Source organism: Lolium rigidum, chromosome 1 (genome assembly GCF_022539505.1).
Source record: "Lolium rigidum isolate FL_2022 chromosome 1, APGP_CSIRO_Lrig_0.1, whole genome shotgun sequence".
NCBI lineage: Eukaryota > Viridiplantae > Streptophyta > Magnoliopsida > Poales > Poaceae > Lolium > Lolium rigidum.
In genome coordinates, this window is record NC_061508.1 from 23502394 (window position 1) to 23572125 (window position 69732).

The 69732-nt window shown below is 45.9% G+C and overlaps 5 protein-coding genes and 1 long non-coding RNA gene across 14 annotated transcripts; 3 read left to right on the top strand and 3 right to left on the bottom strand.

Annotated features, from left to right (window-relative positions):
- The first annotated feature begins 876 nt into the window (after nt 1-876).
- On the top strand, nt 877-7702 carry LOC124705455 (3'-N-debenzoyl-2'-deoxytaxol N-benzoyltransferase-like). The gene is made up of 5 exons (XM_047237177.1): nt 877-1012; nt 3226-3361; nt 3438-3564; nt 3716-3807; nt 6000-7702. Exons 1-5 carry the CDS (start codon nt 877-879, stop codon nt 7654-7656), a joined length of 2148 nt encoding a protein of 715 aa, XP_047093133.1. The 3' UTR covers nt 7657-7702.
- Nucleotides 7703-8419: 717 nt separating this feature from the next.
- Nucleotides 8420-11981, bottom strand: LOC124685073 (protein IQ-DOMAIN 9-like). 3 transcript variants are annotated; one of them, XM_047219368.1, is made up of 6 exons: nt 11787-11981; nt 11039-11197; nt 9779-9940; nt 9451-9678; nt 9212-9325; nt 8420-9078 (listed from the first exon to the last, which is right to left on the bottom strand). In XM_047219368.1, exons 2-6 carry the CDS (start codon nt 11111-11113, stop codon nt 8680-8682), a joined length of 978 nt encoding a protein of 325 aa, XP_047075324.1. In that variant the 5' UTR covers nt 11114-11197; nt 11787-11981; the 3' UTR covers nt 8420-8679. The 3 variants fall into 3 exon arrangements, with proteins under 3 accessions (XP_047075324.1, XP_047075327.1, XP_047075326.1); XM_047219371.1 differs by having other exon boundaries at nt 9779-9919; nt 11787-11979; XM_047219370.1 differs by lacking the exon at nt 11787-11981 and adding an exon at nt 11614-11629.
- Nucleotides 11982-23121: 11140 nt separating this feature from the next.
- On the bottom strand, nt 23122-27317 carry LOC124685074 (E3 ubiquitin-protein ligase DA2-like). Of its 2 annotated transcripts, none has more exons than XM_047219372.1 (8): nt 27120-27317; nt 26988-27039; nt 26855-26900; nt 26650-26731; nt 26415-26568; nt 26235-26328; nt 24622-24688; nt 23122-24015 (listed from the first exon to the last, which is right to left on the bottom strand). In XM_047219372.1, exons 1-8 carry the CDS (start codon nt 27315-27317, stop codon nt 23467-23469), a joined length of 1242 nt encoding a protein of 413 aa, XP_047075328.1. In that variant the 3' UTR covers nt 23122-23466. The 2 variants fall into 2 exon arrangements, with proteins under 2 accessions (XP_047075328.1, XP_047075329.1); XM_047219373.1 differs by lacking the exon at nt 23122-24015 and adding an exon at nt 24022-24565 and having other exon boundaries at nt 24605-24688.
- Nucleotides 27318-47464: 20147 nt separating this feature from the next.
- Nucleotides 47465-53797, top strand: LOC124685076 (mitogen-activated protein kinase 1). The gene is made up of 6 exons (XM_047219379.1): nt 47465-47713; nt 47785-47914; nt 50689-50826; nt 51898-52230; nt 52451-52631; nt 53177-53797. The coding sequence occupies exons 1-6, from the start codon at nt 47490-47492 to the stop codon at nt 53344-53346; spliced, it is 1176 nt and encodes a 391-aa protein (XP_047075335.1). The 5' UTR covers nt 47465-47489; the 3' UTR covers nt 53347-53797.
- Nucleotides 53798-53948: 151 nt separating this feature from the next.
- LOC124685075 (putative lipase C4A8.10) lies at nt 53949-58261 on the bottom strand. Of its 6 annotated transcripts, none has more exons than XM_047219377.1 (12): nt 58060-58259; nt 57196-57337; nt 56522-56568; nt 56192-56262; nt 55844-56110; nt 55382-55545; nt 55254-55309; nt 55106-55158; nt 54853-55021; nt 54666-54763; nt 54453-54577; nt 53949-54191 (listed from the first exon to the last, which is right to left on the bottom strand). In XM_047219377.1, the coding sequence occupies exons 1-11, from the start codon at nt 58181-58183 to the stop codon at nt 54485-54487; spliced, it is 1284 nt and encodes a 427-aa protein (XP_047075333.1). In that variant the 5' UTR covers nt 58184-58259; the 3' UTR covers nt 53949-54191; nt 54453-54484. The 6 variants fall into 6 exon arrangements, 5 of the variants coding, with proteins under 5 accessions (XP_047075333.1, XP_047075331.1, XP_047075330.1 ...); XM_047219375.1 differs by having other exon boundaries at nt 53949-54183; nt 56501-56568; XM_047219374.1 differs by having other exon boundaries at nt 56501-56568.
- A 5116-nt stretch (nt 58262-63377) lies between these two features.
- LOC124684772 lies at nt 63378-64086 on the top strand. Its single transcript, XR_006997149.1, has 3 exons — nt 63378-63491; nt 63681-63763; nt 63987-64086. It is a non-coding gene; the product is annotated as an uncharacterized LOC124684772 (long non-coding RNA).
- Nucleotides 64087-69732: the final 5646 nt, after the last annotated feature.

The window sequence follows — 69732 nt, forward strand, 5'->3', positions numbered from 1 at the left end:
TATTTATGCTCGATAGTGGGTTCATGCCTGCATTGACACCGGGACAGTGACGAAAGTTCTAAGGTTGTGTTGTGCTCGTTGCCACTAGGGATAAAACATTGATGCTATGTCCGAGGATGTAGTTATTGAGTACATTACGCACCATACTTAATGCAATTGTCTCGTTGCTTTGCAACTTAATACTTGGAGGGGTTCGGATGATAACCTCGAAGGTGGACTTTTTAGGCATAGATGCGGTTGGATGGCGGTCTATGTACTTTGTCGTAATGCCCAATTAAATCTCACTATACTTATCATGAAATGTATGTGCATTGTTATGCCCTCTCTATTTTTCAATTGCCCGACCTGTAATTTGTTCACCCAACATGCTTTTATCTTATGGGAGAGACACCTCTAGTGAACTGTGGACCCCGGTCCATTCTTTAATACTCGAAATACAAATCTGTTCGCAATACTTGTTTTATCGTTTTCTCTGCAAAAAATCATCTTCCACACAATACGGTTAATCCTTTGTTACGAGCAAGCCGGTGAGATTGACAACCTCACTGTTTCGTTGGGGCAAAGTACTTTGGATTGTGTTGTGCAGGTTCCACGTTGGCTCCGGAATCCCTAGTGTTGCGCCGCACTACATCCCGCCGCCATCAACCTTCAACGTGCTTCTTGGCTCCTCCTGGTTCAATAAACCTTGGTTTCTTTCTGAGGGAAAACTTGCTGCTGTGCGCATCATACCTTCCTCTTGGGGTTCCCAACGAACGTGTGAAATACACGCCATCAAGGCCCAACACTGTCTACAAGAATAGAAGCACCCGTAGACATCAAGGGTCTGAAGAGGTCATCACTCCTGAGGAACAGTGGCTGTCTAAGCATGGAAATGTGATGGAATTTCAGCAGCTTGGGTTACCCGACCCCTCTACCCGGTCTCGTCGACAGCCTGTTGACAGTGATGCTGAGGAAAGTGATCCTACGCCCGCCGAGTCCGAAGACAACGGGGAGACGGAAGAGTCCTCCAGTGGTGAGGAATCCGGTGATGCCTAAGCCTCCATGGGGCATTGTAGCATCGCTTATTTTCTCCTTTTTGGTGTTTCGATGCCAATGGGGGAGAAGAAGATCTATTAGGACTTGTCACGGGATTTGCACAGGTTAGGGCACAAGCATATGCGTTTACCATTCTTTAAGAGCTTGTGTCCTCTTTACTATCATTAGTGCTTGTTTGAACTATGTGTTTAATATTTTATTCTATCTGTGGTGAAGACATATTATTGTGAAACATATTATTATGGATTTCGGAATTCTATATGGTTGAGATTGTCATTATGGATAGTATAATCTTTATATATCTCAACTTAACAATTGGTATATCTCACATTGATGCTTGGTATGACCATATGGCTTTCAGAATTATACATGGTTGAGTATGATCACTATATCTCAACTTGTATATCTCTTTGTCTCAATTTTGTCATATGTGTTTTTTTAGCAAATTGTTTCCTATATCTTATGACAAGAGTGCTTTGCACCTATTGTATGCATTTGTATTCAAACACAAATCACCTATATGCACACATTTAGGGGGAGCCTCTCTATTTGTTGAAACTTATGCTATATGATCTCTATTGTTAAATCCTGGTATTGTCATCAAACACCAAAAAGGGGGAGATTGAAAGAACATTTCATGATCTCTAGGGTTTTGCGTGTTTGATAACAATACCGATGATGATCTAACATTGTTCTAAGTGTGTGATAGACAAAGTAAAGGGTCACCGCTGATAAAATCGATCCCCCCAAAAAGGAAGAAAAGAGTTGGGTTGAAATCTCAAAGGGCCGACAATGCCAGTGGATGCACCCCAACACTGTCGGCGGTTGCACCCCGGCACTGCCGGCTGTTCTCTGTCGACCAGGTGACCTAGTTGTCTGGGTGGCCGGCACAGCCGCCGTCTCAGGGCCGACACTGCCGCTGAAGTGTTCCCAACGGGTAGAATTGGTGGAGGGGTATTTAAGGAACCCTTCTCCTACATTGGAAAGTTGCTCAAACCCTCAAGACTTGTTCCACCATTGTTGAGCCACCAAGAACAGGCAAATCATCAGATCTCCTCCCTCAACCACCCAAATCTCTTGAGCTTTGGAGAATCCAAGGAGAAGACCCCGATCTACATCTTTACCAAAGTGATTTGCATTTCCCCTCATTTTTCTTGAGGGCCCTTTGCTAGTGTTCCTCTTTGAAAACCCTAGTTGTTTGTGGTTGATTTGTTCTTGTTGTTGTTGTGTTGTTACAGATATTGGAGACTCCAATTTGGTTGTGGATGTGTGCCCCAAGAACCTTGTAAAGGCCCATTTTCCGCCTTGAGGAATTTCCTTAGTGGAAGTGGGCTAGGCCTTTGTGGTGTTGCTCACAGAAGACCTGAGTGAGGCCTTCGTGGCATTGGTCCGGCCTTTGTAGCGACCACACTCCTCCAAACGTAGACGTACTTCCCCTTAAAAGGAAGGAACTACGTGAATCATCTCCGTGTCTTCGCGTGTTCCACTCTCGGTTACCTCTATCCTTGATTGCACTATGCGATTTTCTTTAAAATAATACTAATTTTTTTATTTAATTCTAGGAATAGCGCGTGATTTCAAAAAAGTGCAAAAGTAAACTAGTTGGTTGATAGCTGACCAATTGGTCAGCTACAGACCAATTGGCCAGCTACTATCCGACCAATGCACGGATTTAGTTTAGGTTTATTTCAGCACTGTAAACCCTTCTGAAAGGCGATATATCCCAGACCCGGCGCTACTGGGGACAGGCATCGGTAGACGGCCATCGCAGCGCATCCGGAATGATATGGATGAATCTGAAACTGGAGGGCCAACGAGACAATGTTTCCTATGCAATCAATTTGGTCATGGGACACTAATTGTCCAACCTTCGGCACTGGCCCAGCAGGAAGGGGGCAGCGAGGCACAAGGGGACGTCGCGGGAGGGGAAGAAACTAGGCGGCGAGGCCCTACTTCGGAACTTATTTGCAATTTTATGTAATGAACAACGAATTTGTAATAAGTATGGAACTACTTTGCAATTTCAAATGTGAAACTATATTATTGTAATTTATGTAGTGAACAATGAATTTGTAATAAGTATGGAACTACTTTGCAATTTTATTGTGGTCATGTATGTTACTTAAATATATATTCGTATTATATCCTGTCAAATTTGTAAATATGTTTTGTTGTTTACAAAAATGACAGGAAGATCGTTGCTCGGCAGGGACCTTGAGAAGGCGCACCGTGCGGCGAAGCTAGAGGCAAGCCCTAATAGCCTCCCCACACTGGTGACACGCGGGGCTAATCAGAATTGGCAGATACACCCCGGTTGGGTTCAGAGGTATGTGGGATTATATTTGATATATTCAATTTGAAGTAGTTGCACATACTAATTGGATTCTTATATGAATTTGTAGGTTGAAGTGGGCTAGACTTCTACCTTTCGCTCGGTTGGTTGATGCCACAATGTCGGAGGTCATCGGTGAGCGAGGAGGCACGCCGATCAAGCGCCTTCAGTACGACCACTCCCTACTGACCAGCCTAGTGGATCGGTGGAGGCCCGAGACACACACGTTCCACTTTCGTTGGGGAGATATGGCCCCTACTCTGCAGGACGTGTCTTACTTACTGGGCCTACCGTTGGCGGGTGAGGCCATAGGCCCGCTGGACACTGTTGTTACAGTTGTGGTTGTAGGAGAGGTTCCCAATTGGTCGACCAGACATAGATGCTGAACGCCCTTTCGAGGCAAACGGGTTCGATGATGCGGACCACATCGACATGCCTACGTAATAAATTTGGCGGGAGATGGTGGCGGGAAGGAGTGGCGGGAAGAAGTGGCGGCAAGGGTGGCGGCAAGGGCGGGAGGGAAACATGGCGGTGTGAACGGGAGAGGAAGAAGATATGGTGGGAAAGCGGTGGCGGGAAAATGATGGGGGAGAAGTGCCAGGAGATATCACTCGTAATAAACCTAAACTAAATCCATGCACTGGTCGGATAGTAGCTGGCCGATCGGACGGTAGCTGGCCAATTGGTCTGTAGCTAGCCAATTGGTCAGCTATCGACCAACTAGTTCTGCCACCTCTGACCGATCGGTCATTAACTGACCGACCAGATCACATCAATTTTATATCGTTTCTAGCTATATCTCCCTTAGTTCTTTACCTTGTCATCTAGGTAAATTCACATAGTTGCATATTTAGAAAATTTACCTTTGTGTTCAAGCCTAAATTGAAAAAGAACTAAAAATTGGGTAGCACCTAATCACCGCTCCCCCTCTAGGTGCGGCATACGATCCTTTCAAACTTGTGAAATATGTCACCTTCGAATGCCCAACAATCGAAGAAGGTTTTTGGACGTGCAAGACCGGCGAGGAATTATTTTGGGTTGTAACCATGTTATAGTTTTATATTGTAGGTCAAACTATCTTAAGGCTGATCAAGTTTATGTAGAAATATATCAACACATGTACACCAATTTAGTTTTATTGAATTCACCATGTGATGTATTTGCATTATTCTTGTCATATTGACGGGGTTTTCTATGAATCTGATCATATTTAGTTAAACTCAAATTTGATTGAAGACAAACCTACTCTGCAACAGAGAGAGTATTCTCTCTTGTAATATAGTCTAAAACTTCAACAGCCTCCTGGGTTGTTGTTTGGGTCTGGAGGCCTCCAACGCCGCCGCATACACCTCCCCTACCACCACATGTTCCCAGGTCGCCGCCGGAGGAGGCCACTCCTGCCCATTCTTTTCCATCCCCTTTGATCCATAGTTCATCCCTATCTCAAGCCTTAGATGCGTCGGCGCCCCATCGTCTTGGAAGATTGGCTCCGGCGTTGTGTGCATGGTGCTGGAGATGCACATATGTGTTGCCCGTCCCATGCTTCGGCATGGTGCTCGTTGTGTGTGATGCTGGCCTCTTGGTCCTGGCAAGATGAGATGTGGCATGCTAGGTCGGCTAGCTGGTTTGCCGTGCTGATTCTAATCGGGCTGCACAAGGTAATAATCTGTTCGAGGAGAGCAAACTTCTTTTCAGGATTTCCACTTACGCACCCATTCAGGTTCATCTTCTGCATCAGTCCAAGACTTCTATGGCACCGTCTTATGGTTGACGTCAATGTTCTGGGTGTCTCATGCCCCAAAGGACATCGCCTCTGCCTCTTGATCCACCATGGCGTGCTTCTTTGTTGCGAATGCATTACTGACACACAGTAGAAGGCTGCGTGCTTCGGCAATTGGGCAATGTCAACTGCATAAGGTCGACACCTTGGATACATCGAAAAAACATTGGCACCTCCATGGCCTCGATTATCAAGGTGTTGACGTGGGGACTATCAAGACGGTCGTGTTTGAAGATCGACTAGGATCTAAAGGTATCTCGCATGCTCCTATTGAGTGAAGATTGTTTACCGACAACAGTTATCTCGCTAGGGATGAGGAGAAGATGACTATTCACTCTTGTTGTATGCATGTGGATTGATTTTGCAGGGATGTTCAATAAACCATACACTTTTTTTTTTGCATGGTCAATAAACCATACACTTGATGACCGTGAGTTGAACGATTGGCGAACTGCAGCAGTTATTCATCGTTGCGGTAGGTCTTTTTTTTTTTCTCTTTTTTTTTTGGCAGTGTACATCTTCAATCTCTAGACTAGCTTTAAATATTACGGTTTTGATATGTCTCAGTTAACTGAGATTTTCTTAAGTCCAAGTCACTTATAAAAAAGTGCTTTGAGTTGCACTTTTCTGTTGAGAAAGCGCAATTGCACTTTTCTGCCAGAAATTTGCAACTGGATCGAGTTTTACTTTTTTTTAAACTGCAGTTGCACTTTTCTGAGGTGACTGAGACTTAAGAAAATCAGGTGAGACATAGATACATCCTAAATATTATAATGTGGTATGGTCTTGATATTAATATATTTTCTTTATAAAAAATACTATGAATTTAACTTTTGCCGGTGAATTTTGTAGAAGTCGTCTAAATAAAACCGTGTCGGCGCACAGCCCCAGGCACCACTGGCGCCGGCACACTCCACGTCACTGCTTGCAGTTCGTCATCCTGGAACCGCAGATTTTTTTTTCTTCCACCAACCCCTCGATCCACAGTGAAGTCACCTACTCGATTCACCCAGCTTTTAAACACGATCGCCGCCCCTCCCTCCAACCGCCGGCCGCCGTGACATCGCTTGATCACTTCCCCTACTGCCGCTGCCAGACGCGCGCACGGCGAGAGGTGCCGCCGGCTGTCTGTATGGAGCCGCCACCGCCGCAGCAGGAGCAGCAACTGCTACGAGTCCTGGACAGCGTCAAGCTCTCCCCGGCGGAGCAGCCTCCCGCGTCGTCGTCCCTGCCGCTGTCCGGCCTCGACGCCGACCGCAACATGCTCGACGTCTCTTTCCGCACGGTCCGCTTCTTCCCTGCCCACCCGGTCTCCCTTGACCCGCTCGACGCCCTCCAGGACGCCTTCGCCGCCGCGCTCGCCCTCTTCCCGCAGCTCGCGGGCTCCCTCCGCGACGACGGCCGCCTCGTCTTCTCCGCAGCCGGCGACGATGCCGTCACCCTCGTGCTCGCGGCGTCCGAGCTGTCGCTTGCCGACGTCGACGCGGACACGCCGGACGCGCCGCTGCTCGACCGCCTCGCGCCGCGCGACGGAGACGGCGGGCCGGCAGCGCTCGCGCTCCAGGCCACACGGTTCGCGTGCGGCGGCGTCGCGCTCGGGATGCGGGTGGCGCACGCGCTCTGCGACGGCGCGGGGTCCACCAAGTTCCTCGCCGCCGCGGCACGCCTCGCGCGCGGGCAGCAGCCAGCGGTTGCGCCGGTGTGGGAGCGGCGGGAGCTCCTCGGCCCCCGCAACCCGCCGCGGGTAGTGACGCCGTTCGACGCCGTCCTCGCGACTGACGACGACGTCGGGCAGCGCGGGCCGTACGGCCACGAACAGGATCCTCTCGCGAGGGCGTGCTTCCATGTCAGCGACGCGCGCGTGGAGACGCTCAGGGCGCGCCTCGCCGCCGACGCCGGAGTCAGGCTCACGACTTTCGAGGTACTCGCCGCCTTCATCTGGCGCGCCAGGGTGAAGGCCAACCAAACACCCCCCGACGAGACCGTGAAGATGGTGTACTCCATGAACATCGGCGGGCTCCTGGACCCGCCGCTCCCGGAGGGGTACTGGGGCAACGTGTGCGTGCCGGTGTACGTGGCCCTCGCCGCCGGCGACCTCGTCGGCCAGCCGCTAGCGGAGACGGTCTCCCTGGTCAAGAAGAGCAAGCTGGGCGTGGACGAGGAGTACGTGCGGTCCTACATCGACTTCCAGGAGCTGCACCGCGGGGAGGGCGTCACGGCGGGGCGGCGCGGCGTGAGCGCCTTCACGGACTGGCGGCGGCTGGGCCACTCGGAGGTGGACTTCGGGTGGGGCGGCCCGGACGCCGTGCTGCCGCTCTCGTGGCGGCTGCTCGGCAGCGTGGAGCCGTGCTTCCTGCTGCCGTACGGTGCCACCGACGAGCGGCGGCGGCGCGGGTTCAAGGTGTTCGTCGCCGTGCGGGAGGAGGCGGTGCTCCGGTTTAAAGAGGAAATGGAAGAGATACTGTTGCAGCCTGAGCACAGTGACTGCATTTCAGTTGGAAAACTGTAAAATTGGGGCATTATTACAAATTCGTCAAGAATTTCTATTTAGCCAAATTGTCAATTTACATTTGCACCACATTCTCCTCTAATGGGTCTCGTAATTCTCTTTGAATCTAATTCCCTAAACCCTAAACCCCTCGCTGCCACCACTAATAGACTCCGCTGATAGTCACTTCCTACTTCCTAGTGCCCCTAACTAAATCATGTCTTCTTTCAAAAAGGAGGGAAAACTCTAGGCCTATCCCTTGACCAAATCATCTACTCCCGCTCAAATTTGAACTAAACCCCTAACACTTATTATGGATCAGAGGATATAGTAATTTTCGTTGTATTCTCATCTCTTTAACTCCAATTTTACTGGTATGGTTAATCATAGGGAATGCCTATGGGAATTACTCTCTTGGTAAAATGGCAAAAACAGAGAGATAATCATATATTCAAATCAAATAATTTGACATTTCAATACAACACTCGGATATCCATCCTCTAAAAGACAAATGATCAAATAATTCCAAACTCAATGTAAATAGGAAAATAAGAAAGTGAAAATGCGCAATACATTTTAACCCTTAATTTGCAATTTGTGCAAAGTTTTTTTTTAAAATTGTTGCCCCTTTCCTTGGACTCATCATCTAGTTGCAGTATTTTGTAACATGATACTTTCAAAATCTTCAGAAAAATTTATTTGATGCCACTTGTTAGAAAATTGCTTTAGAAGTGACATGATTTTTGCATTATGCCCAGGCTTTGGACAAAATATGAACTTAATATTTTGCTCCAACAAAACCATTTTAATCCAGCTGGCAGACATATTACACATCCACACACAATAAATAGTAGAGATCCTTATCCTAACCAAAACCACTCTCATTAGATATGTGTGCAATCGCCCAAACCAAACACATTCTACATTGGTCACTTGTTCATGTAAAAACAACAATGTAAGAGATAAACAAAGAAAGGGTGGAAAAAGAAAGAGAACTTCACAGGATGTATCTTACAATGACCAGTAACCATCTCGCAGCGGATTTCAAGCAGTGATCGCAGGAACCGGAGGTTGTTGCTGCTTCACTTGCTTCTTTCTCATATCCTTTGCATTTGCACTGGGAGGGCCAGCCACCTTTGATTTCTGCTCCATTTTCGCAATCGGCTTCTTCTTGTCAGGAGAGGGGGATGACTTTTTCTTCGGAACTTTCCGGTCATTTGTGTTGTTGCTTAGACTGATTGCGCCTTGCAGCTTCAGAGCCGACTTGTTTGTGCTGATGCTATCTTTCTTTGACTGCCCTTTCTTTGGGTTCTCAGGGTGGACCATAGATCGGGGCTCCCATGGCCGTGCAGCGATCCAGCGGTCCATCCAGCTCCAGCCCCAGCCACCGTTACCAACTCCGTAATTGAAGTTCCCAAGGCTTGTGGCAGACCTTGCCCTCCACTGCGAAAGGGTAGAATATAGGATTTACATTGTTGAGATAAATATAGAAACACTGTTACAATGCTCTATGGAACAGCTAATCATCAGTTCTGTATCGAAATAATAGGCATGGATATTAGCAGCTAGTATGAACCTGATGGTTAAACGCATATGCCATGGCTCGCTCACGCTTTACTGCTGCTTCTTCCCTTAGATGTATCATGGCAAGCATTTCACCCATATTTTTCGAGCCTCCATTCCACTCAACCTAGTACAGACACCCCGACGAACAAAACAAAATGTCAAGGAACTCTTTACTTTTCTTCTCTGGTAAAGGTAGCCAATGAGTACTTTGTGATGACAAAATAAAGCTAGTGTAATGAAGAAGTTTACCTGCAAATTTTGTAGTTTTGCATCAAGTTTTACTTGATTCTCTTCCTTCTTCTTCCTATTGCGTCCTTCAGTAACCATGAAAGCACGACGGTGTGTTAGCTCAGCTTGTAACTTGTTCCAAGACTGTATGTAGCTCAACGTAGCGGTAGTCTGCTTGTTCACTGGATTGCTGTGCCCAACAATGCGCAGTCTTTTAAGTCCTTTCAGACAACGGAGAGTTTTCCTTGCCTGCATTTAAGTGATGATTATCCAGTGAAAACGCTATTTCTTAGCTATTCTCTAAGTTAAATAGTCAAAATGAAGGTGTTGGAAGACATTATGGTGGTACCTTGTAGCGCCGAAACGCATTCTGAATCCGAGTAGCTGCCCAATCTTCTAGTGCTGCGTTGTCTTCAGGGTCGCTGCTGGAAGAAGGACCACTGTTGGGCTTTTGCTGTGGCAGGTTGGCTCCATTGCGTTGAGCAGCAACCTTCGTTGTAAAAGGAAGCATATGAGAATGACTGCAATTTAATCTTTTCTAAAGATTCATGACTTAATTGATCCAAGGATGTGTAGATGTTCAAGTGAAAACTAACAAACACATAACAACGTAATGTAGCTGGTATGACAAAAAACAACAACAAAAGCTTCATTGTCAGTCTTGATCAGAATGTAGCAATATTTACTGATACGGCAATTTTGTACTACGAGGAACGAGTCAAGAAATGGATGCATGTTAGGCCGTTTGTTGTCTTGAAATTCTTGTGGCAGAAAAAGAAAGTTATGAAAGACCAATTCAACAGTCCAGTCTATTATTCCTGAACTCATTTCAACAGTCAAGTTACCTTCACAGACCAGTCCGATGTCGATGTGAGAAGTGATTTTTGTCCATAACAATGAGGCAATAACAAGGGAAATACCATAAGTGGGATTTTTTTCCAAGGAACACAAGTTTCTGGATTCTGATAAATTAATCTAACACAAACTGTTGGTTGCACAGTGGTGAAGAGTGGCCAAACATTTTCGGTTTCCGAACCATAGCACACAAAAGATCAACATAGGTCTCAGCTACCAAAGAGTAATATTTTGATTCTAGCATATCCAACATCCATGCTGACGATTTCAGATATCCTGATAGCTGTGAGTAGGGTCAGGTAGATCACCAAAATACCACACACACGTAGGGGTAGGCAGAAGGTCCCTATCCCAACATCCAAGGCAGCACCCAACTTACAGAAGCCTCAGACATACTGTTCTATAAATCAGCGTCGATGGTACCTTTCCATTAATTGCCATCGGCAAACAATTCAAGCTTTCCTTGTGGCCAACTTTCCATTATGATGACCACAGCAACAAGACACCCAAGTTGCAGAGAGGCCAGTGCTGGCAGTCCAGGGCCTTGTTAACAATCAATAATGATGGAATGTGATGGAATGAATGAAATCGATGGCATCTTTTTTTCTCAGGTTGCTTAGAAGTCATGCAAGGGGGGTCAGGGTGTGCAGGACTTGGAAATTCGGGTTGAAGATTGATACAGTAATATTTTTCTCGTGTTCTCGAGACAGGGGAAGAAACAGGAGGGTTAATGGAGTGGAGGGGGTGTGCCTACCTTTGCGTGCTTTGACTTGCCCCGTTTCGACTTCTTCTTGCTGATGATGGTCTTGAACCAGTCCCCTGACCCCATGGCCCGGAGTTCACCTCAGGAGACAGATTTGTGTTCTTCAAATCCCCTCTGCCTTGCCTTAAACAATCCTGTTGCCTAGTTCACCTGGAAAACGAAAGGAGAATACATTAGTATCTAGGAAATGCTTCTTTTTTGGTTAAGAAGACAAAAATCGCAGCACTAGATTGCGCAAGATGGATTAATTAGATGAATAAGTTTGGTAGTATCCTGTTCTGAATCCCTGTGAGACTGTATCTCAAGTGAAAGCCAAACATGTGCAGACAGTAAAAAACCAAACCCATGTTTCTGAATGACAAGGAACACGAGGAATGAATTCTCTTTTTATTTTGTGCAAAATCACAAGAAAACTGCATCCGGAACTTCAGGAACTGGACAAGAATGGCAGGTCAACTCGAAACTGAAGCAATAATGAGGGCAAAAAAACAGAACCCAAGAAGAACCCCATGGAAATTTGCGAAAGGCTCCTGGAAGAATAAAGATTGGAGCTTTCTCCCTCCAACCTGACAAAGTTCTTCAGGAATCCCCACGAATCAAATCAAACCGGACCCATGGCTCGTCCATCACAGGGGCATAGGAGTGCAGAGCAGAACACGAAACAAGAGCGCCCAAAAGAAACCAGGCGCAGAGCAGGGAAAGAAGCACGAAACAGAGAGAGGGGGCAGAAACTAAGTACCAGGTGGGCGGTGGCAGCCTCGAATCCGATGAGGAGTTGCTTTCCCGGAGGGGCGGGCGCGGTGGTCGCCGAAGAAAGGGAGGCCGCCACTGGAAGCAACGGATCTCCTCCTCCTGGACCTCGCGCAGTCGCGTGGGGAGGTGGTGGGATGGGGAAGGTGGAAAGGTGCAGGGTTGTCCTCTCTTCCCTTCTCTTCTCTTTTCTTGGAGTTGGGTGTAAGTTCAGATCAAGCCAAGCCCTTCGCCAGTGTGCTGCTCCCCCGTCGCCTCCTTGATGATGGCTCGGCTGACTTGCTGGATTTTATTTTGTTAGTATTTTTTTTACAGTGTGAAATTACTAGTACCACTTTAATTGTAGTGGGATTAGCACCAGAGTTAAAATATTTTTGTTCTGATCTTGCTGCCATATAAAATGGGGACAAGGAGGTAACTCGTTTTGACTTTGACGGTGATCCGCTTCACCGGAGGTTATGGATCTTCTGCAGATTGCAGTGTACTTGTTTTCCATGTGCAGACTGGTGTACTAGGTTAAAAATAAAGTTATGAAAGGTAGGTACATTCTACCCACATGGTCACCTCACACAGACTGTTGAAAGACTAACTCAATGAGTTTTTAGATTAACAAAGTTACCATAAACATCTCGCCATCGACCTAAACGTTACCTTATACATAAAAAAATATTCCGTCTTTATGAAATATTAAAGTATCAAACCTAGGGGTTTGATCTCTGATGGGCTGGGTATCACTGCCCTCCTAATCATCCAACCACATATTGCTTCTTGTTCTATACCCGACTATGTGGCAGGCTAAAATACTCCCCCCGTTCCAGTGGACAAGTCGTGTAATTTTAGTTAAAATTCAACATTATCTAAGTTTAATAAATGTTATAGACAAAATTATGAACATTTACGATACCAGTTCAATATTAGTATATACCTTCACCGTGAAATATATGTTCATAATATATATGTTCCATGTTGTACATGTGTATATTTCATTCTTTAATTTACTTAAATTTTGTAAGATTTAATTTTTGACTGAATTTACAACGATTATTCATCGTAGTAGGTTATTACTCTTCGGAAAGACGCAAAGGCAAACGTTGGGTGAAAATATATCATCAAAACATGCTGTATATGTCGTCCAATATAACTTTGATGATTTTGACTGGTACTACGTTGTTAAAAGTTGTGCATGTTAGGGGTTCTACACGTGAACAAAGCGTGTAGCTACCATCTCTTCTAGCACCGAGTATTTGAAACCCGGTGAACTGAACCAAACTGGCGCGCGGCAGGATGCAGAAAGAAATGTGGACCAGATGTAGATAACCCAGCTGTTTTGCCCAAAAGAAAGGTAGACAATCAGGATCGGAGCTACTTGTTGTTTGGAGGTATCTCAGGCACACAAGACTGCCCTTTTTCCTAGGTTCCTATGCTAATCTGAATGTCTCTCTCTTTAGAAGAAGAATCCTATGCTGTCTGAACTCTGATCTGGTTTCGCCAGCGTTCTGAGGTGTGAAGAAGCAGATTTAGATGGGATGGTGAAGAGGAAGAAGATAGTTGAGCGCGTTGGATCCCCAACGGTTGGTGCGTTTGGATTGCTCTCTCTCTCTTCTCCTACCGTGGCTGGCGCCAATAGCGACGGCGGAGCCGATCAGGGAGGCTCTCACCGCACCTGATACTCGGAGACGATGCATGGTTGGTCGCACGTTTTCGGCTCTATGCCCGTTGCTTCCTCCGTTTTGAGACGTAGAAAAATGCTGAGTTTTTTTTTCCTTTGACAGGGTAGAAGAATTCTGGTTTGTTATAAGAACGTTATCTTTCCGGCTAGAAAAGGCAATCGGTGCTCTAAACAAAACACGGCCGTTGGCCTTTAAAACAAAACATTATGGGTATATTAATTATAGATGTGCACCGTTACAAATACGACTTCAGTATTGGGTATATACTAAGTGCCTTGAAGACCGGAGTCATACAGCTTTAAGATTGACGAAATATATATCTTTTCGAAGTCCGCCTATGCATCGAAATGAGGCACAAGTCATTTTTTATTAGATTACCCACCGAAAAAAGATTGACAAAACATACATGACGAACCGCTATCGATACCAATGTTGTCTCCCACTGAAAGAGTGCCCATGAAATATCCTGTCCCTAGCTTTTACTCCTAATAATTAGCGGCACAACCATACCATCAACCATCCAAACACTAGTTGGTTCCCGAAGTCATGTCACATTTTGTTCTCATTGTTTTACCTGTATAAATTAATTTTGTTTCACCTATTATTTTGTTAGAATATAACCACGAAAGAGTACAACTTCTTGGTATTTGCAATGTAGCGCACACAAACAAGTAAATTTGGAATAAAACTTCTCTCGTCCTCTACAATTTGGAATAAAATTTTAAATCTTGATACCGCACAAAGCCCGATACTCGTTGATAGATGAAAACCTAAATTCACGTCCTAAGGGTGGGGTTGCTTAATTTGTATATTCAATCCGTCGACCATGGCGGTGTTGTTCCTCAATTCTGGTTGTATTTTGTTATTCTCTACTTCAAGCACATACACACACATATGTCAAACCTAAAAAATTGCGAATAGAACCTTAGTATTAAGCGAAACATCCAACAAGTTCTACGAAAGCTCGTTCAACTGCATTAGACTTGGCCACAATGTTGCACGTATTAATATGAACTAAAAAGATCCACCTTAATTTATTGACGGAGCCGAAGGCAGTAGATTTGTCGGGTTAGACTCGTTGTTTATCACAACTATGTGCCACCACGATAGTCCTTTGTGAATTCGGCGTGGCTAAAGATTGAGAAAGCGATAGGAGAACACAAAATGGTGCAGCGCAGCACTTGAGCAGGACAACGTGCCAAACGTTCGGTGTTTGCACGGTTTCTGACGCTTTTGTGCCCAGCAGTGTTTAGTTGCTACTCTTATATCTTATTTAAATTGTTGATTGATTGTGCAGACTGTACTGTACTACTACTGCTTTTGATGAGTAATCAACAGACCTCCGTTGCACTAGCTGTTGCTTGCCGCCAAAATTAAAGGACCCGGGGCAGCCGATCCGGACAGGGAGGAAGGGTCTCGCCCGCACCGAAAACTTGTTTTTACACGCGCCGGTACCTACCGGAGTGACGCCAGCAATGACGTCAGCCATGTGCTGACCAATTTTTTCATAAAATTGTGAAACGAATTTAAACATAACTGAAACACTAATAATTTTATGAAACAAACCGTAGTGACGTCAGCAATAATATCATTAGTTTTACTTTTTGTCAGACTGTTTCACAATGTTTTCCATGTATCACTTTAGTTTCATAAAAGTTTCATTGTGTTTCAATTATTAGTTTTATATTAGACAAATGTTAAAAAGCTCACCAATCTCAAAGCAGAGAGTGGACGGTGGATTGGGCTCCTTTACCTACCGGCGCCTGTAAATTCGCCGTGTTGCTCGCCGCACCTATTGCGCATGGAGATGCTTGAATTGTCTGCCTTGTCAGTCAAGTGACAGTTGGATCACATTGTTTGCCAAAGGGTCAACCAATCGAATAATAATCATCAGCAGTTATATCACATTATTAGCATGGGGAAGACAATAAATACTACCGTCATGAGTTTTTTTTCTTTTCTGAGAATACTACCGTCATAAGTTCATGACCAGGTAGAGCCCGCGCAATATGGGGCTCTATGTCAAACTCTATCATGGGGTCTACCTTCTTAGAAAATGGACCCGCACTTCCATTCTATTAAACTTTTGTGAGAATTTATTTATTTCAAGGGTCAATGAACTTCCGTTGTTTTGTTCAAAATATTTTGTTACCTCAAAATCAGTACTCTCTCGATCCATAATAAATATCGATGGTTCAGTACGACCTACTACTTAAAGTTATACTAAACCACCGAGACTTATTATGAATCAGCGCGAGTATTGAGAACAATCAAAATTCATAGAATTAGACAGCATATGTTGTGCTATAGTCCTTTTCCATTCTTCTTTGGGCTATTTTCCATTTAAATTGCCTACATATGGTATTTAACACAGGAGGTATGAGAGATTGCACTAGTGGAGACAGGCCTTCAGCCCCAGCCCGTAAGGGTGTTTAGTCCCGGTTTTCCAACCACGACTATTCAGGCGGGACTAGAGGTGGAACCTTTAGTCTCGGTACGGTTACCAGCCGGGACCAATGGCCCTCCACGTGGGTGCCGCGGAGCGGGCTGGGCCAACACCTTTAGTCCCGGCTCGTAACACGGATCGCGACTAAATAGTCTCTGCCGCGGCAGGAATTTGGACACTTTCGGTGCTGCGGCAGAGAGTTCATTTTGTTGTGTTAGGGTTTAGGGTTAGGGTTTAAGGGTTAGGATTTACGGTATTTATATCATTTCAAAATAGTTTTTGTATATTATATTTCTACGCGTACAGGTTCATACATAAATATATAAGATAATTTGTCTTATGATCGAGCATATATATACAATTACATGGAGATCCTAATTACCGGGACTAGAGCCCGCCTATTCGATTACACGGAACCGACATCACTAATGGCCCCTAGCTACACTAAATCTACCTTTGTCGTCTATAGCTTCTACCCTAAAAACACCAGCCAGCTCCTCTGCAACAGCAATTGCGCGTTCCTCTGGTAGGGACTTCCCTCGCATGGCATCGAACTATTTAAGTAAAGGAGATCAATATGAATATCAATCATGATAACAAAAATGACGGTAATAAAATAAAGTTGTGAATGTATTGCTTACGTCGTATCTATAATCCTTGTGCTCAGAGGTAAACGTGCGAATGAACTCGCAAACGAAGTATCCACATAGATGTGTCCCCGGTGGCTTCTGGTCGCACTTTACGAGAATATAATTTAATCAAATAATAATCTAGCATGCATCATAATTGTATTTAAAATAGAAGTAAAGAGATCTGCGGTCCTATCTCGTACTACTTATCGGAACTTGTCGTCTTGTCGTAAAGAGATCCACTGCCGACCATCAGCGGGGTGCCTCAACTTGTCATATGGTCTTCCATGTGCCATCGCAACAACTTGGCATGCTCTTTGTTTCTGAACAGACGTTTCAACCGTGGTATTATAGGAGCATACCACATCACCTTCGTAGGAACCCTCTTTCTGTGTGGCCCGCCCTCAATATCACCAGGGTCATCTTTTCTGATCTTATACCGCAATGCAGTGCATACCGGTCATTTATCCATATTCTCGTACTCCTCACCGCGATGGAGGATGCAGTCATTAGGGCATGCATGTATTTTCTGCACGTCTAATCCTAGAGGGTAGACAAGTTTCTTTGCTTCGTACGTGCTGGCGGGCAATTCGTTCTTTCTTCGAAGCATCTTCTTCATTATTAGCAGCAATTTTTCAAATGTCAAGTCAGCCACACCGCTCTCTGCCTTCCACTTCAGCAATTCTACTGTGCTGTCCAGCTTCTTCTGGCCATCTTCACAAGTTGGGTACAACAATTTGTTCTGGTCATGTAACATCTGCTCGAACTGCAACCGCTCCTTTTCTATATCGCAGCCTCACCGTGCATCAGAAATGACGCGACCAAGATCATCAGCGGGCTCATCTAGTTCATGTTCTTCACCCTGACCTTCTTCTTCATTGTCTTCCATTGCGGTATCAGCATACTGATGGAACATAGATCGGTAGTTGTCATCATCGTTCTCTTCTTCATCGCCGTCTTCCATCATAACCTCTCTTTCTCCGTGCTTGATCCAAACATTATAGTCAGACATGAAACCGGAATGAAGCAGGTGGCTTTGAATGACTCTTGAGGAAGTGTGATCCTTCTCATTCCGACATTCAACACATGGACAATACATAAAGTCATCACCATGCTTGTTCGCCTCAGCCGCATCACGAAAAGAATGCACGTATTTTCTGTAAGCGGGTGCGCGTCGGTCACCATACATCCATGGATGGCTCATCTGCATCATACAATTGTATATCAAACACAATCACGATCCTCAAATTAGTACCGCAGGTTCTAAACGAGAAAATAGTTGCTAACCTTTTAGGACAAGTGAAAATTAAGAGGATGAAGCTTAAGTGTGACTCGGGCACCTCATATCATGTTTGTCTTATGTGAACTCGAGTGACATCGCTCTAACACACATTTCAACAAACACCTCTAGTGCATACTAGTAAAAAAAAGACTAGCACAAATCCACACTCCTCCCACCAGGAAAAAACAAGAGAGTGGAGAAGGGGGCTGCCATATATATAGGGCTAGACCATTTGTCCCGGTTTGATATACAAACCGGGACTAAAGGGGAGCACCTGGCCGCAGCGGGTCGCAGAACCCTTTAGTCCCGGTTTGTATCTCAAACCGGGACACATGGGTCCTAACGAACCGGGACCAATGGGTGATGTACTCTTGGGCGTTTTCGGGGCGACGTGGCCAGGCCTTTAGTCCCGGTGCGTGACACGGCCGGGACAAAAGGGGCCTGATGAAAGGCTTATTTTCTACTAGTGTTGATGCTATGCATCTTGTTATCCATTAGGTAAACTTAATTTCTCCCAAACTCAAACAAACAATTGTCAATTGGCTGCTCGGGTGTGGGTGTGGGTGTGTGTGTGGGTGGGGGGAGGGGGGCTATTCGTTTGCACGGGTCGCGCTCCCCTGGTTCTGGCCCTATAATGACTAGTGGTCCGCATCCGTACACCCCCCAATTTGTGAAGGGTAGTATGATCATTTGCATGTAATTATCCCGATTTAATGAGATTGTCCTGTCCGGATCTAGATCCAAGCTTCTATATCCGATCGTATCCGAGGTTTGTGCCAATGATCTTCACGCTAAGCTACCTTTTCGAGGGTGTGTCGTCGATGAAGGACATCGTCGTTTGTGCTAGTAAACACCGTAGAGGGACGATGCTGAGAGGACGGGGCCACCACTAGTTTTGCACAGATGCATATGCGTACAGGATTGCACACGACTATACTACAACTTAATAATTAGTTAATTGTGAATTATTATTTGACGGTGATCACCATACACTTAATTATGAAGGGATACATAGTAATCTCACCCCTTGTTGTGTTTTAAGTCTGATGATGGTGTAGTGAAGAAGAAGACATGACTAAAGGATGAGGTATAGGTAAAATAGATTAAGCATGCGTTAATGTTGTCACAATGGCTACACAAGAAGTGGATTGTACTTGAAAATATGTGATCCAAGGAACTAAATAAACGCAAACCAATTGGCAACTCTGGTTCTAGAGAGGAAAAAATCAATTAACAACACTAAGGTGCCGCGCGCAGGTTCTAACACCATGCAATGATGCAACCCAGAAGCTAACGACAAAATAAAAATCCAAGTTAATTTGCATAATGATGCCAAATTCGGCTGCGCTTGCATGATTTCCTGCTGGTGGCTGTTACTATCGTGGAGACAGGCCGTCGAGATCGCGGGTGTACAATTATGATGGGCGATGATTGCTACGTTTCATTTATCCAAATGTGTGTAGTGCAATGCAAGGTAATGTGAATATGTCTGGTCGATCAGTCGATGTGCGGAGTACGCGTACGTACTCACCTGAATGCAACCTATCGATGTCGCCCGTTTCTGATTAAGGGATTAGGAGTTCAAGGATCAGGTGGGAAACTGATAGTATCTGATCAAGAAAATTTTGAGTAAACTGGCTACTGATGTATAGTATTGTAGAAACGGCAGATATTATCACATTTGGTGCCGCAATGCCCCAATTTATTTAATAAAAAATCAAGTGGCTAATTCTGAGCCGACCTGGAATTAACTTAATCTTCAGGTGACAATGTCTGAAAATTCCCAATGCCCGTGACATCACTTGATCTGAGTGGCAAGTAATCAATGGTTCGGTATATTATTTCCGGTTATTATAACTCATGACAGCATGAATCGTAGAATAATCCAATAATCACCAGTGATATCTCAATCGCAGCCTATAAACAAGTAGTAAAGTCTTAGTTACAATCCTATGTGCAATCCATGTTGCAACTCGCAACTAAAACGAGTAACGAAGCTATTTTACGGTGTAGGTATTGACTAAGAATCAAATTAATTCTTAGCATACCAAAAATTAAGCTGCAAAACCACTGGCCCCCTGAGTGTCCCAGTGCTCACACAGTTCCTTCGCCTCGTGGATGCGCTGCAGCTCATTGTCCTCACCCCTGGCACCTCGGACCGAGTTGAGTGGAAGTGGAGCTCGACGACTGAGTACTTCGATAGCACGGCTTACACGGCTTTCTTCCTCGGGCTGGAATTCTTCCCCTGCGGCAAGACCATTTGGAAGACAAGGGCCCCAGCCAAGTGCAAGATCCACATCTGGCTTGCAATGCAACGGCGCATTTGGACGGCGGATCGCATGTTGCGGCATGGTATGCAATCCCACTCTAACTGCCCTCTTTGTGAGCAGGCCCCTGAGACGGCGGATCATCTCGCCCTCGGTTGCGTCCTCGCTAGGGAGGTCTGGCATGCCACGCTCCAGCGCTGCAACTTGTCGCACCTGACGCCCTTGGCCGGTGACATGCTCATCGAGTGGTGGCCCGACTCCAGGCGGCGCGTACCGCAGCAGCTGAGGAAAGGGTTCGACTCCCTTGTCCTCCTCATGGTATGGACACTCTGGAAGGAGAGGAACAACCACGTCTTCGAGCGCTCGGCGGAAACTGCTCGAGGTATCTGCAAGCGCATCACCGAAGAAGTGGAGCTTTGGAAGCTATCGGGTGCACTAGGGCTGGGCAACATTTGGAGATAGGGCTCTACACTCTTTTCCGGGCGTTGTACTCTCTTGGCATGCTCATGGTCGCCCTACCATTCTAGCACGCCTTGTACCCGCATTCCCTCTAGAATGCCGGAACCGCTGTAGTCCGCTTCTTTTCTTCTAATGCCAATGACACGCAAAGCTTTTGCGTGTTCGGAAAAAAAAATTAAGCTGCAAAACCGACTTGAATATGCTTTGCATATTTGCACCAGGTTTTTGAGTTCTGACGTTCCGAGAAGGATAACAGGAACCCCCACCCTGCTTTGCCATCTTGGAGGCCACATCACATCCACCCTCTTTGGTCTCTGCCGGTGGGGCTCGTATCAGGGCTGCAGGTCATACCATAAGAATGTTGGATGATGACCTGGATCATGGTCGGGTGGCTAATCACCTTCGAGATCTTCTCGCCGGACCTGCTCCTGATTTACGTGCACGCACGTACGTACGTACGTCGGTGAGAGCCGTCGGCTGGGCCCTGGAATCAGTTAGTAACAATTTCATAAGGGCACACATTGATTGGCATCTAACTATCCAACTGTATGATAATCCGTATTATAGTACAATAATTTGATTACTGTAACCGTTTTTGTGATTCGTCTTAATTAATCTACGTTACAGCTAACTCCATTTCTAATGATCCTACTGGGCGCGGCATGCATCCCCTTTTATATCTGCATTGGATATTTGGATCAACTGGTGGGGATTAGGACACACAGCTGTTGCTGGCTTGCTGCCGCCAATCATGGTGACAACACAACGGCTATATACATGAACTGAACTGAAAAGATATAGAGATATTTGGAACAACTGGTGGGGATTAGGAGTACTGCTTGCATAAGAAATTAGACGAGAGTGACAGGCCAGCATGACTACGTAGCATCTTGGGATTTTTTATTTACGAAATATGGTTTGATTAATCGTATGTGTTGTACCTGCATTACGGATACGAATCATGTGGGCTTGACTGGCAATATGAAATGAAATTGAGATGATATTGTACTTCAGAATGGAAGGTTGGATACAGATCATTCGTCGGCTGCATAAAACGCGTTGATCCTGAACTGCAGCCTTCTTTGTTTTTTGGTACCTGAACAGGCAGAATAGAGTGAAAGGTTGGATACAGATCATTTGTCGGCTGCATAATATCGCGAGAGAGTGGAAACCTGGCTATGCATATGTATGGGGAAAGTATACTCTCTCCATCTCATAATACTTAAATGTGTATAGATACTATTTTGTGTATAGATACATCCAATTTTAAATAAATCTCAGATAACTTTTATGGCGAGGATTTCTCGAACCACCCCCTCTGAAATCTGTGAACGAACAGGGCCTACAACATGTAATATTTAGCGTGGATTTCATTCCTAGTTTTACCGGGTGTTGAAATATGAAATCAAAAATTAGTGCCCCCAGAGGAAGGTATGGATACAATCATATACAGAATATAGTTTGTCCGGTCCAACCGCAGGGCAGCGTGCAAAATTTTTTTTTTGAAACGGAGACAAAAGAATTTCATCATCTATTAATTAAGAAGAGTGTGTCCAGTTTTTAGAAAAAAATCGAACGAAAATCTACAACAACATGGTCAAGCTCACACACCCACATGGCCACACCCGAAACAAAATGACCACACCCTCTCTAGCAGTATAGCCAACACATGAGACCACAAAGCGACACGAACATACACTCCAAACACGACCCACCAACACCACGCCGACAAAACATGTCATGACATTGGGGGTACCTATCAAACCACTGCGGATCTAGGGCAGGCAACAGCTAAGGTGGCGAGAAAATCGCAAACCTTTTTGGCGTGCAAATTTTCATGCCGCGTGATGATTTCATCGTAGTTTGGCTTGGTTTCCACTCTACTTTAGCAGATTGGGCTGATATAAGAACAGGAATTTTGAGGAATTTGTGATGCACGGCTAGACCTCCAAATTGCCAAGCCCGGCATTGCCCAAAGCATACGAATGATCATCAGATTGTTGCAAGCAGAAGCTAGAGACAGGCCGTGCTGTCTGTGTACAACTGCTCGGGCACAGCAGACCCAGCAGCGACCTGTGCCGCTTCAGTTCAACCTGACAACCTGGATAATTCCTACAGGCTCACTCACATCGTTTTCCCCGTCGCCGCATCCCTTGTGTGCACCGGTCCACCTAGCTTGTGCACAGCGGTCCAAAGGACCGAGAACCCTGATTAATGAAGCACCTCGAGTTTCAGCTGAGCATGAAAGGAATGATACTGAAACTGACGAAGGAATAGCATTGGAGAAATGTGTTGTCCCAACCCGTGCATGTCCGGCTTTAACGTTCATGACACACAGTATTGCTAAGTTTCATTGACAAACATTGTGTTTCAGTTTGGGCAGACACAATAAAACATAAAGATACCTAATGACATCGTGCACGGGACAATCGCCGTATCTCATAAACATTGGCCCAGAATATGAGCGTCCTTCTCGCATGCATGCCATACCAGGAGTAGTTAGAGTACTTGCTTATAGACAGAACAACAGAACATGCTTCACCGCGAAAAGTTTAGACTTCAAACAAGATAGACAAGAATTGACCTTAGGTGTAAGATGCTCTACACCGCATTCAAGGGAATAACCCAGAACATGAAAAGAGAGCGATTCTCTGCATTTACACCATTTCTACATCATCAAAGGCGCGATTTATGTAGGCAGAAGTATGCCTGACAGAGCCTAGTTTCTACACTTAAGAAGAAAAGAAAAGCCCTACCTGCAAATATGCAGATTTATCTCACCAGTCACACTATTCACAATTTCCACAGCCAATCTTTGTTCATCCACCCCCATCTAATCCTATGTTTTATGTGACAGAAGGAAATCTAGGAATGATACCAGACAACCTAAACAAATAAATAGAAAGGGTAGAGCAACTACCGCCAAGTTGTCCCTGGAGAGCTCCCAACTGCCCGAGCATCGGCCAGCGAAAGAGCCATGGCCAGCATCATCTGCTCTTCAAAGCTATCAGGGACAGTCCCAATGCTAGATACATCGGAAGCAGCCAGATTGGCAGCCCCAGCCTCCACTGTAACATCAGAGCCAGCAAAACTGGTACCGGCCTCAGCCGCCTCTGACCACCCGTCATTGTTAGAGTACTCCGTACCCTCTCTTGTTTGCCGAGTTCTGCTGGTTGATGGTTCCTCAACTCTAGTTCCTGACGAACTACTCCCAGCTACGCTCAGGTCATCTGTAAAAGACCGTTGTGACCTGCTGAGAATATCATGTCTCGATGTTTGGCAAATGGCGGTGCTGGAAGAATCTCCAAGCATATGTTGTTGCTCGGCTAAAGCTGCGACCGCACAAGCAAATCCACCGGAAGGCGCTGCCTCAGCTGAAGCGGACACAGATGCATTATGACATCTTGGAGGAAGTGTTGGTGGTACAGCACCTGTGCTGCCTGGATTTCCTAAGGCTTCCTGATCCTGCACATGGTAATTTTAACAACATGGTTAGTATTGTCCTTTCCCAAATTAACACAAGCAGTGTGTACAACTCAGTCTAATGGTGTTTTCATCATTACAAAATGTATAACTATACAGATGGAAGCCACCTAGCCACAGACATGACAATGGTCGGTATGCATAAGTTTTAAAGTAACATATGCAGGTTCACACATCAAATGACGAGCAACAAATTGATTTATGATAATATAAGGATTTTTTACATTAATTTGCATGTAACTCAAAATGATATTGAATCAACTAATGAAACATGAATAAACACATGATGATTTTAAATGAAAAGCAGCTATTATGTGAATCAAGATGATGAACAGCAAAATATGTACCTAGTATGGCAAAGCTGTATTATTAAGATTTCATACAATCATTATCCTTACAAACTACACTAAATGAACATATCATTTCATGTGAGGTGGAAGCAAAAAATGTGACCTATCCCTGTATAACCCTCTCTGAAACTTAGCTGGCGAGCTCTTTAAGAAAAAGGAACAAATCAAGTTATACAGATTTAACAATTTTCGAAAATAGGTTCAGCAAGAGATCTGATTCAGCAATATCTTAACATACTTGTACAGAAAGCCAAATTGCTTCCATAAGCATAACTTCTTCAAGGTCCATGTCGAAATTACCTTCCCTGCATTTCAAGGAATTCATCAGTAATGTTAATATCAAAATACTACAATAATTACAACATAGACGAATACAATTAGTAAGAGGAAAGGGATGACAGCAAGTGTGTTCTTATGGTTTCTCACTAGCACATTTTTTTTCTCATGGTTTCTAAGACAGAAACACTGCTTGCATTGTCTAGATTGTATCTCCTCTAAATGACAAAGAGATAATGAAACTAATAAGATGCTGCTCAGATACGGGATGAACTTCATAGAGACTTAAGCAACAGGTGAGAAACGGCACAATTCTGTTTTCAAACTGTATCTATGATCCTTAAAGCAGGTGCAAATTCGAACTCAATAGACCTTTCCTGGAAAAGACTACCAACTACCAAGAAACACAAAATTCATATAGAAAACCGGGGGATTTTATAATTTGCCACACTTTTCTTTGCACTTCTATTATTTGCCATTTTATGTGTCACTGACAGGTGGTGGTCATGTGGCAAATAATAGACACTATAAAGAAAAGTGTGGCAAATCATAAAATATCCCCATATTATTGTATTGTCTACAAATGAAATCCACTTCACATAATGCATATGTAGAGATTCTCATATTATTTTAACACAACTAAACTGAAGATATTCTAGAAAAATCAAATGGATAAATAATTGATCACTTATAATAAACATATATATGTAGTGCTTAGCTAAGGTGCAACACAGAGTTAGCTGTATTAACTGATCATTCAACAACCATTTAGCTTCAAATAAAGAGCAACATAATCAAGGTTTCAAGGGCATCTGGAAGATGTTCAATCAACTGATACAGAAAAAGAATAGACAAAATCTTAAACTGTCAGTAATATGCCTACATGATACTGCCAGAATCCCAAGACCTTACTTGACAACAAACATGACAAGATACAAGTATATAACTGATACAGGCTGTTAATTATTAATTGCCGGACCATTGCTACTGTAGCAGCTACACAAAATGCACAAACATCTACAAGGAGTTACATATAGTTAGTTGTGACATTCTCTGACAAGGGCTAAGCAATGATATTTAACTAGAGACAAGTACAAGTAAAGGGCAGCCTGGTCAAGGTTTCAAGGGCATCTCCAACATGCCAATTAATGGGTACAGAAGAGTATAGACAAATATCTTTGGCTGGTAGTAATATTTTCTACATGGTAGTGCCATGACCTTTCTTGACAGCAAACATGACAACAAATGAGTATATATAGATACGTGAAGTTACTTATTGATCACCCTTACATATAGTAAGCTGCCACGTTTAGCAGTGAGGTTGCAACGATATTTTTGAGTAGAGATAAGTACACATTGTAATGTATCAAATTTTCCAGTTAGGTGCAACAGATGATTAATTACTTTGCCCACAAAACTTTCAGTGAGGGTTCAAACATTGAAGCAACAATAATAATTCCAGTACTACAACATCCTTTTATCTAGAAAGCACAAACAATCCCCAATGCACAGAAGCAACCACAAAAACACAAGTTGAACAGAATAGAAGGTGCAAAATGCATAATCAGTACATACCGCATCTGCTTTAAGCGCTCAGCATTTTTCAATAGCAGCTCTGATTGCTGTGCTTGAGACAAGAGCACATCATTGCCTTGCACACCACTCGCAGCTATCAACAAAACAGATATGTTCAGTCAGCAACCGCCCACCAAACATAAGAGGAACAGATAGGCCTAGAGCAGGCAGCCTACACACCTGGGGTGGATGTGCCACCGGTATCACAGCATTCAACTATTGTTATTGCGTCGGCCGAAGCAGCCGCCGTCTGCTTGTTCTTGAGCCGCTCCGCGTCCTCCTGGAGTTCCTGATGCCGCATCCTGATCTGCGCCTCGATCACCCTCTGCTCCTCCTGCACAGAATTGCCCCAGTTGGTAAAGACTAAAACATAGCAGAAAGCACCAACTAAGAGAGTTTTACTAGGGTGACTCACAATCTGCTCGACGCCCTTCTCCTCCTTGGTCTTGACGCCGCGGTACTCCACCGCGTAATTCAGCATCTTGCAGTATGGGCACCTTAAAAGTCATTAAGGAACAACTAGGCTGTGGTGCTCGGAAGCGTAACACCAGAACAAACATCATCTAGTGCTATCCTAGTAGGCTAGTAGTAAGAACCTATGAGGAATGGGGTAAGGATACTGCGTGGGGCGGCAGGAGGTGGGCGATTTCATCTGGAGGAAGCACTCTGCACGCAAAACAGGAGAGGGAGTCAGTCAAACACCAACCGAAGGCGTGGGGAGCACACCCATCTGGAATGGAATTGTGAACCCACCGGTGCAAATCCCCTTGGCGCAGCACTTGGACCGGTTGAGGCTGGGGTAGAACTGCAAGGGCATGGGAAAAAAAAAATGGTCAAATCTTCCCGAGGCAGAAACGCTAGGTTGCGGCGGGTCGCGGGACTTACAAGGAAGCAGATGGGGCACTCGTCGAGGTCGGCGCGCGGGTCGTCGGCGCCCGGGTGGCATGGCGCGAGCTTGGCCTCGACGATGAGGCGGCGCAGCTTGCGGAGGTCGATGTCCGGGTGCGGGTAGAGGCCCTGCGGCGCCGTGTAGCGCTCGTCGACCGCCGGGCGCCGGCGCCGCCCCCCGACCCGGTTGCCCATCCCCACCAGCAGCAGCCAACAACAACAACGCAGCGACCCTTCCCTCCCAAGTCTCCAACCCAACCCCACGCGAGAGACGACTCGTGTACTGACTAACTAAACCCTCGTCAGCGGCCGCGCCCACCCACCGAGCACCTACCCGCCCGCTTAACCCCCGAGAGGGGCGGAGGGGCCGAGGGAGGCGCCGGCGGCGCCGGCGAGGAAGAGGCGGAGGAAGACGACGACGGAGAAGAGACGAGAAGGCAGTGGGGAAGGAAGATTTGTGACGAGACGATACGATCTCCCTCTCAATCGCCCCCCCTCTCAATCGCTTTCAGGCTGTGGTCTGGCCAGAAACCGCACGCAGATGCAGAGCCAAAAGCAGCAGATTCTTCCACGCTCCCACCCTCGGCCTGGTGGATTAGGTTCCCTCTCCTTCTGTATATATGTATATATATATATATAATCTCTTTCTCTATCTAGAGTTCCCTGACTGACTTTATCATCTCTCTTGGCTCGCCTATGTAATCTCTATCTCTCTCTGCTTTGTCGGGTCAAACACTCAAGCCCTGCTAATTCCTCTTGCTAAATCTCGCTGCGTGTGGGGCCGCATAAGCTGCTGATTCCGCAACAGACAGTCAGACGCGTTGGATGATTGGAACAAAGATTGGGACAAGCAAGTCCACAAGCAAGCAAGCAATTATCGATCTCGCTAGGAGAGTTGTGTGATCAGCTACAGCTGATGGTGCGTGATTAATTGGGGATTTTGATTTTGACGGGTCCATAAACGTGGACGTGATTAAACTTACTTAACCGCCAGACCGTCCAGCTTTGTTTAGCAGTAGCTCTTGTCGTCTGTGCTGCTCTCCCTCGAGTCAGATGCAGATGTTTATGGGACATGCCCACGTTTTTCATTATTTATCTTTAATAACCAAAAGTTAAGCCATAAAGAGACGTCCCGTCTGCGGTTTGGGAAACCTTGCACCCCACCCCCTCCCCCCGTTGGCGTAGCCTCGCCACGGTGGCTCCCGCCACCGAAGGTGTTTGGGGGAGGGTCGCAATGGACGTGAAGGAAAACCTGAAACCCGCTTCCCGAATTGGATGACCACGGCGTCTTTAGATGTCGTGCCCTCCTTCGAGGCGTCATTTTGGGAATGTTGGGAGCCACTCTTTGGCAAAGCTGGGCCTTGATTGGGTCGATGTCTTCGGCTATCGTCAGTGTGCAACCACCACTGGCTTGCCCCCCCCCCCTTCCTTCAACTCTGACTTCCTTTTCGGGGGACGTGGACCATCTGGCGGCGCTCCATACCTAGTTGAGGTAAGTAGTGTGCCATGTGTTGGGTTTCGCCAGTTTTCCCTAGAAATGTTGTGCCGTATTGGTATTTCTTGTCTGGCTCCGCTTTTAAACCAAACAAGTGGGTGTCGTGTTGGTTTTTCTTGTCTAGATACGCTTATAAACCAAGCAGATGGGTGTCGTGTTTGTATCATTTTTCAGCTAGATTTCCTTATAAACTGGTCAGTTATCTTCTTTTTAATGAAAAGGTAGAGCTCATGACGGTTGCTCCAAAAAAAATTAAATCATATATATAAGAAGTATTCCCTCTTTTCAATAATTCTTGTCGTAGTTTTAATTTAATTTTTTTTTTGAGAACACAGTACAACGCAGACGCTCACAAACACCCCTATGAACGCACGCACACCCTACCCCTATGAGCACCTACGAGGGACTGAGCCGGCATATCTTGAGGTTGACGAAGTCACCACTGGCGCCTCGCTGTTGACGGGCACGTCACCTACCACAGAAAGCATAGCGCCGGTTAAATCCTGAAATAAATCCAGGTAAATGCAAACACCCATGTCAAGTCTAGGACTTGAACCTGGGTGGGCTGGTTCCACCACAAGGGACCTAACCACCAGAGCCAAGCTCTGTTTGCAGTTTTAATTTAAATTTGCACTAAAACAATGGCAAACATTTATGAAATGGAGGAAATATATATTTGATATAATTGGTATCATTATAAAGTGTTTTTAATACAAATCTAACCATACCAATTATGTACTATATAATCAAGATTAACGCGCATTTTCTACCCGAATATAGCTACACACTTCTGACGTCTGTTAACACTTCTCCCATCCCGATAAAAAAACGAGCCATATTTTCAACCGTAGTGGATAAAAAATAACACATCGTTCCCCCACCCGGGTAAAAATAATAAGCTATCTCTTTCAACCATACGGATAAAAATAACGCATAGTTCCTCCATTTAAAAGAACAAGGCATCTTTCCAACAGTACCAAATAAAAATAACACATCATTCCTCTATCCACATCCACATAAAGAATAAGCATCTTTTTCACCATCCAGAAAAAACATCCAGTCGGTTCAGGGAACGACAAGTTTAACACCTTAAGTCGATCTATGGTAAAAAATATTCTGTAGCATGATCCAAAGGCCAGATCGATGGTGGGTGCGTAGCGATCCTCCATGGTAGCTGCCTATTTTGGTAATCAAGATATTATTGCTCGATATTTTCCGTTAAAGTGCTCTTAAAATACTACAAGATAAAATTGTGCGTTGTTCAAAAATTGGGAACCGGAGTAGAATATGTTCGTCGATTCGTTGGAAATGTAGCAAGCTGGTACGTCGCTGTGGGGCTGGGCATGGGGAAATGGTCAGTACGAATGTACGATCGTGGTGGCCAAATTGTCATCGTACCAATTCTTCCTTGGTTGGTTCAGCGTATCAGGAAACAAGTTGTTAGTTCCGGGAAGAAATAAGAATACATTGTACACAAGATAATGCAGACGCAACGTACGAGAGTCGATGGTGCTGACAGCCTAGCTCAGGATTTGGAACTTACCCGGCAGACATGGACCGATCGACGAGTGGCACGGTGGCGACAGCGATCTAAGGCTGCTCGCCGACGACGACCGCCTGCAGCAGTGAGGCCTCGATTTGTTTTAGCCCCAACTGCAAGTGCTTTGGAGTGGTTCAGGATCTGCCTGCACTTGTTGCTTGTTGCAAGCTGTGCTAGATTCTGCGAGCAGTAGAGAAATCATCAGACTAGCTTTTGATGATTGAGATTCAGTGAGCCGGCCAGGTACGTTCGTTCTGGCAATCCAGGTGTTCCCGCAGCCGTCTTAGTACTACGGAACTGACGCGAGCACTCAAACTGCAGTTTTATACACTGAAACTGAGATTCTATTGTTCGTCTGAGCGTGGAAGAGACTGAATTACACGCTTGCTTGGTAGTACTACTATGTGTACATAAAGATAAAATAAATGTAGGTATGCAATCTTCGATCATGGAAACATTGTAAAATAGACTCTTGAATTACCCCAAAACTATATATATCTTGATTCTTTAACCTTTTCAAATGAATGGAGAAGATCTTACAATGGGTTGCAATTTTTTTAAAGGGAACCATTCACTGGAATCACGTAGTACCCTTATTCTCGTGACTATTAAGAGTATCCACTTGCTTGCAAGTTGGAGCCAACCAGCCTCTCGAGCTCGTAATCTATCCGTCAATCAATTTTGATTATTTCATGCATATCATTGCTAAACACTTCTGGATCTGGAAATTTCTTAGTCGAGACATATCCTACCTGGCTACGATTCTACATCACAATTATTTGTATCATCTTCTCGCTGCTTCTGAAGAGAGAGTTTGGTGTAATGGTAGAGTATCTTCACTTGTGCCGTGGAGGTTCTCAATTCAAATCGACCTCTTTGAATATAACAAGGGGAAAGCAGCCTATAAATTCACTTCTCACACCCCACAATGTGTGGGAGGTTTGGACATTGGGGTGCCTTCTCATCTTCTTGCTCCTCCTGAATTTTAAGGCTGGCCTCAATTTTTAATGGAAACTAAGTAGTTGATAATACCTAAAGGGAGGAAACATACGCGAATATAAAGGGCAGATAAAAACCACCCTATGATGAGAAGTACTCCATCTGTTACATAATTCTTGCCTCAAATTTGAATATATCTAAACATATTTTTGTGAATAGATACATTTAAATCTGGATTACCAAACAAAGTATCTAGCTAAATATTCATCAATGATGTTTCTTTTGTAGGCTCGCTCTGTATTCATGATCGTAAATGTATTTAGCCCCATGTCTCTCCAACTACATTTTTGAAAAATATTCGGTGATACATGATGAGGGATATATTCATCACTTTCTTTGAGGGAAGCACCCCTGCCACTATAGCAGGCAGCCACTGCTTGAGTTGGTAGATGACATGAGGCATCCTATAATGGGAAGTTTCCACATGTTTGGTGTACAAAACAAAACGGGAAGTTTTTACTAACAAATTTATCATCTATTTATCTATTTATTTATCCTGGACCAAATGATGACAAGAAAACATAACCCGAAGTCTGAAACTAGATTTAAGTTGTTGCTGAAATTGAACAACGAATGATTAGAGATATCTTGAGCGACTTGGTTAAATAGCAAGTGTATAGTCTATAGTAGGAGGTGTGTATACGCTGGACTTATGGTGAAGCCATTGTACACTAAGTGAGAATACACACAACAATGTTTTTTACTAGGTTGGGCCGTCTTTATGAAGCACGCTTAATCCTACGTTAGGAGAGCGTCAATGGGTTGATCATTGACCCCGGGCCGTGGACACTTCTAGGGGCAAAGTTAACTACTGCACTCATCGGTGACTTCTTGGATCTGAAAATAGAGTTTGTGTTGGAGCTCTACCAGTCTCCTCCTCAGAACTACCCTTCATGGTGGTAGGTAGAAGAGTAAAATGGTAAAGCTTGTTCCATAGCACATGAGGGATGTGGATGAGAGAGGAGGTGTGCCATGGTACATGGTGGGCTTGCCTAACTAGGCCTTCACCTAACGGGCTTCTTGCTTCACGGGCTTCATCTTTGATCTCGTCTTTCATCTTTGTCTTGATCTTTGACATGTTGACCATGCCATGACTTGTTGACTAATCTTAGGCTCTTAGCTTGCTTTTGCTTAAGTTTTATCCACTTAGGCACCTAGTAGGCTTTGGGGGGGGGGGGATTAAGAGGATGAAACTTAGTCTACAACACCATCTGTTGTGGGTATACTTCATAGGTGTACCATCGACAGTGCCTAGATCCGGCAAGCCCTGGTGGCCCACAGACGGTGATGAGGCATGTGGCCCATCGGGCGGCCCAGTTGCTGTTGATCGTGAAGGAAGAAGTCCAGCCCGGGATCGGCGGGCCGGATCCGCACCGACATAGGAGTAACCCGGATCCATGGAGGCCCATGAGGAACCCGGATCCGATGCGACGTATATGGAAGGCGGATCCGTGACGTGCACGGCAAGATATTGTACCGTAGTTAGGCTATCCGTAATCCGGCTAGGACTCTCCATGTAAACCCTAGATTCGTGCGCCTTTATAAGCCGGATCCCGGAGCCCTAGAGGCACAACCACAACTCATTGTAACAACGCGAAAGCGCCCGGATAATTCCGGACAAGCAGCGGTAGGCCCTGTCATCGTGCAGGTGTTCCGAAGCTGGGTAACTCGCGTACCACCGTCCCGTGTGCACTCCGCCCTATGGCCCCTACTTCTTCTCCCCCTCGTGAGGATCCCTCCTCCGGGGTACCGTCGATTAGGCAACGACAGTTGGCGCCCACCGTGGGGCCTGCGGCGTCTCGGAGGCCGGAGCCGGGAGGGTTCCGCCATGGGAAGCTACGACGACACCATCGGCGTGGGGCGTGTCCTTACTGCCGGAAATCTGCCGATCGTCCCTCCGGATGAGTGTTGGATTCCGGCTAAACCGACCCCATCAAGCTCTCCATCGTCCCGGTTGGCGGCATACACATCTTCATCGGGAAACCGTCGATTCCGACGGAAACCCACCAGTAAGTAAGCGCCGACGCGACCGCCGGCGAGCGAGGACGTAGTCGCGAAGATCCGATCCGAGACGCCGGAACTTCCTAGCGAAGATTCCGCCTTAGATCCGGAAAAATCAAAACCCACCCAATCCGCCCCTGAGCAGGAAGTAACGGTGGAAGACCAATGCGGATCCGCACGGGTCTCCCGGGTGTTAGAGAAGCAAAGGTGTCACTTCGTACACTTCTTGGCCCATACCGCCGGAACCGCCCCTCATGGAGCCGGGCCGGTCCCGAGCGAGTCGAGGCCCCGGAAAACAACGCTGCTCCGGATCAGCGAGGAGGCCGTCGGAGAAAGCGAGACTCCGGCTGAAGAATCGATTTTGGGTAATCTGAGCCCAATTTCGGAGACTCCCCGTCCATGGAATCCGATGACTTCGTCACGCAAGCTAGGGAGTACGGTTTCGGCGACCAGCACGAAGTCGACTCCGCCCGGCCCTAAGCGAGGTTCTCGCAGCCGTAGCGGCGCTTGGAGAAGACGGATCCGAAGCGGCAGACACTCAATCCGACCCCCAGCCATCTCACCATGGATCTCCGATGTCGCGGGAACGGCCCCGTAGGGATCCTTCCTCGGAGAGCCTCCTGTCGCCTGAAGAGATAGTCGCACAAGCACGCATGGATTTGGTCGCAAAGTCGAGACGTCCTCAACAAGCCAATAACCCCGGCGATGCCGCAGATCCGGAGGCTTTAGAGGCCACGAGAAAGGAGATGCTGGCCATGGCCAAAAAGTTTGCCAATACCGCGGCTGCTATATTGGATGAGAGGAAGAAGCCGCACGGATCATGGATCGCTTTGAAAGACAGGATCGCGAAGTCACCGCAACGCTCGAGCAAGTGAAGAGTATGAGAGCGGAGTGGGAGGTGAAAATGACCTACGCACAGGCGGAGGCTGATAGAATCGTCAGAGAAGCAATCCCTCCCCACTTCGCAACCCCTGCCGAACAGCAGCCGCTCGCTACCCCAAAGGACAACTTGGCAAGAGCTGCGGAAATTCTGAAGAAAAGTGACGAGGAGGTTGACATCAACTACTTGCGCACACTCGTCGCTTCGGCGGTTAAACAGCGAGCAAGGCGGATACTTCGCGCAAGTTGGAATCTAACCCGGAGCATTGCGTCTCCACTGCGCGAAGGACGCCGCAACAATCGCCATCGAGATGACGAGTCGCGAGCCGGATCCTCGGAACGCGGAAGGAAAGCCGGGAACACCCAAATCCGATCCCCGTACCATCAAAGACGCCACCGTCGGATCCGAGAAAGGGAAAGGATGCAATGTACTCCGGACGAGACAAGTACCGCAACGCCTCTCCTCCGCCTAATGGTTACCCACGTCCCCCTCGTCGCCGTAGTCCAGTCGGAAACACCGGGCCTCAAGGGCATGGTGGAATTATTATCCGCGACATCGTGATGCCTTCCGGAAGCCGGAACAGGGAGCGCACGCCGGAGCCTCGCCGGAATCAGAACAATGATCGTGAGCCCGAGCCTAGGAGGAGCCGGAATGAGGAGCGCGAGCCGGAGCCCCGCCGGGCCGGACGACCGGGGCAGCACGGCGTCATGGCGAAGGCAGCCACGGGAGCCGGAGCCGGCACCGGGAGGGCCGGGGAGAATCTGCGGCGGAAGCGAGAGGTCGGATCGGCCCCCTCGCAGGTCTCCTCACCACCACCTAGCGGTGGCGGCGGAGGTGGAGGCGGAGGCGGTGGCCGGAGATCTCGCTCTCGCTCGCAGTCCCCCGTCACGGCTCGCGCGACGCGGCGGGAACGCCTCAACGAATACGGAACCGACTACATCGGACCGAAGTGCTTTGGCAGGATGATTCGAGAGGAGCCGAAGCCAAGGAGCTCCCTCAAGTTACCCGGAAACCTGAAGCATTATGATGGCACCGAAAGGCCGGATACCTGGATCGAGGATTACTACAATGCAGTAACCTTCGCCGGAGGAACCCCTAACATCGCCTGCCGCATGCTCCAGTTGTATCTTGTAGGACCAGCCCGGATCTGGCTCGAGCGACCTCGAGAAAAACTCCATCTTTTGCTTGGTTCGACACGAAGACCGCTTTTGAGAAACACTTGGAGGCACCTACAAAAGACCCGCCTACAGCAAGTGATCTACAAGCTTGTATCCAGAAGAAGGGAGAAACCTCAAGAAACTTCCTCACACGATGGTTGGCATGCGAGGACGAGTGCGAAACGTCGATCACACCACTCGCCATGTACGCCTTCATTGGTGGATTGCGAGAGAGGAGGATTGCTGAGGCATAAGCTCACATGTTTAGCTAACGCCAACAATCTGACCTTGGACGAGATGATCTCCATTGCCAGTGATCACACTGCCGCCGATGACGACGCAGGCGGGGATCTCGCAGCCACAGCAATTCCCCTGCACCAACAAAAGAAGAACCGTGATAATCGGTAACAACGACGGCCACAAACGCAAAAATCCCGATGACCGGAAAGAGTGGCGGATCCGACATGGTCGCCATGGCATTCCAACGCGGAGGATCAGGAGGCGGAAGAGGACGCGGCCGTGGAGGCGGAGCCGGCAGGGGTCAGCAGCATACCTCCGAGGTCACTGCTGGCGGATCCCGCGCTCCGCAAACCTACGAGGAGTACGGAGACATGCCCCTGCTCGGCCCACTTGGATCCGGCTACGGGAAGTCCACGCACACCAACCGCAGCCGCAAGTGGGTCAACGACCTAAAAAATGACCGGAGGCGAGGATACAAGCGAGCCGGAAGCACCGCCCACGCGGCAAAGGAGGCAAGGGCAAGAACAAGGACAAGGAGGAGGACAGGTTCGAGGCGATGGACGAGGATGATAACTCGCCGGATCCCAAAGCCGGATCCGCAGGTAAATCCAACCCCTTTGAGAAAAAGAGCGTGGGGGCTTACCACACCTTCCTCGGAACCCCCACGATCCGCGCTACAAAATCAGCTACCCGGATCCCGAACGCCACGGTTCACGGACGTGCCGCAGATATGTCGGGTGGTCGGAAGTTCCGTGCACATTTGACAGGGAAGATCATCCCGCCATTGTGCCAAAAGAATACTACGCCTTGGTTGTGAGTCCCCGCATAGACGGGTATGACTTCTCCAAGTGCCTCATGGATGACGGAGCCAGCTTGAACATCATGTACCTGGAGACTCTGGAGCGGATGAACCTCACCAAGGAACAGCTCAAACACAGTACCACTGAGTTTCACGGCGTGGTTCCGGGTAAGAAGGCGAACTCCCTCGGCAGCATCACACTCCCCGTGGCTTTCGGCGATGTTCATAATTTCCGCGAAGAAAAGATCACGTTTGAAGTGGTGCCCTTCAAGAGCTCCTACCACGTCATCTTCGGCGAGGCCCACCTACCACAAGTTCCACGCAAGAGCGTGCTATATCTACAACAAGCTCAAGATGCTGGGTCCCAATGGAATGATCACCATAACCGGAGACTACAAAAAGGCTCACGAGTGCGAGTTGGGCGAAGCCGCCTTCGCGAGTCCGTCATATCCGGAGAAGAGCTAAAAGGCTACGGGGCCGCGGTGGATCCGGCCGAGATGCGAGACCACCAAGAAGCGAGATCTCCGAACAGAAAAACTCCTTCGGGGCCGCGATTGAGACCAAGAAAGTCGGCTTCAAGGAAGATGACCCTAGCAAGCAAGTCTCGATCGGAGCCAACATGGACCCCAAATAGGAAAGCGCGCTCGTCGAGTTCCTCCGCGCTAACATGGATATCTTCGCATGGCAACCTTCGACATGTCCGGAGTACCTAGGGAACTCGCCGAGCACTACCTCAACATAAATCCGGGGCTAAACCGGTGAAGCAAGCTATGCGACGCTTTGGAGATAAGAAGCGCCGCGCCATAGGAATGGAATTAGCAAAGTTACTAGAAGCAGGTTTTGTAATAGAAGTTATCCACACCGATTGGGTCGCGAATCCCGTCCTTGTACCCAAAAGAACACTGAAATACTAAGAATGTGCATCGATTACTCCGGCTTGAACAAACATTGCCCGAAGGATCCGTTCCCCTGCCGCGCATTGACCAAGTCATTGATTCGACGGCGGGGGCGGAACTTCGTGTTTTCTTGATGCGTATTCCGGGTACCATCGGATCCGGATGAAGGAATCCGACCAAAAGGCGACTTCATTCATCACCCCGTTTGGCACTTCTTGCTATGTTACTATGCCTTTTGGTTTGAAAACGCAGGTGCCACCTACCAACGTACGATGCGGCGATGCACGAAGGACCAAATTGGCCGGAATGTGCACGCCTACGTCGACGACATCGCGGTCATGACCCGGAAAGGATCCGACTTGATCGGCGACCTCACGGAAACCTTTGAGAATCTCCGTCGGTACAAGATGATGTTGAATCCGGCTGAAGTGCGTCTTTGGCGTGCCGGCCGGAAAACTCCTTGGCTTCATAGTCTCTCACGGAGGCATTGAGGTTAACCCGGAAAAGATCAAGGCAATCACGTGTATCAAACGGCCAACTTGTCTCAAAGATGTGCAACGACTAGCTGGTTGTGTCGCAGCAATCGATAGGTTTGTTAGCCGTCTTGGCGAGAAGGCGCTACCTCTGCACAAGTTGTTGAAGAAAACGAGACAAATTTGTGCGGGACGACGCAGGTGACGCTGGCTCTTCGAGGGTTGAAGGAAATACTTACCTCCCCGCCTATCCTGGCAGCCCGGCGAGTCAGAGCCAATGCTCCTTTATCTGGCAGCTACCAACAAAGTCATCAGCCTCGTCATTGTGGTGGAGCGAAAGGAAGAAGGTCATGAATATGACGTCCAAAGACTAGTCTACTACATAAGCGAGGTGCTGACGGAGTCAAAGCAAAGATACCCTCACTTTCAGAAGCTAGCTTATGGAGTTTTCCTAGGCAGCCGGAAGGCTGAGACATTACTTCCAAGAGCACCCGATAATGAGTTGTGAGCAAAGCTCCGCTGTCAACAATTCTCAACAACGCCGACGCAACAGGACGGACGGCTAAATGGGGCATTGAATTATCCGCCTTCGACATCGCCTACAAGCCAAGGACTGCGGTAAAATCCCAAGTCCTGGCAGATTTCGTTGCGGATTGGACGAAGCTCCGGATGCAAGTCCGGAGCCGGAACCGAAAACATGGGTCATGCACTTCGACGGATCCAAGCAGCATCAAGGCTCGGGAGCGGAGTCACCCTGAAGTCCCCTACCGGAGAAGAACTACGAGTATGTTACGCAGATCCACTTCGAAGCTACAAATAACATGGCGGAATACGAGGCTCTACTACACGGATTGCGCATCGCTAAGGAAATAGGGATCAAGCACATCATTTGTTGCGGAGATTCCGACACAGTAGCACAGACAAGTAGCGGAACCTGGAACGCCGAAATTCCGTCATGGCGGCCTACGGAGACGAAGTTGACGAGATCGCCAAGAGCTTCCTCGGATACGAAGTCAAGTACGTCGAGAAGAGACGACAATACGGCGGCGGACATGCTATCCAAGCTCGGATCCGGCAGAAAGCCAATTCCGCCTGGAATTTACCTAGAGCATCTCCAGGATACCCTCGGTGAAGGGCGCTAACCCGGAAAACCCGAAGTGGCGGTGTCTCGGCTAAAGAGGCATTGGCTACCATTCCGGCTTGGACACAGCCTTTCCTGGACTACCTCATCGATCAGAAATTGCCGGAGGACGAGGTCCTCGCACGCCAGATCATCAAACGAGCACGATCCTACACAATTGTCGATGGACAGCTCTACAAACGAAGCGCAACGGGGGTATTTCTCAAATGCGTCTCCAATCAAGATGGCATTGAAATCCTCAGAGAGATCCACGCAGGGGACTGCGGGCACCATGCCGCTCCCGGGTCACTCGTTGCAAAAGCTTTTCGGCTAGGCTTTTATTGGCTCACGACTAAAGAAGATGCTTGATAAGATAGTCAAGACCTGCCGAGGTTGTCGGTACTACGCTACTCAACCAAACGCTCCGGCCCAAGAGCTGAAGACCATACCTATCACCTGGCCATTTGCGGTGCGGGGGCTCGATATGGTTGGTAAGTTAAAACGATCATCTCCTGGTGGTTGTGAATACCTCCCGGTCGTTGTTGACAAGTTCGGCAAGTGGATCGAGGCCAAGCCGAGTGAGAAAAGCCGACGGTGCTACGGCACTAAAATTTGTCATCGGCCTCGTAATGAGATTCGGCATCCCACACGGCATAATCACGGATAATGGCACAAACTTCGCTCGGGGAGAATTGAAGGATTCTTTGTGAGACAATGGGGATTCGATTGGACCTTGCATCTGTGGCTCACCCACAATCCAATGGTCAAGTCGAAAGAGCTAACGGTCTAATATTATCAGGAATCAAGCCACGCCTTGAAGAACCGTTGCGACGAGCAGCTGGAGCTTGGGCCGATGAACTAGACGCTGTTTTGTGGAGTTTGCGAACTACCCCTAACAGGTCAACAGGGTTTACCCCTTTCTTCCTGGTATACGGATCCGAGCGCGTGATTCCCTCCGACATCATCCACGATTCACCGCGAGTTTCCGCCTATAATGAAGAAACAGTCGGCGAGGCCGGATGGCTATCTCGTGGACCTGATTGAAGAAGCTCGGAACCTAGCTGACCGGCGCTCCGCCATCTACCGGCGAAGCTCGACGCTATCACGGTCGTCGAGTTCGGAAACGCTCCTTCATGGCCGGAGACCTGGTCCTCCGCCTTCGACAGGTGAAAGACCATAAGCTGCAATCTCCATAGGAAGGACCCTTTGTCGTTAGCAAAGTGCTTCATAACGGATCATACTACCTTGTCGATTTCCGCGAGCTGAGGGATAGACACCGCTAAGCGGCGCCGGAAACGCAAGCGTGAGGATCCGGATGACATCTATGATGAAACAGATCGCCCTTGGAATATAGCACAGCTACGTCCTTTCTACACTTAGCATATTTTTCCGAGTTACAAACTCTGTAATAGTTATACATGATCAATGAAATAAAAGCTTATGGTTCACTCTTTGAGTCTTTTACCTCCTTTACTTGTTCATTTTAGATCGTGTATGTTTTTTCCGACTAAAACCGCAGAGCTGGATATTTTCCGCCTAGGCGTGTATAAAAGTTGTGATTTCTAAAATCGTCCTTTAGGACGTAAGCTTAAGTTTTCCGATTAAAGTTGTTATCTGTTGCGAACTCGTGGATTCCTAGTAGCGATTTCCGGCACCTATGCACGAGGGCTTGTTTCCGCGGTTATGGACGGATTGCCATTGGGCTTCGTCGCCGGCCGGCGAGCATCTCCGGCTAAGGTTTTCCGGCTCGTGGAAGGTCAAGCGGGCAAGCCGGAAAATAACGAGATCAGCACTTGCTTTCCGACATAAAACGAAACATGCACATAATATTAAACGGATAGCGAGGATAAGTGTTTCCGCCCCATGCATAATCGTTTCGTTCCTAGCTACTTAAGAATTTAAAGTCTTATTACAAACCCTCGTCGGGGCCAAAATGATGCATTGTTTTTCCCGCAGGAATAAAAGTTCTCACTCCCCCTTAGCTGGAGAAATCTTGCCCTCTCGGATCTTGTTCCTTGGCGCCTTCGGCCGGAGAAGACACATCTTCTTCACTTTCTTTTTCGAAGCAGCGGCGCTGGTCTTGGGTTCCTCTTGGGGAGCTTCCTTGGAGCTGGTCCGGGTAAATTGGGTTCCGGATTCCGCAGGTCGCGCCTTGGCAGCAAGCTCCTTCCGAAGTTCCGCTTCTAAGGGCTCGTCGCGAGGAAGGACGACCTTGTCGTAGAATTCCTCGTGCCGGATCCTGCGCGCGATACGGGTGTCGTACCCGCTCACTGCATCCAGCAGCGCGTTGACATCCGCATCCGGAGGAACGCCCGTGGTCACTTCATCAAGATCAAGACCTGGAGTATGTGCCAGGCACATGGTCAAGGCCATTGCAGCTGCGCCTCGGGCTGAGGATGCTTGCAGATCTGTCACCAGTTCCGGTAGGACATCCATCTTCCTGATAAGTTTCCGGACGTCGCAAGTACGGCTCCTCTTGATGGATAAGTTGTAACATATCTTGCGGGAGGCGGAGATGAGATCTTTGCAGTCATCACCCGCAAGTTGAAGAAGGTCGTCACGTGGGTACAAATTCCGGCGCTCTTCAGAATACCCAAGCGGCTCTGCATAAAACAGTGGGGATATAAGCATACAGTTTCAAGCATAAAGTAAAACGTCGGAACAAATATCTGGGCAAGGTTCTAGTATCGGTACCCAAGATGTTCTCATTGAGCAAGTCCCAGTGTTGCTCCGTCGTCTTCATAAATTTCCGGAGTCCATTGAGCTCTTTTTGCTGAGATTTGATGGTCTCACTGTCAACACTCAGCTTCAATTTCAGCTCGCCCTTTTCCTTGATATGCTCGGAGTTTTTCTCCGCCAGCTGCTTTTCGGCTTGCTCCCTCTTAAGTTCCGCCTCCTTTAGCTTCGTCTCCAAGTATTGGTACGAGGAGCGCAGGTTCTCAAGTTCGGTCGAAGCTGTTGCCGGGGAGGAGGATGCGCCTAAAATAGCATAAGTTAACGGCAATTTAAAGTCGGAATTTGGTTAATGACGAAGAAGGCGGAAACCAACCTTGGGCGTCCGCCGGTTGCTTAGCCAATTCTGCATTCTCATCCTTCGAGAGTCCGGATATTTTCCGCCGACTCGGAGTAACGCGGCGTTGCAAGGCAATGTTCTTGTGCGGCTCATAGTGCAGCGCCTGTCGTTCCTGAAAATTTTAAACGAGTGCGGGAGTAAAAATTCCGCCTATAGCGATGGTTTCTTTTAAAAGCATCATTGCCGGAACCTTTCCGCCATAATGCTTGGGGGCTACTTGGTTCATTCTAAAAAACTTTCCCGGAAGTAATCTTTTTCTAAGCATCTAAGTGCTAACTACTTTTTCGATTTTCGCTTACATGCTTGGGGGCTACGGGGAGTACCTTTTGCTTGCGAGATGAGTTGGTCGCAGAACTGGCCAACATTTTTCTTGAAGTCCTGGATTTCAGACGTCCCGGAATCAGGTTTCCCCCAGGCGTTGTTAAGCATGGCGTTAAGCAGGTCTTGTTGAAGCTCCCACTTCTCCGCCTCAGTCAGCTTATTGAAAAACTTAGTGGCATAGGCCTTTGGGGTGGAAGTGATGTCAGCCGGATCTCCAAAGTTCTTCGGAAAAACGACCATGTCGCCAGCACCTTCTCCAGCCTTTCTCGGAAGAAGTTATTTCAACCTCTCCTTGGACTTGTTTTTCCGCCCCTTCTTGGGCTGGGCCTTTGGCCTTAGGGTCTTCTTCGTCCGCATGCTCGCTGCTAACCGGAATTATTTCCGGTGGGGTGCTTGCGACAGGTGGGGGAGATGGATCCGCCTGAGGGGGCGACGGTTGGGGAGTTGGGTGGGAGACGCTTGGTGGAGCTCGGAGTAGAGGGACCAACAGCTGGAGATTTCTTCTTATATTTTGTGATGGGCTCTTGGCTGGTGGTCCGCGTGGCGGCGATTTTCGGATTCCTGCGAACAAGTGAAAGGGTTTAGACAAGAAATAATTTCGTTGAGTTAAAATCGCATCATGTTCGGAAACTTACGGGGCGCCGGGGATGATGGGGCGTGTGCCTTGGCCGGCCGTCGAGAGCATCCTTATACGTGCACGCTCCGCTTTCCTTGAGTCTAGCGGAGGTGGTTTTACCGTCTTCGGTTTCTTGGCGGAGGCCTCGCCGCTAGCTCCGGCTTCAGAGCCGGAAGCCTTGGCGCGGGGACGCTTTGTAGGTCGAGGGCCGCCTTGCGAGGTGCTGTTCCTCTTCCTCCTCGTCGTCATCCGGAACCTCCTCCGCCGTGTCTTCGGTGACGGGGACGCGGAGAATGGTGCGAAAGTCCTCCTCCGCCAAAGTGTTGAGCTGGAAGGAAGATGCATAAAAGTTAAGTTAAACATCCAAAAAGTTGTGAAGTTTGGAGCAACGAAAAGAACAAAGCTTACGGAGGACATCGGTCGTTTGTATAAATGTCTTTGGTCGGTTCCGGGACCTCGTTGGCCCCTCGGAATCTTCACCAGTGTCTTGATCCTTCTCTTCAGAGAGTCGGCCGGAAGGTCGTGGCGGGTAACCCGAAGAAGATCATCCGCCCCGGTATAAGCGCACATCAGGCGCGCGTTGTAGCGTAGAGGCTGGATTCTCCGAGAAAACCAGCTGAGTGTGAGCTGGGCTCCGGTTAGTCCGTCGTGGACTAGCCAGGAGATTCTCCGTGCAGCCTTCTCCCGGGAGTGGGGTCCGGGCGAGCGAAGGGACGAAGCTCCCGGCTTGCAAGCTCTTCCGGAGGTTCGTTGACAAAGCGGGGCGGGCCTTCATGGACCTTCGGAGCCGAGGCATTCTTCTCATAAAACCATCCGGCGTTCCAATGCCGGACGGATTCGTGTGAGTCATGAGGAGGGTACATGCGGCTAGGGCGGAGCATAAACGTCATGCTTCCGCGAGTTCACCATAGCTTTCTCTTTGGTTTCTTTCTTCACCCGGAAAAGAAGCGCCACAACTTGACGTCCGGCCGGATCCCAAGATGTCCTTCGCGAGAGAGTCACGAAGTTGGACAAGAGAAGGTATGAATTTGGGCAAATGTTGTGGGGCTGGAGCCCGTAGGTGCTGAGGATGGAGAGAAAAAATTCCGAACAAGGAAGTGAAAGTCCGCGTTCCACCCAAGCCTTAGTCATGACAACTTCTCCGGTTTCTGGCTTGGGGACGACGGAATCACGTGTGAAACTCCAATGTGAGGAGATCATTCCTTCGTTCTGGAGCTCTCTAAGCTCCACATCGGTGGTTTCGCAAGGCCACCATTGACCCCGTTCTCCTTCGCGGATCCGGGCCTTGGACGCCTTCTTGTTTCCGCCTCCCGCACCTTTGCATGCCATCCGAGCTTGTCCCTCGAGTTCTTCTTGGAGCTCTTGGAGGGTAGGAATCCGGCTTGGAGCGGTGCTTGGAAGATGCGGAAAAAGGTTGAGCTAGTCCGATGTCGGAAACATACGGCGGCAGGAATGATATAGGATCCGGGCATATGGGTTCTATCTGATTGGGATCCGGGCTACTCGAAGAGCTACCAGTGCAAAGTGACGATTCGAGTGGCATGCTTCCGGCTGCACCCATACAAAGTGTTTGAGTACCCGGATCACTAAGTCTATCCTGTACACTAGGTTGTCTTCTACAAGGCCGGCGTACTTACCGCTAATGGCGCGGTGGCTCGACGGAGCTCCGGCGGTGATGAGGTCGCCGAACTTGAAGGAAATCGACCCGCGTGACCACGAATCGGCGGCGGAGCGAGTTTCTCGTTCAAACGTGAGAATCTTGGTGTGAGGGGAGCCTTGGTTCGGCGGCGGGCGAAGTTCACCGTGACAAAGATCGCCGGAGTCGAGATGGGCGGCGCAGGCGCGAGGAGGAAGACGACGTGGTGAGAGGGGGTGAAAGAATGAATTTTTACCGGGCCGCGGGGTATTTATAGGCCGCGCTCGGAGATTCGGGATCCGGATCCAACGGTGGAAACTGAACGGCCGCGCCGTTGGATGGATGACACGTGTTTAGGTCAAATGCGGTAAAACGACGTGGAGGTAATTTAACCATGCATTCCCGAAAATTCCGGTTGAAGATTTGCATCTGCGAAAATTTAGCGCGGGAAATAAGGAAGTTGTGCGCGGGAAAAATGGAACTTCCGTTGTTGCGTGTGATCTGAAGATGAAGGATTTCCGAAGCCGTTTGAGTCTCTTAAGATTCCGGGTAATTTCGTGAAGATCAGTTGTTTCTCATTCGGGCAGGGAGTAACCCGGAAATGTTCTTTTGAACGTCGATGGATGAAGTCCCGCGGGGTGGAAGCATTTTCCGGCTATAAGTTGGAAAAAAGAAGAAAATGTAAAGTTGGAGCTCTTCAAGTTTCTCCGCGTTACCAACGTTTGCCGGAGATTATAATGAACCAGCAAGGCGGAAGCTGCGGGTGAAACTCGGAGAACTCACGGGGGCTCCTGTTGTGGGTATACTTCATAGGTGTACCATCGACGGTGCCTAGATCCGGCAAGCCCGGGTGGCCCACGAGACGGTGATGAGGCATGTGGCCCATCGGGCGGCCCGATTGCTCGTTGATCGTGAAGGAAGAAGTCCGGCCCAGGATCAGCAGGCCGGATCCGCACCGACATAGGAGTAACCCGGATCCATGGAGGCCCATGAGGAACCCGGATCCAGTACGACGTATATGGAAGGCGGATCCGTGACGTGCACGGCAAGATATTGTACCGTAGTTAGGCTATCTGTAATCCGGCTAGGACTCTCCATGTAAACCCTAGATTCGTGCGCCTTTATAAGCCGGATCCGGGAGCCCTAGAGGCACAACCACAACTCATTGTAACAACGCGAAAGCGCCCGGATAATTCCGGACAAGCAGCAGTAGGCCCTGTCATCGTGCAGGTATTCCGAAGCTGGGTAACTCGCGTACCACCGTCCCGTGTGCACTCCGCCCTATGGCCCCTACTTCTTCTCCCCCTCGTGAGGATCCCTCCTCCGGGGTACCGTCGATTAGGCAACGACACCATCTAATAATCATGTCTCTCTAATAAAGACTCCTACCATACAACTACTATTTGTTGTACCATCTCGTATCCTGATCGAGCACCCAACTTGGAACAAGAGACAATGTGTATATGTATATGAGCTTCATGTTCCATTTCATTTCCCATATCAACATATCAGGTAATCATCTGATCCGCATTTCTTTGTCAGCATTCTCATATGCCATCAAATCAATACCACTATTCATCATCAAACATCTCTCCTCTTATCACTATGCACACCCTCATTCTCACCATGGCAACAATGCCTAGAACACTCCCACAGTCCCAATACATGATACATATACCTGGCAATATGACCATAGCTACTCTAGTTAACCTGGTCGTGGGAGTGTGTAGATATGATCCCACTAGACACGTATTATAAGTCCTTTTAGCGTGAACTTGTGTTGTTACCTATAGTATCGGTTCATCGCATAAATTACTCTATACTTGATATCGACGCAAGATGCAAGATGCATCCGCAAACGTATAGAGCGTTACATGCCACCACCGCCTCCATTTTAGATTTGAAAAGATCGGTATATGCACGCAATGAGCAATTCATCCTTATCAATACAGTACTTCCTCCCGAGGGAGGCACCAACCAAACATAACGTGATGATGTTTCCGAAATCATAGGTGTCCACATGTTGGGGCATAGGATGGAATCGAGTAGAATATGGGAATGTTCTCTATTTACACAAGAACCAATTGATGCTTCTAAAACAGGACCCAAAAAGTCTCATCATGTGTTTCTTGTTTGAGACTCATGCCGAACTAGTATTTCTCGCTGCCATGCTATTTTCTTTGGGTGGGCAAACACTTGAAGATGGACTCTTTTGTTCCACACGAGAATAAGTAGGCAGGGATGGGAATGGGATGTTGGTGTACACGAGCTCTATGCTCCAAACTTACCTTCCTTGTCATCATTTCTATACGTCACCGAATCATTATTAGAGTAGTACAGTACAATTTCATCAGGAAACAGTAGCATCCCATCGGTACGTGCACCCTGGTTGCCACCAAGGCACGTTTTTGCAACCGTTTTCACCGTTGGTCTGGATCGTTTAGGGCATGCCCAATGCACTGTCCTAGAGGTGCTGCTTCACACCTTTAGTTAGGTTCGGGTGGTCCAAAGTAGGTTCGGATGAGGAAGTAGCCTCCTCTTTAAGAAGTGGGATCTTAAGCCCTAAAAGCATGCTTTTTGGAGAGAGAAAGAGATACATAGTGTCATATTTGTGGGGTTCATTCTCTTTTTTCTGACTAAAGTTGTAGACTTCCATTAGAGAGATAAAATTCACCACGTTGTTCTTACATGATTTTTTACGTGGAGCGGTAGTTGTAGTATGCTTGATCAGTTCATGCTACGCTTAGTTGAGGAGTAGATATGATGTCACGCAGATAAGCCACAAAACGTCGCGCTCTCATAGCCCGGCAGCCCTCGTGCGGGTAGCCACACTCGCACAACTCGCACGCGCGCCATTCTCTTGTCTTCCTCCACGCAGGCCAGCCAGCGGGTGGCCACAGCCACAGGCCGGCACGGCAGCCCACAAAGACAGGCACAGAGGAAAAAAAGAAGAAACAGAGAGAGAGAGAGAGAGAGAAGGGGGAGCTAGCTACCAGAGAGCCTAAACAAGAGGCGGAAAGCGACCAAATCTCGCAACCAACTCCACCACCACCACCACCACCACCACCACCACCGCTCCCCGCCCCGCCTCGCTCCGCTCGCCTGCGATCCGAATCCGGCCATGGACGGCGGGGCGCTGCCGCCGGACGCGGAGATGGCGGAGGCCGGGGCGGGCGCCGCGGCGGCGGCCGGCCAAGGGGCGCCGCCGATGGACAACATCCAGGCCACGCTCAGCCACGGCGGGCGCTTCATCCAGTACAACATCTTCGGCAACGTCTTCGAGGTCACCGTCAAGTACAAGCCGCCCATCCTCCCCATCGGCAAGGGCGCCTACGGCATCGTCTGGTACGCCAAGCCCCCCTCTCCCCCCTCCTCCTCCTCCTCCCGTCCGGGCCTCACCGGTTGTTTCCCCGCAGCTCCGCGCTCAACTCCGAGACCGGGGAGCAGGTGGCCATCAAGAAGATCGCCAACGCCTTCGACAACAAGATCGACGCCAAGCGCACGCTGCGGGAGATCAAGCTGCTACGCCACATGGACCACGAGAATGTCAGTCCCTTCCTCCGATCCGCCGCCCTCTTCTCCCTCCCTCCTCCCTACTTCTCTTAGCACCTGGCGTAGATTCGATTGAGATCCTATTGGACGAAATCATTTCTGTCACCGGGCAGTTCGTTATTTGCATTGAATATGTGGCAGGCGCAGGTGGTGGGTTAGTAGTAGCTGCCAAAATAATCGAGTTCGTCACAACAGCTCCCATGGTTAATTCGGGAACGACTTTTACTTCCTCTTTGGCTCACATGAGATGCGCGCTTCAGGAGTAGTAGTATCTGTTCACAGACATGCCTTTAAAGAGCCCAGCAACCTTTTCGGATGCGATTCATTGTCTTCTTGAACGAGCTGTCGGCCTGACCCTGGGGTGAGCAGACCTGGAGCAGCACAAGTCAAGCACTTGATGATGCTCTCGCTCCTACTGCTGCTAGATGATGATGTCAAAGGCTACACTTGGACCAACCTGCCCGTGTCCTTTTTCCTAGCTCCTTGGAAATCCACAGGGAGTGTAGTGGAAGTGGAATACCCAGTTCGTAGGGCGGCTGCTGTTGGAAAGTTGAAGGACCAATTGTCTGTTCAGATGTTGGACTTGGACTTGAATCTTTTCTATTCCTGGAATGTCAGAACTAGTAAGCAAAGGAATGAACCTCTGAATTGCGCATTTTGGAAATACAGCTATCCTATTGCTACGAGTAGATTACAGATGGACCTTCACACCCTGCCCTTCGACTCCACACCATGCTCTGAAATGACCTGGGTTGAAGTTTAGCTGATGATAAGCAATCTGCTTTCAGTATAAACATGCAGGGATCTCTCACGAGTTTTGTGCAGAAATGGACTCTCTTTCGCCTATTATGGAAGGCTTTCACAAAATAAACTGGGTCTTGTTTAGTACCCTACATAAGCGAGTGTTTTAGATTTAAATGCTCCACCGCAATAGGCATACTTTTTTGGGGTAGTTTGACCGCTGGACAACTATGAGTGGTAGTAGTGGATCATTGGATTAGTCAAGGTCGGATTAATAACTTAGCGGAAATGCTTGTCGATGCACATGCTTATACAGTATCAGCTCAAAATGTATAACCTGGCGTAGCTACTATAAATGCAAAAGTTTGCCGTACATGGTCAGGTAGGTTGCTTTTCTTAGATGGTTAGGATCTTCTCCCATGTATAACGGTTCCGATTACCTAGCCTTGTTGGCCCACATAAAGCCATGGTAGCTTCTTCCCCTTGGATCACATGTTCATCTTCTCCTGGTTTTAGAACAAAAAATCCATACCGGTATAAAAGACTCCTGAGCAACGAAGAATCTCCCCTGCTTTGATCTAAGTTCGCAACCCAAGCACCCTCACATGATTTGGCCCGCATATAGCGACCATGGAGATGGAAAAGCACATACGGTGACCACATGCACATGCCTGTTGTGGAAGGCTTTCACAAATTAACTGGGTCTTAGTACCCTACATAAGCAAGTGTTTTAGATTTAAATGCTCCACTGCAATAGGCATACTTTTTTTGGGGGTAGTTCGACCGCTGGACAACTATGAGTGTTAGTAGTGGATCATTGGATTAGGCAAGGTCGGATTAGCGGAAATGCTTGTCGATGCACATGCTTATACAGTATCAGCTCAAAATGTATCACAAAACGTGATCAGGTAGGTTGCTTTTCTTAGATGGTTAAGATCTTCTCCCATAATTACCAAGCCTTGTTGGCCCACATAAAGGGCAAAAGTTGCATTAAGCCGTGGTGATTTCCCAGCCGGGAAATTAGACTTTCATTCGGGTGGGCTTAAGGCCTGGTAATTGAACCATAGCACTGAGATGGAAGATCCTGACCATCTAAAGGAGAGCAACACACAGGACCAGTAATGGCACACATCTGAGTTTATAGTAGCTACGTTAGGTGATACTCTTCCTTCTCATCTCTTCATATTCAAAACTTCCCATAACTTTAGGGTACAAGTCTTACTCATTCTTATTCTCCATGTTAACCCCCCAAAATAATTAGCTGAGAGAAAACCATGAAGCAGTACTTTTCCAGTTTGGGGATACTATGTTCCTGTAGCTATATTGGTTATTGGAAGCCTTAGCTGTAAGGTAAAAGGCATAATTTTCGGTTCTCTTGGGAGCACAGAACTCGTGTCAGCTCATATTTGCAAAATCTTTGGTACGTACACTACTAGATAAAAACATTCGAACATGTGCAAGGTTACCTCATTCACATCTTTGGACCATATTTCATTTGGTGTTTTCAGAAGCACTACTTGGTGCAGATGCTCAGTTATCATTATTCATTTGTCTTGGTTGTGTCGTAGTTGTAGTTTCGTTGGTGGGCTGGTGGCTGCCTTCGGACTACCCGGTGTGGTGTGGAGTGGAGTGGAGTGGAGTTCGTACTATGCTCGTTGTTTGCAGCGAGTGGTAGTCGTCTTGTATTCAAAATTCTGCCTTCTATAAAGATATGGTACGCCTTCGGCGTACTCTCGAAAAAAATTATTAGTTCGTCTCATTTTCTGGACATTATGTCTTGGCCATCTTTTGGTGAAGAATTTAGCTTTGATTGTGTTAATAATATCATGGGAAGTTAATTATATTGTGATAAATACGTTACCTTTTAGTCTATGATTTTTGTGTACAAGATGTAACAACTAAACATTATTGCAGGCTTGCAGCCCTGTTGCTGCTAACCATAGTTATTGCCTTATTGAAACAATTTTCAAGTATGATTCGTGTTACTACAAAATATGTTGTTTTAGACCAGTCCATTTTTTATGCAGATTGTTGCAATAAGGGATATTATACCTCCTGCACAGAGGAGTTCATTCAATGATGTCTATATAGCATATGAATTGATGGACACCGATCTCCATCAGATTATTCGCTCAAATCAAGGTTTATCGGAGGAACATTGCCAGGTACTGTTTTTTTTTTATAAAAAATTAACAGAAAAGTAAAACCTTTCCTTCCTACTTTGTTAGATAAGTTCAATTTTCTGTTATTTGGCTATAGAAAATTTCCCCCTGCTAGTATCTGATTGCATACGATTCCATGAATATATTACCTGCTTCTGTTTTTCTTTTTCTTTTGCCTCAGCCCGATACATACTGTTTCACATGTTAGCATTCTCAAACTAATACATAATCGCCAAAGCCCCCTCCCCTTTCTGTTTCTGGCTGCGTTGAATCATCTTGCTACATTGGTAGTCTAGGACTGTGCTCTAAGCCTCTAACCAAGTTTCATGATGTATAGTATAGTATCAACATTGACCTAGGAGCTCGAATTATTCAGATATACTAATACGACTGTCGATTGATGTTTTGCTTGTTTGTAATATGATGAAAATTGATAACACATTGACATAGGTGAATTGTAATACATTGAATAAGTACCTCATTTGCATTGCACCTTTTTAAAATGATACACCGTACTTACATCAGAGGAAATTGGCATCAACAGACCTACTAGTTATGACCTGAACAACCTTTAATGTATATGAAGTAGTACAAACTGGTTTAATTAGATTCATCAGTGAACCTCTGAACATTTGATTGAACAAAGGGATCGGTTGAACAAGTTTATCACGTATAGCACATGCCTGGGAGATGACATGTTGGTATATTATTTAATGATAGCCATCTCATTTTCTGTTCTCTGTCAAATACCCATGCATCATACTTCATACATGGTAAATCATGTTGTAGTTTTTGCAAATTCCATCTCTAATCTTTGGTGGAAATGTTCCATGAAAAAACTGTTTGCTAATATACCTGCACTGTCGGTGCCTAGTTGGGTGTCTAGTATAAAAGAAGTTGACGCGAGATCACGTCTGAGAAATCAGTGAATTTCTTACTGATTTCTAGGCTGGTCACCTAATTTCTCTTCAGTAGATTTTATTCTTTCTATTTTTTTAATATGCAAACTTCTGTCTTGTGGGAAATTGCACTTAATCTGATGACTGTTTTGTGTAATTGTTCATTTTTGTGCAGTATTTCCTTTACCAAATTCTCCGTGGCTTGAAGTATATACATTCAGCAAATGTTCTCCACCGAGACTTGAAGCCTAGCAATCTTCTTCTGAATGCAAACTGTGACCTAAAAATTTGTGATTTTGGGCTTGCTCGTACCACCTCAGAAACTGATTTTATGACTGAGTATGTGGTGACAAGATGGTACAGGGCACCTGAGCTTTTGTTGAACTCCTCTGAATACACTGCAGCAATTGATGTGTGGTCCGTGGGTTGTATTTTTATGGAACTGATGGACCGGAAACCTTTGTTTCCGGGAAGAGACCATGTCCATCAGCTACGTCTTCTAATGGAGGTTAGAAAGTACCATATGAGCTTCTTTTATATCAATGCATGAAATTATGTTGCGAGGTAGTATTCTAGCATAATAGTACTTTTGAGACTGCTATGGAAGCATCTAGTATCATCACAGTTTGTTCTGGAAGTAGAGGTAGCATATGCATGAAGCCATGAAGTACTTTTCTGGTGCACATACATGCATTTTCAAATTACCTCATGGTATTTCGTTGTTGCAGCTCATCGGGACACCTAATGAGGCTGATCTGGATTTTGTAAATGAAAATGCAAGAAGATATATCCGCCAACTTCCCCGCCATGCTAGTCAATCACTTTCTGAAAAGTTTCCGCATGTTCACCCTTCAGCAATTGACTTGGTTGAGAAGATGCTGACGTTCGATCCTAGACAGAGAATAACAGGTAAGTTTTGGCATGTGTTTTTTAGATTTAACCGTCCCATCCATCTGTGGTATGGTGCCAGGGCGTTATTTACTTATTTTTGCCATCAAGATTCATGAACCTATTTTCAAGCAGCAAGTTTAAAATGGGCTTGTAGGCTGGCTCAAGCTAAGCTTTCTTGCGTCATGAATAGAGTAACTTAGAACTTACTCCATTTGTGATTTGTTAATTATTCATAGCTGGAATTTATATGGCTATGCCATCCTAGCTTTCTATTAAGCTAACATCACTTCCTCTATTCAAATAAAAAAGAGTAAGAGAACTGGGAAGACCACCCAGCTAAATATATAGAGCATCTGGGCAAGGTTTACAAGGGGCATTGGTCTCTGAATGTATGCGAAGGGCACTAGTCTGAAGTGGGATGCCAAAATAGTCATTTGCCTAGAACCTGATGCTGTTTGATGGTGTTTCTTGTGTTGATGATCGATACTTTTGACTTGCAAAATATTCATCTCCAAGATTCATGTCACTGATTGTTCTCTTGCCTCACTGTTTCTCCTGGCCAGTTGAAGGTGCCCTTGCACATCCGTACTTAGCATCACTGCACGACATAAGTGATGAGCCGGTCTGCACAGCGCCCTTCAGCTTTGACTTTGAGCAGCATGCATTGTCAGAAGAACAAATGAAGGATCTAATCCAGCAAGAGGCTCTTGCATTCAACCCTGATTACCAGTAGCTGGAGTTCAGTTTCAGCCTTCAATTGGCTTCATTCACATGGAAAGTTTTACCTCCTGCCACCATAAAAGGTCGCTGCCACTGATCGCCAGCTGTAAATAATTGCTTCACCTGAAGATCAAAAGGTGGTCTGTTAAGGGTAGATGACAAGAGCTTGTGGTGGACAAATTTCCACGGAGCTATGGATTCTTGTGCTTATGTATGTTGTCTTACGAGGATGTTTTTTCTTTCGCATTAAACTGTTTCAGCATTGTCCGTAAGAAGAGGGTAGTTCATGAAGATGACTGCCTAATTTCGATGGCTGTCATGAGATTTTTAGATTCTTGGTCGATTACAAATTATTGTGTTGACATAATGTTGTTCGACTTTTTTGTTGTTGTAAGTCCTGGTTAATGAACGCTGACTAACTGTGATTCAGTGCTTGCTGTTGGATGTTGTAAGCGCATTTTTCATGTTATGCAAAACTGGGGTGGGCAGGTGATGATTGACCGTCATGGCTGGGGGTTTTTGCATGGAGAAAGCTGTAGTTTCTTATGTTTCTCACTTTTTTATATGTTCAACTTATAGGAGCGACACATTTCCAACAAGACCACTTAACAGTAGGACCATAAACATTATTCATGGAATCCATAAATAGCTACAAGCTAATCATATTTGCCTTCAACAGAAGTTGAGGCAATCATCTGAAAAATATACAACGAGATGAACAGTTCCCAGACAACTGCTCCTGAATTGAGAACCTTCTGCAATTATACTGACAGCTGGCTCTTTGCAGCTTCCAGTTCCCAAACAACCACGCCTGACTTGGAAATCTTCTGCAACTAGATGTATCACTTCCCTGCAGATCTGCAGTACAAATACATGTATCACTTCCCTGCAGATCTGCAGTACAAATACATTTCTCTGTGAAAGATAAACAACACATGGCATCCAAGCAACAGTCTAACAAACAATTAACTTTCAGCGATCAATTTATGGATTATTATGTCTCCATCGTTTCTCAAAGAAAAATCATGGCCTACTATACCTTCGAATATTGATAAAACCTTTGTATTGCTTAGTAAAGCTGGCAAGCAGAATGCTCTAAGAAGTTAACCGATTACTAACCATGGCAGGTTTCAGCTCACCAACTGCAGATCTCACAGGTTGGCATGCAAACATGTTTGTCTTACGCTGTCCGCGACGTGGGAGATAACGCCTGCACCAGCGTTGTGAAGCCACTCACTCTTAACCTGCATTGATACCACGTGCTGTAATGAATCTGCGGATGTACTCAAAGCAGAAAATGTTGTAGGGCTCTTGTGGTGCACATCTACATACATGTATGTTGTTGTGAGCAGAGTAAGGCCATAGGGATGCATGGAAGTTGACATCTACTTTCTTCCAACCCACTCTCTGCAAGCCATGGATCATCTCCTCTGTTTCGGCAAAAAAATAGAGTTGATTTTCAGAAGTGCAGAAAATAACAAATCTATTACACAATAGTGCAAAATTCCTACCTACCTACCTTCCATCATTTTGTGATATTCCTCGGTATTTTCCATATTTGGTCTACTTTGTGCAGCTTCTTTAGCTCTGGCAGCTCGCGAAGGAAAATGGGGACCGTCAGATGATACAGGCGAACAGTATTCCACATTCACAATGTTCTTGTAGCCATCAACCGAACGATGCAAGGGCTGTGTATATGGAGGAAGTAAAGAGTTACTCAAAATATTACTCATCCAGTACCTCAATTTACTAATCCTAGTGGAGTATAGTACCTTTCTAAGGTCCAATTCTCTCCTTATTGAAGATGTTTTCCATCCAACCATGTCTGGCATAGAGGCTCAGGAAAACAAGAAATAGATACAGTTCATTTGTACACATGTTGCAGATCAAGTTCAAGAAATAGTTTTGTATGGAGGATACGGTCATATGAAACATTAGCATACAAACTGCGGTTCTTGAAAGCTGCTAGCGCAGACCTGTTAAATGATGAAGAAACATTATTTTCTACCGTACATATTGCCACTAAGTGATCTGTATTCCTCACTTACATAAACTTTTTGTCCTCTTGATCAGATGTCATTATTAGAAGAAGAGGTGGCTTGCTAGGTTCACCATCAGTGAGAAAGAGTTGAGCACCAGTGCGTCCTACAATGAAGGGAGCCAAAGGTGCAGCAAGTTTCTCTAGAACTGATAGCCCTTGGAGAAATGGAAGCTGATAATTTCCAAAGAGTGAAAACATTAATGCAAATTAACATACTGTTTGACATAAAAAAATTATATCACTATTTTCTCCACGAACAATTGTGCGAATATTTCAACAGAAGTTCAGACTAGAGGGCTGTCTCCTTCAACTGGTATATACCACACTGTATTGAGTCCACTTCATAGAATTCTTACAGGTCACCAAAAGTTCCATAAAAATCAAAACAAGAGCACTTTCTTCCAAACCAAGACTGGGTCGAAAGTAGGAAAAAGGCTGACAAATGTAAATTAGTGTGTTGGAGACCCACCTGATTCTTCCCTCTAACACCAAGGTGTGGGGTTGCCAATGTAATAAAATTAATTGGCTTCAACCCAGCAATGGTACCTAATCCTGGAGTGAGTAGTGACATTTCAGATCCTTCAGTTGTTGGCATGGCATTAGTACTACTTCTTGTTTCTTCTGCTTTCTGTGAGTATAGAATAGAAATAGCATATCTAGCAAACAATCCACCCAAAGAATGTGCTATGAAGGAAATCTTTCTCAAGCCAGTCATCTTCTGTACCAAGTCCAAGACCTGCTTCCATAGGGCATATTTCATCTCTTAACTAATTAGTTAATACATGAAAAACAGCATAGAACAGTCTCTACTACATACTTCTTTCGCTAACCTTCTTCCAGCTACATCGATCCCGTCAAAAGTTTTGGCGTAGATGTTTGATGAACTAGCTGCAAGGAAATTGTCGGTCAACTTTTTTATCAACTGTAAACCGGTGCGTATGGTAAAATAGTGGGTGCCAATTTCATCTCTTTACTACAATGTTCTTTTTGTGTGCATTCAATTCCATTTGTGCACATCTTGTTCTTAATTAAGATCATTATTCCTCAGAAGCAAAAGGGTTTGTAGCAGGGGGTGAATTATCCTTGAAGTTCACCAAATGAATGTAGATTTCAAATATACACATACCATAGATGAAAAAATTGTCACCTAGCCGTTTTGTCAGCACTGCTTCACCGTATGTCCAGTCACTGGGGCTATATTCAGAGAACGAAAAAAATGTAAGTATAGCTTGGCTAAAAAATATATTGAATAAATTCTGTGAAACATACATATACCTTTAGCATTCATTTTTTTTATCATTGTTTATTTTATTTTAGAAATTCAGTTTGGATTTTGAATTAGGCTGGGTGATGAGGTTCACTTCGTCACCATATGTTGAACTCCTATCAATGATTTGATACACACAGCCTCTGGGTATTAGTAAAGTAAGTATTGACAGTTAAGCAGAGATGTATGCCATGCGGTTCACTAATGAACATTCACATTTAGACTTCCACAATTTATGATCGATTTTAGAAGCCGAAAAAAGAATCAAAGGTTACAGCCAGCGGTAGCAATAAGCACCCATATCTGTGTGTTATAATGCACCACTAAGTCACTAACATAAATGAGTAAGGTGGTATCTGAACTGTATTTTGATACTAATCAAACCAAAAATCAGGCCAAGTCTAAACATGTATGATGTGACCGTCAATAATGAAATTAAATTCTCGAAAAGATGCACAGGGCAATGTTGCAATAAAGTTCAAGATATGGCTGCATGACCCAGCTTACCCTATGTTTATAAACTACTATGATAGGATTAGGATTATGGATGTTACCTTGCCATGATACCGTGAACCAGAATAAGGAGATGATCTGGTTCTTGCTTGCTTTTGGAAGATCCCATGGATGAACACGATACAGGACTGCCCCTACCGGTGGACATTGGCTGGGAATAAAGATACCTTGCGGCTTTCAATCCTGCATAAACAAAGTAGTGACGAGATTTCAGCACAGTTCACTAAACAACCATCTGAAAACGATGCATCAGGTGAAAGACTTCATCTCCCATTAATTTGTTTGGGTATCAGATGCCTTGTGATTCCTAAACTCCCAAACAAAATCTTGAAACTTGGAAGTGTATTACTTAAAGTGACTTGGTTACATCCAGAATTACAAACTCTTTCAGCTGATTCGCAGGGAGGAATCATACTCACTAACACAGCTGACACCCCCACTCCACACAATACAACCAAAATTAGCAAGATCACGCACCACAAAAATTCCAGTTCTATTTACTATTTGGACTTTATAATCCGGTAAGCAAGAGAAGTAGTAGCATATCTCTGATTTCTGAGAGGATAAGCGACAGAGCTGACTTGCTTCTGTCCATCATCTCCCAAATTACTAGTGATACAAATTCAGAAATGTTGAGATGCCACTTATCTAGGACGTCCTCTGGTCGCTTAATAACTGGAAATTTCCAATGAAATTTGTACACGTAACAAACCCGATAGAACTAATAGGCATCTGAATAACTATACAAAATTTTAGTTCCGCGGGGACGAAACTGTGCACAACGTTAATACCCACGAGGAACGCTTATCCCCATTCCCCAATCCAAATTTCGAAAGAAAACCGAAATGGAACTACGTGAAATGAATCCGGAAGGAAAGGGATGACCGGAGGGACGGAGAACGTACCTGACGGGCCGCCGGTGCTGCTCGGGAGACGGGCGTGGCTGGAAGGGGAGGCGCGGAGGCGGCGGTAGTTAAAGGAACGGTGGTGATGGTGGTGGTAGCAGGGAGAGCAAAGGGCGTACGCCATCCCGCCCCGCGCGTAAGCCGAAGCTATCGCCGCCGGCGCCGGAATCGACGAATGCGGCGGAGGCTGACGCGCGTGCGGACGACGAGGCGAGTTCGGCGTGAGGGTGGGACACGGCGTCGCTGCCGGCCGCTGGATTCGCCGCGGACGGACGGCTGTTCAAACGGCTCGACCGGTCGATCATGTGCCTTCTCCTACAGTTGCCACAATTGAAATTTTACTTAGTTAGAAAAGAGAGAAATAAGAAAGAGATTTTTTTCTCTTAGCTAAAAGATGATCGCTTAGAAATTAAGAGAAAGCTATTTTAAAAGTTGTATGATATGATATGTCTTCCCTTAGAAAACTAATAAATTACAAAAAAGACTAACTAGTTCACATTGATTGATAGGGAAGACAATAATAGATAATGCATTGTACTCTCTCCATTCCATGAAACTTGTCTTAACTTTGTATAAATTTGCATGGGACATAGGTCATAGGTGTACAACTTCTCTCCATTAATTGGGTTCTCTAGATGGTTTTTATGTAGAGCTAAGGTAAGCACACTTTCTCTACCATTGTACATGTTTCAATAGGCATATGCATTCGGGTTTAAGGGAAAAATCGTGTTGGATTTTTTGACTTTTTGTAATTTAGGTAACAAGAATTGACAAGTACAGAAATCTTGACAGGAGTGTTACCACATTTGTTTGCATACATTTTTATGAAGCGAAAACAAATCTACATAAATACTAATTAAGAAAATATAAAATCAGATACTATCAAAAACAAATATGAATACAATAAATCATTCTCTAGCCGGAAATAAAAACTCTGTTACCACTTTTGTTTCGCTGAAAAAGGTCGATTCCGCAAAAGTTTTGCTTTTGTTTCCATTTCGCAAAATCTCCTTTCCTTTTTTTTTTCTTCAAAAAAGTTGAAATCTTTCCGCTCCATTTTTATCTTCATCCCTACTTGCAATGCCAACCCGAAGTGGCCCATCGGAAAAGGGACCAGCACTACACTGTGCCGCGACGCCGAGAACTGCCGCCGCACGCCACTGATACAGCACTAGGGACGGACTAGCTCGCCTCGGGGGCACCCACCACCACCACTGATCCTGAACAAACGCAGATGATGCATTTGCATGGTGCCCGTCCACGAGATCGAGCTAGCTGCGTCGATCGATCCTATCCAGAGCCAACCGCGCGCGTGTTTCTTTCTGGCCAGGAAACGCCAACTACTTTTTCATGTGCTGTGCCAAGCAGAGGTGGCGGCAACTGGGCTTATATAGGTACGTGATACGTGGCCTAGCTGCTAGTGCACGTATGGCTATGGCCCGAGGATTTTGGCTTTAGCATCATCGTGTTTACCCCATGCTGTCGTTGCATGGGTGGATAGGGCAGGGTTGGTGGATGGATCACAATATCACATGGACCTCCTTGTGCGTGCCCGTCCGTGGAGGGGTCCGGCATGCGGATAAGGCGAGGGAGATACTCCACGTTTTGTTTACTCGTCACATATATGTCTCCTAGACTCACCGGCACCATAGTGCTCAAAACAATACCACTATATGTATGCAGGACACACAACTCATAGTTTGGAAAATTTGAGTCGTGTGTCGTGTATATACAGTGCATCCTGATTAGTTCCAACTAAGTTACTCTCACATATAGTCCATATTTTTAAACTCACCGTCAGTTGGTTTTGTTTACTCGTCACATATATGTCTCCTAAACTCACCGTCACCATAGTGCGTAAGACAATACCACTATATATGCAGGACACACAACTCATAGTTTGGAAAATATGAGTTATGTGTGGTGTATATACAGTGCATCCTGTTTAGTTCCAACTAAGTTACTCGTCACATATAGTCCATGTTTTTAAACTCACCGTCATCAACTGACGGTGAGTTTGAGCCCCAGGAAACTGGAAAATCTTAGTTGCAACACTACTTGTAACTGGCAAAACTCAGTTATAACCTTACTGCAACTAAAAATATCTTCATTGCATCCCCACATGTAACTGTAATATTTCAATTGCAGGCCTACTTGCAAGTGGCAAATCTCAGTTACAGCCTCACTTGCTACTGAGTAGCTCAGTTGAAACTCCACTTGCCATATAAATTTTATGTACTGTTACGGTGCAGCTGTGCATACATAATGTTTTTCGGTCACTAATTTCTTTACGACGCATTTAAAAGTAGTGAAAAATATGTATATCGACTTAAAATACTTAGTTATAACTCCACTTACAACTAAGAAAAATAGTGCAACCTCGTTTGCAACTGAAAAAAACTCAGTTGCAACCTCTGCTTGCAACCGGAAAGAAACTCAGTTGTAGCCCCGGTTGCAGCTGGAAACAAAACCCAGCTGCACCCCACTTGCAAATGAAATCTCAATTGCCCCACACCTGAACAAAAATATCTTCGTTGCAGCCTTATTTTCAACTAAAAAATATTTCAGTTGGACACCATTTCCAATTGAAAAAATTTAGTTGCAAACCCACTTGCAACTAAATAAATTCAGTTACAACCCCAACTGCGACTGTAAAAATTCATTTGCGGCACAAGTTGCAGCTAGAAAATCTCAGTTGCAACCCAATTTCAGCTAAAAAATATCATTTGCAATCCCACTTGCAATTCGAATAAAACTGAGTTGCAGCTCCACTTGAAATCAGAAAATCTTAGTTCCAACCATCTTTCAAAAGGAAAAACTCATTTTCGTCTCACTTGCAAGTCCCACGCTATCACAATAGAAGTAGTTCCATGACCGAGGCGTCAATTGAGATGTAACTTAAGTCTCGACCGATTGAGAATTTGCAAAACCGATACAAATGCAAATTATTTACAAAGAGCGATGCAGTATTAGGATAATTTTTTATGTGCGATGTCGTCAAAAACTATAGTAAACTTAAAATAAATTATTTAAGTAATTAATATAATAAAAAAATAAAAAAAGGTCAAACAAAGTTGAATGAGCATTTTCATTTCCCTTGGGTTTTGTGTGTTTGCTAACAACACACGAATGAATTTTACCGTTTGTATTCAGGGATTTAAATTTAGCACAATACCGCTTGATTACCCACTAAAATCCAAAGTTCATCATATGGTTCTAGAATTGGATGTGTGGCCTTTGTTATGATGGTTTTCAACAAGCTGAGGAAAAGTGAAGAGAGAAGATCAAGAGAAGGAGGATTTCATGAAGTTAGGGACGGATAATCCGGTATGCCATGCACCGAACCGTTCGGTCCCGCTCACCCAGAGCCCCAAAACAACACAAAAAAGAACCCTGCTGAAAAATGGGAGCCGAGCCATCCAGGGTGGCGGAGGGCCAAATATCCAGCCCCACACCAGGAGAATGTCACCTCCTAGTAGGGGGAGGGGGGGCAGGGGGTGGATGACCTCCCCTCCGCTCTATATCACCATGACGGATAATCCGTGGGGGGTGGGGGTGGATTATATGGGGGTTCATAAACCCATGCTATGTACCCGCAGTTCTCAGTGTAAAATGGGACGTCTTCTTCCCCCTCATATCTATCCATTAGAAGAAGAACCCTAGTCGACGGCTTACAAGAAGTATATATAGACGGTGCCATCGATCCGGCGGCATGCCTCGTTCCGTTAGTCAGAAGTTAACCTCCTTTTAATATAAATTTGGATCACAACATAACAATTGGTTTGATACTTGCTAGCGTGCCTGTTCTTTTTCTTTCTATCTATGTTACGTATCTAGGCCGGCCTAAACCTATGCATATAACACACCAAAAGAAAAAACAAACAACAAAATTCACACAAATCTTCGAGTAAACTCTAACAATTAACAAATTGACTCCAATCTTAGTGATAAGCTAGCTAAGGACTAGCAAAACTCATATAACATCACAAAAGAGATCGAAGAAAACATGAAAAAGTAAATAAATAAAAACTGGCGGACAAACAAGATTATCATCATGGCCACGACCAGGTTAAACAAGAAAAAGTAGACACAGCTTGAAATGCTGGCTTGACCCCTATCTACTCAGGCTGTCCTTTCGCTACCTCGCGCGACAGCGAATGGTGAGATGTGCAAGCGACTACTCGAACGCGCTAGAACCCCAGCCAGCACTTGCGCACGCCGTCGCTCTCGCACAGTCGAACGCGGCCCCCTCGGCTGTTGGCCTCTTCCCCGCCTTTCCTAGAAGCGGCCGTGATTGGAGCGCAGCTATGGCGCGGCAGGGGGGCGAGCACCTGTTCACCTCGCGATGGAATGGACCCCCCGTGGTCCCGTCCGTCCGGCATTTGTCCTCGCCGCGACGGCGACGCGATGCCGGCACGGGGCGTACCGGCGTCCGTCCTCCCGGTGGATCTTGATGCCGTTGGCGCCGTGGAAAAGATCGGGTTTAATTCGAGCAAGGATCGGCGGCCAGCCACATGCGATGCGATGCGACCGCCGCCCGGAGAGCGACGCCGGAGGTCGCCATCTTATCGCGCGCGGGGTCACGTGGAGGTGGGGCTGGAGCGCCACGTCCGCCGCCGGGCTACGCGCGGCCGCCGTCGACTCGGCGTGGATGAGGACGCAGCTGCATGCTGGACCGATCGATCAACAGGGCTCGATCGTTGTATAGGAGTATCTATATCTGTAGATTAGTTCTTAGATAGAAGAGGATAGAAAAGAGCGCGGACGCAGTTGCGTGAAGATTCCACCACGACGACGGTGGAGATCTACACTACTTAAAAAAGAGGAACATGTTCCCTATTCTGCCTACCTCTCACTACGACCAACATTTTCGTCGTTAGGCTTCGTCGACGCCCCGCACGGACCCACCTGGGCCGCACTCGCCCCTTCAGGCCTCCAAATGGGCCAAGCCTCAGCAAAAAAAAAAAAGACCAGACCATCGCTGGATCTCATCTCCAGTTTCTTCCTCCCCGAATCGCGCCGCCAGCCCTTCCATTCTCCCAATCCCGCCGCCGCCATGCTCTACAAGAACATCCACCTCGCAAGTTCTCCCCTACCGTCACCCGGAGATGAGCTGTTGGAGTCAGATGCCTCTCCCAATCGTGCCGCCAGCCCTGCTCCTCGCAATCGCACCACCACGATGCCGTACAAGCAGATCCACCCATACCAAGCCAGTGAGATCTGGAAGTCAGGGACGACGGTGAGCAAATTCTCGGCGGTAATCGTTGGCCTCCATTGTTTCTTGATTCAAATGAATCGTTGGCCTCCATTGTTTCTCAGCACCCAATATATGGATTTAAGAAGAGATCAAGGAGGAGAGACGACTTTCTATTTTTCTATGTCCTCACGCACACAGCAGTCATACCGCCGAAGGGGTGGACAAAGTTGGTTTGGTAAGTTTTCCTCTTGTATTTTTCTTCAGCGCCGGACTTCCATCTCACTGGCTACATATTTCTCGAATTATTATATGTACTTCTCGATCCCATTATTTGTTCATGTGCTATTTCTTTCATGCTTCACAAAGTGATTCATTTGATCTGCAACTAAAACGTCATATCTATCTGTATTTTAATTTTTGGCAGATTTTGGTATCTATGTACCCGATAGCTGGGCATCAAGAATCTGGAGAATCCATCACCTAGCTTAGCCACTGTTGTCTAAAAAGGTCTGTGATCACCTATTCCATCCCATTCCCAACATGCATTTTTTTGAGTATTTAATTTTGATTCAGCTATGACTATTTTCTATGCAGCAACAGCAAAATATTCTTTTGTCATGTTATATCAATTAGAAATATCCAAACTGAATTTTAATAAATACTTTTTTCAAAAGAATAGTTAGTAGCTATATCTGCTGTTATATAATAACATTGTATCTCTATTTTGCAGCGCCAACATAGAGCTGCTTTGATGATACTGCCCGTACTGATCGATAACCCAGCGCCTAGGGGAGCCGGAGCACGCCAAGCGTCAATTGGCAGACACGGCCGCGGATGGCAGGGAGGAAGGGGAGAGGGCGAGGCCATTGCCGCTCGGTGAATCGTTGGTGGAGAATTAGCCGGGCCACAGCCACAGCCATGACAATTTCTAGGTGCAGCTTTTCTTTGGTCTTAAAATTTATACTGCTCAGGAGATTTGCGGATTTTCTTTAGTCTTAAAATTTATAGTGCTCCGGAGATTTGCCTTAGGGATTTATATATGATGATGTTTTAGTGGTACACCAACCTATATGATTTGCTCTTGTTCATTTAGGCATGTTGGTAGCACAAGATTTATTGTCCAATTTAATTTTGTTCGCTAGCATTTCGGGGATCGAAGAACTCTTAGCGATAATAGATGATTCATTATAACAAGGAAAGAAAGGGAAAGTCAACATACAAGAGAGAGAAAGAGATAGAGAGAATGTGTAGTTCAATCTGCACGCATATACGTGTGGTCACTTCTCATTGTTGCTGATTTTTTATTTATTTTACCTATACTTCCTTTCAAGGCTGCACTGTATTTTGCAGCACTCTGATACTTCATCAGCTAGGTGGAGTAGAGACCTGATCCTGCAATCTGGGGGATGAGCAAGAGTTGCATATGGATAAAATGGATGGAAAGAACCAGAGTGACCACAAGGTGAGAAAGATATCTTGCCGTGTACGGGTGTATATTTTGAAATCGTTGTGATGTCAGTTTGAAAAACAGGGGCAATTATTGAGTTGACTTGATTTGTGCTTATTAGTGAAAATACATCGAAGGTGTTGCGACCTACTTCATTTGTGGAGTTGTTGGAAGTTGAAACTATCCATTCTACATGGTTAGAATTCACTGCCAATCTTTTTGATGCAGCTGAGGCTGTGTGGTTATAACCCCATTCCCAATCATTTGGTACTGTTGGAAATTAGAACTCCCTCTTAAACAAATTTCCTCTATACCACTACAGACCAATTTATTTTCTAGGAACTTAGAAAGGCTGGCAATGATGTTTACTGGGATTTCCATTAGTGGATTGGAGTGTGTGATGTCATGGTTATAATAATAGTGTCCACGGACCGATCACTGCCACAAGGTGAGTTGGAAAGTTAGTACTATAAATAGTGTGTTGGTCTACAAGCAGTAGAGAAAAGCGCCACCTGGTATTATGCCTAGATCTCCAATTGGCTTTGATTGGATGGATTTATGTAATTTTGGGCTATTGGTAATTAGGTTTGGCTACGTTTCTTTTCTTCTCTGCAATATTTTTATAGACATGATATCCAAGAAAAGTTGTCACAGGCAAGTAATAACAAGTGATAAAAAAACAGCAACTTGGGGTCATCAAAAGTTCATTATCTTATTTTTAATAAAATTATGCCAGTTCAGGGCAGCTAAACTTTGCTGCGGAGTGAAAACGGGTTTTCCAGAGAAAACTTCACCATTGATTTACACAATGTGTCTTTTGTTGTATTTTGTTGTTTCTAACTCAATGCCTAATTACATTCTTTTTAAATGTTGATAACTTGACAGGTGCAGATTCATTATTACCGGCTTGATTCTTGACCTTACCTGGAAATTGATATTTATTTTTAGATGGCAATGTATTTATTTTTAGAAAATGAACTTCGTCCAACATAAATTGCATTGGTATTTAGTTACTTTCCCATTTTATTTGCTTCTACCTAAACTGGAGTATCCCTCAAAACTTAGGTCGTAGACAAGAGCCATAATATATTTACCTTCATTACTAAGGAGAGTTCTGTTTTTCCTTTTCCATCGCCATGATGAACAAGTAAACCTTCAGATTTGGATACCTTCACTTTTCTGTGACTCCAATGAAATACTCAATTCTACTCAACAGAGTTATATTCATCATGTCTATTTTGGTTTAGATATCTCAACATGTTATTCTTGATCTACCGGGGCTTGCATTCTGCAGGGACTACAGTGTTGGAACTTTATGAGGATGACATACCTTATCATGCGCATGGTCTAGATTTTATGGCATGAGATCAGGTATCTATACTATTAACGTTGTCATTTATAAAATACATGTAAATCAAGTAAGTTTGTATTATTATATGTGCGAACCAGTAGTATTCTCCCTATTCATTTTCATTTTTATTTTCATGGAACTTGACGTACATCAAGCACGTTATTCCCTATTCTCCCACTACGTCAAACCTTTCGGCGTTCCTTTGGTCGCATCGTCGTCGTGCTTCGTCGTCCACGTGGGCCAGCACAATTAAAACCTGTGCTCCTCTCTAAGTATACTTAGTTGAGAACCACCTGTTATTTGGGTTTCTTCTCTCTAAGTGCATCAAACCAGCTTAATTTCTTGAACTTACATTAGAAATAGATGACTAGATTCATTTTGTAAGGGACATTCAAGAATTGTCTTCTGCAGCCTTATGGGACATTCAAGTTCCTTTGCCTAGATCATATTGCGTGAACTCATGAAGGCATACCTGAAGCTTCAGCAAGGAAAATTCCATACTCTAGCAACAACTTTCTTTCTTGCAACCTGAAACCCTCTGGGGAACAAAAATTTCAGAACCCACGCATCTCGGTGGAGGAAAATTTCCAGAAGCCAAATTGTGCAATCTCATAGGTAAATGTGCGTATCTCATTCGCTTTTATTCTTTTGAAGCATCCCGAAACCCTCCAAAGTTGCACTATTCTGTTCACAACATCATATGGCTATTTGCATGCGAGTTCAACAGCAGTCCGTTGCAACACCATAGAGGATTTGAATGGAAACAAATATTGGTTATCCTTTTTTGTACTTTTGCCATGTGAGAACTGCAGAATGATTTTCAGAATGAGTCGAGTTCTTGCACTGCCACTCTGGTGAGTCCACTCACAACCAACATGTTTTCGTCCGATTCCCATTTGGAAGTGAGTGTTTTCTTGTCTTTGCGATTCATTTGTTTAGAAAGCTGATGGATCATCTAGGATATACAAAATTATGGACAGCCATCTCGATATGACCATGAGAAACTTGCAGGCAGAATTTTAATCAAATCAATATCCAATGCATTTTTGTTGGCACAAAAGAGCTATCTGATGAACTATTGTCAGGCTTTTAGCCTGGAAAGATAGGTTTTCACAATTTTTATTGAGAGTAGATTGTGTGATAACTGATGTTATTTTCAGCTGGACCATTGTTTAAACTTCATGCTGCACTTCAGGTACTACATTGAAATATCAATTGATTTAATCTCTTGTGTTGAAAAAATAGAGATACATTGCTACATAATGGTATCCTACTGCCTACGGGTAGGCGTTTATTAAGAAATACAAGAAGGGTTACAAAATTCCAATATGATGTAAATTCTGATCGTGCAAACATTTGCAAATATATTCCAATATGATGTAAATTCTACAGATATTTGAGAACGTAATACTTTTATAAGTGTTTCTAAAATATCAAAATATTTGCAAGCAATATATGTGTGCACATTGTAGAATCATTACAAAAGAGGTAAACATCAGCTCAAGGGACCTGTTTTGGCTCCACATAATTTGGCAACAAATAACGACAACAATGGGCTTCTTTTGGCTCGACACAATGTCAAAATATTTTGCAAGTTTGATTTCTCACCTACAATTTAAAACCTATAGCCGTTACATGTTTGTTTTCCTTTTGCTGGCAAGATGGGATTACTGTGACATCTCAAACATGTGCATCAGCATATGCCTAACACAATGACTGACCATAATGCAACTTATTAAGTAGCTTATATTCTGCTCGCAGTTGGACTGTACTGGATTCAACTTGCAAGAGAAAACACACCTTCGTTAGTTGTAAAAAAAGCACACCTTCGTTCCTTGTACATACAATGTTAGTATGATATAAAATTTTCTTATGTAGACTGCAATTTGTGTCAACGCTATGATTGCCCTCCGATAAAAAGTTATAGCACAATTGGAACCAACCAGAATAGTATTAGCATATGATTCTACATCATATGGTGGCCATGAATTTATCTCTCATTAGCTTTATGACTCTTTCATTTGTCTTTGACTCCTGCATAGTTCACTGATGGAGTAAAAGGGGATGATCACCAGGGAGAGGTGAAGGGGACGGACACATGTCATACACGCAATGATGGTGAAGAGGAACATCGCGAGGCTTCGCGTGAGGGACATGAGGAGTGGGACAAGTTTGTCGTTGGCGAGGACATGCAGCTTGTGGCGATGAGGGGTGGGGGCGAGATGCTGGGAAGAGAGGAGCGGGAGGCAGGGGAATTAGGCGGCGGTGGAGGCCGTTCGGTGTCATTGGGCAGTAGGAGACGGTGATCCGGTGGCGCTCCATAGGCATGTGTGCGTTGAGGCAAAGACGCATGCAACATGCCTGTAATCGATGGGAAGTACTGTATCAAGATATTTCTACACCAGTTCGACACCATATTTTTATTTTATTTCATTCCATATTTATTCTGAAGATTATTTTACGATTGCTTTGACAGACCGGGTTGTTTCTTAGATCTTCTCAATCAGGCATAATATGTAGTCACCTCTTATTTGTTGTTACTCGACGTATGTACAAGATTTGAGTTGGATAGTATTACATCATTTTAGTTGTGTGATAAACAAACTGGAGCTCATTTCTTTATCCACACATTCTAGGGCCTTGTGCTCGTTGTACTTCAATCTCAGATTGCAGTAGTCATGGTATGTTTTGTTATTGTGTTCGGTATTATCATGTTACAGTATGTTATGAAATTTCTGATTTTTTTTGAATTTTTGTAGTGAGTTGTGAGTTATATATGTGCATCGAGAAATGAAATTTGAAGACCCGTGGCAACGCACGGGCATTTGTACTAGTCATGGTATACGTGGTCCAGGTCGACGACAGGGCAGATGCTATTTGTCGTACCGGCGAGTGGCAAACTGGCACGCATCAAACTGGCAATCCTCGCCAACTATTTCAGTGCACAAATTATTGGCGATCGACGAACCCCGTGATCTCGTCTCCAGTTCTTCTCTCTCTTTTTGGAAGATTGAGATTTATATCATAAAATTCACAACAAGCTAGTACGTACGCTCCCTAATTGACTACTAGTATAAATTCGTACTTCTGAATCAATTAAAAGGAATTAAAAGGAGTAATAATCATAGTAAAAGGTACATACATTAGCTGCTCTTTTGTAGTGGTGGATCCTATTTTGCCTTTGGTATCACAAGTTTCAGATTGATTAAAGAGTTTATTGGCGAGGAATTCGACTTTGTGGGCATTGGTTCTAGGTACACATCTAGGATGAAGAAGGGGGTTGCAACGGTGGTGCGTCGGCGGTCTCGTGTAGTGGTTGCTTTGTCGGTGCTGGCGGTGACAATACCCGTGGGTGTCGTTCCCCTCCTTGGAGGCATCGCTGAGGTATGCCAGTGCTTCCCCGGTTTCACTTTGGTTTGGTGATGTCTCCGGGCGATAGCCTAGGTTCGGTTGAATTGGCACATCGGCGGCAATTTCGATGTCGTTCCTCTGTTTGGAGCTCTGCGTTTCGAGCCATGGCTTGCCATGTCTTTGCCACGATCCTCCGGCGCTCGTCGCTTTCCTTTGTGGTTCGTCCAAGCCGACGCCATTTACAGGACTGACCAAGTTCCGCCATCTTCTACTTTAATGGTGTGTTGACGAGGAGAGTTCAGTTGGGGTTGTGGTCTTCGTAGGTGA

Bases quoted from the DNA above. Each gene is read 5' to 3' on its own strand.
- LOC124705455 (XM_047237177.1), top strand. From the start codon at position 877: ATGGAATTTCAGCAGCTTGGGTTACCCGACCCCTCTACCCGGTCTCGT. The intron at 3,565-3,715 runs GTGGATCGGTGG...TTGTGGTTGTAG, and splicing joins ACTCCCTACTGACCAGCCTA to GAGAGGTTCCCAATTGGTCG. The intron at 3,808-5,999 runs GTAATAAATTTG...TGAATTTTGTAG, and splicing joins GACCACATCGACATGCCTAC to AAGTCGTCTAAATAAAACCG.
- LOC124685074 (XM_047219372.1), bottom strand. From the start codon at position 27,317: ATGGGCAACCGGGTCGGGGGGCGGCGCCGGCGCCCGGCGGTCGACGAG. The intron at 26,901-26,987 runs GTGGGTTCACAA...TTTTGCGTGCAG, and splicing joins CGCCAAGGGGATTTGCACCG to AGTGCTTCCTCCAGATGAAA. The intron at 24,689-26,234 runs GTATGTACTGAT...CTTGAAATGCAG, and splicing joins GAGCGCTTAAAGCAGATGCG to GGAAGGTAATTTCGACATGG.
- LOC124685076 (XM_047219379.1), top strand. From the start codon at position 47,490: ATGGACGGCGGGGCGCTGCCGCCGGACGCGGAGATGGCGGAGGCCGGG. The intron at 47,915-50,688 runs GTCAGTCCCTTC...TTTTTTATGCAG, and splicing joins GCCACATGGACCACGAGAAT to ATTGTTGCAATAAGGGATAT. The intron at 52,231-52,450 runs GTTAGAAAGTAC...TCGTTGTTGCAG, and splicing joins AGCTACGTCTTCTAATGGAG to CTCATCGGGACACCTAATGA.
- LOC124685075 (XM_047219375.1), bottom strand. From the start codon at position 58,183: ATGGCGTACGCCCTTTGCTCTCCCTGCTACCACCACCATCACCACCGT. The intron at 55,159-55,253 runs GTATCCTCCATA...CCTCTATGCCAG, and splicing joins TGCTAATGTTTCATATGACC to ACATGGTTGGATGGAAAACA. The intron at 54,764-54,852 runs GTAGGTAGGTAG...TTGCCGAAACAG, and splicing joins ATATCACAAAATGATGGAAG to AGGAGATGATCCATGGCTTG.
- LOC124685073 (XM_047219368.1), bottom strand. From the start codon at position 11,113: ATGGGGTCAGGGGACTGGTTCAAGACCATCATCAGCAAGAAGAAGTCG. The intron at 9,326-9,450 runs GTAAACTTCTTC...TGTCTGTACTAG, and splicing joins CAAAACTACAAAATTTGCAG to GTTGAGTGGAATGGAGGCTC. The intron at 9,079-9,211 runs GTTCATACTAGC...ACCCTTTCGCAG, and splicing joins CATATGCGTTTAACCATCAG to TGGAGGGCAAGGTCTGCCAC.